At 41.9% G+C, this 60,607-nt stretch overlaps 3 protein-coding genes across 7 annotated transcripts; 2 read left to right on the plus strand and 1 right to left on the minus strand.

Annotated features, from left to right (window-relative positions):
* Window positions 1-1,155: 1,155 nt before the first annotated feature.
* On the minus strand, window positions 1,156-3,401 carry LOC139470354 (zinc transporter ZIP3-like). Its single transcript, XM_071252749.1, has one exon. The coding sequence runs from the start codon at window positions 3,253-3,255 to the stop codon at window positions 2,185-2,187; it is 1,071 nt and encodes a 356-aa protein (XP_071108850.1). The 5' UTR covers window positions 3,256-3,401; the 3' UTR covers window positions 1,156-2,184.
* A 1,076-nt stretch (window positions 3,402-4,477) lies between these two features.
* On the plus strand, window positions 4,478-18,358 carry LOC139470363 (BTB/POZ domain-containing protein 3-like). 2 transcript variants are annotated; one of them, XM_071252761.1, is made up of 3 exons: window positions 4,478-4,537; window positions 16,034-16,369; window positions 16,934-18,358. In XM_071252761.1, the coding sequence occupies exons 2-3, from the start codon at window positions 16,059-16,061 to the stop codon at window positions 17,976-17,978; spliced, it is 1,356 nt and encodes a 451-aa protein (XP_071108862.1). In that variant the 5' UTR covers window positions 4,478-4,537; window positions 16,034-16,058; the 3' UTR covers window positions 17,979-18,358. The 2 variants fall into 2 exon arrangements, with proteins under 2 accessions (XP_071108862.1, XP_071108870.1); XM_071252769.1 differs by lacking the exon at window positions 4,478-4,537 and adding an exon at window positions 14,375-14,440.
* A 7,945-nt stretch (window positions 18,359-26,303) lies between these two features.
* On the plus strand, window positions 26,304-42,860 carry LOC139453770 (BTB/POZ domain-containing protein 3-like). 4 transcript variants are annotated; one of them, XM_071235246.1, is made up of 5 exons: window positions 26,304-26,664; window positions 30,772-30,899; window positions 33,116-33,256; window positions 35,250-35,562; window positions 39,549-42,860. In XM_071235246.1, the coding sequence occupies exons 4-5, from the start codon at window positions 35,255-35,257 to the stop codon at window positions 40,657-40,659; spliced, it is 1,419 nt and encodes a 472-aa protein (XP_071091347.1). In that variant the 5' UTR covers window positions 26,304-26,664; window positions 30,772-30,899; window positions 33,116-33,256; window positions 35,250-35,254; the 3' UTR covers window positions 40,660-42,860. The 4 variants fall into 4 exon arrangements, with proteins under 4 accessions (XP_071091347.1, XP_071091354.1, XP_071091339.1 ...); XM_071235253.1 differs by lacking the exon at window positions 30,772-30,899; XM_071235238.1 differs by lacking the exons at window positions 30,772-30,899; window positions 33,116-33,256.
* Window positions 42,861-60,607: the final 17,747 nt, after the last annotated feature.

The raw sequence follows: 60,607 nt of genomic DNA on the forward strand, positions 1-60,607 counted from the left end.
TGACATTGCCATAACAGGTCAGTCGTCCTACCTTTCCGTGCCGTTCTTGTTACATACTGACTGTAAGAAGGCAATGTGTTCTTGAGACTGCAGGCATTACAATCCCCAAGAAAACATTTTGGTTCCTTAACAGCAAGGTCACCAAGTTTATCCCCATGTAATGAATGTTTATAAATGACGTCAGCAGCCCTGTTGTTGTTAGCGACAGGAGGCACAAGAGAGTAGCTCCACCTCTTCGGTACACAACATGTCCCTCGCTATACATGCTTACAACACCTTGTGTAAACAAACACCACCTCCGATAGGTTTTCCAGTTATGTTGACGTCTGTATCAATAGTGAATGGCGTTCCGAAACCATCAATTTCGAGGCTAGAGTTTTCTATGGCAGCGTTTAACCAAGTTTCATTGAAACAAAGTAGGCAGCTTTCTCGGAATTCAGACATGAACTTCACACAGGCTTCCAGTTCGTGACGTTGACGCCTTATAAGAGAAGGCGCATTTGTCATCAAAATAGTAGGTAATGGCGGTCTGGTTTTGCGTGATCTTATTCTTCACATCTGAGTACACATCTCTTACCTCGTTTACAGGCTCAAGTCTGCCCTGTCGTCATGTGTACACTCCGAGGGTAGTTCCATACGTAAGTCAGTGACATCAGTGAATCCACTAAGCTGTGGTAGCGGTTCCCTTTCGTAGCGTATGGCGGTAAAGTAACGGTCCAGTTTTGTGTTGTGACAGTTTCTAAAAGGCTATCTGTACCTTTATGAGAGCGAGAACCATGTCTGGCTTCACACTTGCGTTTCCACTTGGGAATGATCGCGTAACAATAGCAAGTTATTGAGAATGTCCGATTTATTGCCATCCAGAGACATTATTATGATGCTTCAGACAGAAAGTAATCAAAATGTAAATCGTTACTGTTCAGGTGGGGTATTGGTTCTCTTTGGAAAAGCCAGTGGATTGTCATCCTCAATCGTTTTTGTCAGAATTTATGTTGTGTCTGAATATTTAGTCATGAACAGGATTGGTATTCTGGAAAAGGATAGTTAATCTTTATCTTGTCCTGTATTCAAGGTATCGTTTGGTACGGAGCTGTACCTTAGCTGTGTGAACGTCAATACTTTTAGAATGGTTGACATGGGTTCTTTTTCATGTAAAGGACGAATATCACCTTTTGCCTGGTCGTAACAAGCTACGGGTGGATTACTTACCAAAGAAATATTATGAATATGCAACCAAACAAAAATGTAATCATATCATTATGTCTGCAACTGATCTATCTATCTATATTTATGAAGCGATGTCACTTCGAAGTACATTATTGTCAGAACAGTTAGATCTGAAGACATCAGGTCCATTGTAATACAAATATAACCATGGACCGATGGCCTTCACTTACGAGTGAGTGAGTGACTATGGTTTTACGCCGCTTTAAGCAATATTTCAGCAAAATCACGACGGGGGACACCAGTAATGGGCTTCACACATTGTACCCATGTGGGGAATCGAACCCAGGTCTTCGGTGTGACGAGCGAACGCTTTAACCACTAGGCTACAACATCACCATCCTTCACTTTGGAACTAAACTGAATCGAACTCTAGAATACTGTGCTAATACTAGAATCGAGATGGGATGCTCCTCTTTACATCCTTGTGGAACAGACGCATCAGTTTCTGTTTTAAGCAGTGTTATTTAGAGTTCTATATCTGTAGTTGTTGACACAGTCGACACTGATAACGTCACAATCAGTCAACTCTCACTGGCGATAGCTCCAGGTCTCGGCGGTGATATCTCTGTAACCTAATGCAGATGTCGGCCATTGACGGGCTGTTCATGTAACGCTGCTCCAAAATGAAGAAAGCGATATGTGGGTCATGTAGAATAAAAGAAATCATTGGCCGACAAAATAGTGATATATCCCCGAGAAAGTACCCCACACAGTGTTACACTGGTATTACCCCTGTGGATGACTCACCGAAACAAGGAGAATAATCTGCTCTATGCTGGCTTATTGTCCGTGGTCCATGTTATTTTGAGTCATATGTATGGATTACACTGTGGGTGTTTATTAGATTCCTACCCACGATAACAGGATACTGGCCCGCCTAAGGGACGCAACTCTGCACAGCGTATTGAACGTGTCCCAACAAGGTGACTATTAAGGTGCATCAAATGTTCCATTCGGTTACCCGTCACTTATACCAAACCGCAAACCGGCAACACAGCTAAATCCTACAATGACCAGCATCAGTTTGATTAAATGTCGTTTCCCGGACAGATCAGCCTGCAGACACTCGAAAAACGTGACAAACATGAAGGTCCCGGTAGCCAGCGACTGGAGGAACCCAGCGGCATATGCTTGACCCTCAGTACTCAATCTGCTCTCCGTTAGGGCGGTACCCACGCCGGCCCCCAGGGGCGCTACAGTAGAGAAGAAGATGAGATAAAACAAAGCTGAGCGGGGGGTTTTGGTGTGGGACTCAACAAAACTTAGACCGAGGCTGAACGCGACCAGAGCTTTGTGGAAGCTCATGGCCACCAGCAATGTCCACACTAAGTTAGTACTCGTCTGTATACCTATCACAAAGCCATCGAACACGGTGTGTAGAGACAATGCTATGAACAGAACAAACGACCGGAAGCCGCTCATGTCGACCGGCTGTGGTTGACCGGAAGTAGTGTCCTGCACCGTCACCTGGATATCAGCGACCCCGTTGTCCTCTACGGGTTCCGTGTTAGTCACGTTCACATCGTCACTGGAGTTGTTCAAGTCTCTGTCGATGTCGCGTGACGTCAGACAGCTCTCGGTGCTGCCGTCCGATTCCCCTACAGATCCGTAGCGAATGTATTGAGGGTTACCGGAAGCTCTTTTGGTGATTTCCTGGGCCTGTGAATTCTTACTGTAATTGACAGTGACTGTGGTGTTGGATTCCACGGAGGACTCTTTACACATTTTCAGAAGGTTCTCCGTCACGTACATAATCAGGAACCCGATTCCAACACACGCCTCGGTCACAGGGTACGTCACCTCCGGGAAGGCACGTGTCATGGCTTCACGTGCCCCGGGTAGGAGATGCACAAGACAAGTGGCTAGGAATATTCCTCCGGCGAAACTCTGCAGTAAAAGTATGTTGTCGCTTGCAAACGTTTTCTTCTGTAAGAGCTTGCGAAGCAGGACGTAGGGGAGGACTGCACCGAGGAAGGTGACGAGGAATATGACACCTATTGATATAATCTTCACATACAAAGTTTCCATGGTGTACGTGTAACGTCAGCGTCAAGTCCGTCTAGACACAAGACTCCTCCCTGCTTTGGGTGGCGTCTACTAGGGATTGTTCAGGCTACAGGTTGTCAACAATCCAAGTGTGGCGCCTTCCACCAACTCGCGTCAATGTCCACAGATCAGGTGCAGCTGTTTGATGTGATGGTGTCTGTGTGCCGCACCCTCCGTATCCACGTCACGTGATGCAGTATCTCCCTTATCACTGAAGCCTGTCTGTCCCACTCTCATCATCACACCCTGAAAGTGTCACTATGAACGTGACACGTACACTTAAGATAACACAGATATCGATTATCTCAATTACATTAGTTTGTTGTTCAGTCTTGGGTTATGGATATTGCACTGTTGGGAAATGCCTGATTACGGGTTGTCTCCCTTCCAAGGCGTGCTGTCGGCATGTTTTTCTCTGGCAGATTTAATATTTCAAAACTAAATGAATATACAAACCTCAACATTCCAATGCGACGCCGTTTCTGCACAGTGGTCAGTGACGTCCAACAGGCCAATTCCGCACAGTACGACTTTGGATCCCGGGCCCGGTTCCACAAAGCGGTCGCAGCGCTACGACTGTCGTAAGCCTATGTTGAAGATGGAAGTTTCGGTCATCTTAGCACTACGATCGCCTTGAGGCAGAGTGTGTCCCTGTGTTCATAATCCGAATTACCCGCCAACACGAAATGGACAGAAACACAACTCACATTACAATATCTATACAGAGTTTCCAACATCATGACATGCATTGAACATAAGAACATAGAACATGGCTTATTAAAAACAGAAATAGCTCAATCACAATCGATTTTATGCATATTAAATATCATGTATAAAAAAACATACTCCATATTTTGTTTTTTTACAAGATGTACATTGAAAGTATACAAAGTCTTTAAAATCTAATCTAATCAGAACCGCTAGCAATGTTGCAGGGTAGTCAGTACTTTCAATCCGTCACCAAATATATATATTCTAGTATTGTTTTATATTATTGATAATTCTGCTGAGGCTACAGCGACACTTGGGAACCTCGGAGTGATAAAGCACTTACGCATCTTCCATCATGCACATCCCATTCACAGTAAACCCAATGTCAGCTTTCAACCACAGACCTAGCGGAACCTGGGGCGCACTGCTGAAAAATCGATATGATTGGTTGCAGATTTGGACCACGTGACCATCATGTGACATGCCCAGTGCTGACTTCCAGGACACGAGATAGGAGCACGATGCTGGCCAGATATAATTACTGGTCTGAAAGGTATTTCTTGGCTTTCATCATCCCCTGTAATTACAGAATGTGTAGGAATCAGACAACTATGGCTGGCGTGCTCAGGCTGAGGGCTAGATCCCCACTTGTGGCACAGGCCTAGTTATTGTTGTTTGCCAATCCGGTGGCTTCCTGGTAGTCTGGTTATCGATCTAAGTCCATTTACAGATCTGTTGGAATTCACTCGCCCCTCTATACCACTAGCTCCCCCAGACACCGTCAACACCTAGGTAAGACGTACTGTAGTTGTGTCGTCATTCAACGTTCTACCACCATGATTCATTGTATATTGTAATGAACTAGCTGTTGTATCATCGATATCTTGCCGCATGGCGGTCTCCTGTTTGACGGCCGTGTTACCAGTGACTATATAGTACCAGCCGCCACACGGAGCAGTGATGTGAGTCATATTACAGTTTCAGGATGATTACAATCACATTGTCACAACACCATCCATGTCGTCCTTTCTTATATATTTGTTGCTACCTGTGTCGTATGCTTGTGCTCCATATAGATTGATTGAAAGGATGCACACATGGATTCGCCAAGGTTCGTCTTCAGTGTCAGGTCACGAGGGACGTGCTTTATATAAGCATTACACCACAGTGCAATGTCTTATAATGACATACGAGGGGAACTATACACACACCACACGCACCATCTCAACAGGTGCCGTTGGTAGCGTATTGCAAGCATTCATTATTTTGATCTGTTTACGGGTTTTCGCACCTGTGCATGCGGAATGCTCTCAGCATGTACCAAATACCAAAGTCTCAAATCATGCATGCTTCAGTTTTTACGGAAGGTCTTTTCCCCCTAATTAATAAATAATTAGATATCATTCTAATGCCGAAACGATACTTTGTATATACAATGTGCTGAAAACATAAACAGAAAAACAGAATAAGGCTTTCAAAAATTATATTTTTCCTACGCTGTTGTATTTCTTTACAATGTGCATATATTTGCATTCAACCCTTTCTACAATAATCGATTACGTTGACGACTGAGGATACCTAGCAGCAGATGAGACGCGGACGTGGCCGCGGGCTGAGTCATACCGTGCGTGTGTCACACTAGACAGCAGATTCCGTGCAGGGTGCACATACAGGTCGTGCTCGGAGAACCGACCACACTACGCTGCACTTAAACACACACAGACATGTATCCCATGCCATACACTAAGACAAACAAGCATTTCTCCCTGGTCCTACAATAACACAAACAGACATGTCTTACTGTTCCTACACTAACACACACAGACATGTCTTACTGTTCCTACACTTACACACAGACATGTCTTACTGCTCCTACACTAACACACACAGACATGTCTTACTGTTCCTACACTAACACACACAGACATGTCTTACTGCTCCTACACTAACACACACAGACATGTCTTACTGATCATACACTAACACACACAGACATGTCTTACTGTTCCTACACTTACACACACAGACATGTCTTACTGATCCTACACTAACACACACAGACATGTCTTACTGCTCCTACACTTACACACACAGACATGTCTTACTGATCCTACACTAACACACACAGACATGTCTTACTGTTCCTACACTGACACACACAGACATGTCTTACTGCTCCTACACTAACACACACAGACATGTCTTACTGATCCTACACTAACACACAGACATGTCTTACTGCTCCTACACTTACACACACAGACATGTCTTACTGATCCTACACTAACACAAACAGACATGTCTTACTGCTCCTACACTAACACACACAGACATGTCTTACTGATCCTACACTAACACACACAGACATGTCTTACTGCTCCTACACTTACACACACAGACATGTCTTACTGCTCCTACACTAACACACAGACATGTCTTACTGCTCCTACACTTACACACACAGACATGTCTTCCTGCTCCTACACTAACACACACACATGTCTTCCTGCTCCTACACTGACACACACAGACATGTCTTACTGTTCCTACACTTACACACACAGACATGTCTTACTGCTCCTACACTAACACACAGACATGTCTTCCTGCTCCTACACTAACACACACAGACATGTCTTCCTGCTCCTACACTAACACACACAGACATGTCTTACTGTTCCTACACTTACACACACAGACATGTCTTACTGCTCCTACACTTACACACAGACATGTCTTACTGCTCCTACACTTACACACAGACATGTCTTACTGCTCCTACACTAACACACACAGACATGTCTTACTGCTCCTACACTTACACACAGACATGTCTTCCTGCTCCTACACTAACACACACAGACATGTCTTACTGCTCCTACACTTACACACAGACATGTCTTACTGCTCCTACACTTACACACAGACATGTCTTACTGCTCCTACACTTACACACACAGACATGTCTTACTGCTCCTACACTTACACACAGACATGTCTTCCTGCTCCTACACTTACACACACAGACATGTCTTACTGTTCCTACACTCACAAACACAGACATGTCTTACTGTTCCTACACTAACACACACAGACATGTCTTCCTGCTCCTACACTTACACACAGACATGTCTTACTGCTCCTACACTTACACACAGACATGTCTTACTGCTCCTACACTAACACACAGACATGTCTTACTGCTCCTACACTTATACACACAGACATGTCTTACTGCTCCTACACTAACACACACAGACATGTCTTACTGCTCCTACACTTACACACACAGACATGTCTTCCTGCTCCTACACTAACACACACAGACATGTCTTACTGCTCCTACACTTACACACAGACATGTCTTCCTGCTCCTACACTAACACACACAGACATGTCTTACTGCTCCTACACTTACACACAGACATGTCTTACTGCTCCTACACTTACACACAGACATGTCTTACTGCTCCTACACTTACACACACAGACATGTCTTACTGCTCCTACACTTACACACAGACATGTCTTCCTGCTCCTACACTAACACACACAGACATGTCTTACTGCTCCTACACTTACACACAGACATGTCTTACTGCTCCTACACTAACACACACAGACATGTCTTCCTGCTCCTACACTAACACACAGACATGTCTTCCTGCTCCTACACTAACACACACAGACATGTCTTACTGCTCCTACACTAACACACAGACATGTCTTCCTTCTCCTACACTAACACACAGACATGTCTTACTGCTCCTACAATTACACACAGACATGTCTTACTGCTCCTACACTTACACACACAGACATGTCTTCCTGCTCCTACACTAACACACAGACATGTCTTCCTGCTCCTACACTGACACACACAGACATGTCTTACTGTTCCTACACTTACACACACAGACATGTCTTACTGCTCCTACACTAACACACACAGACATGTCTTACTGATCCTACACTAACACACAGACATGTCTTACTGCTCCTACACTTACACACACAGACATGTCTTACTGATCCTACACTAACACAAACAGACATGTCTTACTGCTCCTACACTAACACACACAGACATGTCTTACTGATCCTACACTAACACACACAGACATGTCTTACTGTTCCTACACTTACACACACAGACATGTCTTACTGCTCCTACACTAACACACACAGACATGTCTTACTGCTCCTACACTCACAAACACAGACATCTCTTACTGCCCTTACACTCACAAACAAAGACATGTCTTACTGCTCCTACACTCACAAACACAGACATGTCTTACTGCTCCTACACTAACACACACAGACATGTCTTACTGCTCCTACACTAACACACACAGACATGTCTTACTGCTCCTACACTGACACACACAGACATGTCTTACTGCTCCATCACTAACACAAACAGACATGTCTTACTGCCCCTACACTTACACACAGACATGTCTTACTGCTCCTACACTTACACACACAGACATGTCTTACTGCTCCTACACTAACACACAGACATGTCTTACTGCTCCTACACTTACACACACAGACATGTCTTCCTGCTCCTACACTAACACACACACATGTCTTCCTGCTCCTACACTGACACACACAGACATGTCTTACTGTTCCTACACTTACACACACAGACATGTCTTACTGCTCCTACACTAACACACAGACATGTCTTCCTGCTCCTACACTAACACACACAGACATGTCTTCCTGCTCCTACACTAACACACACAGACATGTCTTACTGTTCCTACACTTACACACACAGACATGTCTTACTGCTCCTACACTTACACACAGACATGTCTTACTGCTCCTACACTTACACACAGACATGTCTTACTGCTCCTACACTAACACACACAGACATGTCTTACTGCTCCTACACTTACACACAGACATGTCTTACTGCTCCTACACTAACACACAGACATGTCTTACTGCTCCTACACTTATACACACAGACATGTCTTACTGCTCCTACACTAACACACACAGACATGTCTTACTGCTCCTACACTTACACACAGACATGTCTTACTGCTCCTACACTTACACACACAGACATGTCTTACTGCTCCTACACTTACACACAGACATGTCTTCCTGCTCCTACACTAACACACACAGACATGTCTTACTGTTCCTACACTTACACACAGACATGTCTTACTGCTCCTACACTAACACACACAGACATGTCTTCCTGCTCCTACACTAACACACAGACATGTCTTCCTGCTCCTACACTAACACACACAGACATGTCTTACTGCTCCTACACTAACACACAGACATGTCTTCCTGCTCCTACACTAACACACAGACATGTCTTACTGCTCCTACACTTACACACAGACATGTCTTACTGCTCCTACACTTAAACACACAGACATGTCTTCCTGCTCCTACACTAACACACAGACATATCTTCATGCTCCTACACTGACACACACAGACATGTCTTACTGTTCCTACACTTACACACACAGACATGTCTTACTGCTCCTACACTTACACACAGACATGTCTTCCTGCTCCTACACTAACACACACAGACATGTCTTACTGCTCCTACACTTACACACAGACATGTCTTACTGCTCCTACACTAACACACACAGACATGTCTTACTGCTCCTACACTTACACACAGACATGTCTTACTGCTCCTACACTTACACACACAGACATGTCTTACTGCTCCTACACTTACACACAGACATGTCTTACTGCTCCTACACTTACACACACAGACATGTCTTCCTGCTCCTACACTTACACACAGACATGTCTTCCTGCTCCTACACTAACACACACAGACATGTCTTACTGCTCCTACACTTACACACAGACATGTCTTACTGCTCCTACACTTACACACAGACATGTCTTACTGCTCCTACACTTACACACACAGACATGTCTTACTGCTCCTACACTTACACACAGACATGTCTTACTGCTCATACACTAACACACACAGACATGTCTTCCTGCTCCTACACTTACACACACAGACATGTCTTACTTCTTCTACACTTACACACACAGACATGTCTTACTGCTCCTACACTAACACACACAGACATGTCTTCCTGCTCCTACACTAACACACACAGACATGTCTTACTGCTCCTACACTAACACACACAGACATGTCTTACTGCTCCTAGACTTACACACACACAGGTCTTACTGCTCCTACACTTACACACATACATGTCTTCCTGCTCCTACACTAACACACACAGACATGTCTTACTGCTCCTACACTTACACACAGACATGTCTTACTGCTCCTACACTAACACACACAGACATGTCTTCCTGCTCCTACACTAACACACAGACATGTCTTACTGCTCCTACACTTACACACAGACATGTCTTACTGCTCCTACACTAACACACAGACATGTCTTACTGCTCCTACACTGACACACACAGACATGTCTTACTGCTCCTACACTTACACACACAGACATGTCTTCCTGCTCCTACACTAACACACACAGACATGTCTTACTGCTCCTACACTTACACACAGACATGTCTTCCTGCTCCTACACTAACACACACAGACATGTCTTACTGCTCCTACACTTACACACAGACATGTCTTACTGCTCCTACACTTACACACAGACATGTCTTACTGCTCCTACACTTACACACACAGACATGTCTTACTGCTCCTACACTTACACACAGACATGTCTTCCTGCTCCTACACTAACACACACAGACATGTCTTACTGCTCCTACACTTACACACAGACATGTCTTACTGCTCCTACACTAACACACACAGACATGTCTTCCTGCTCCTACACTAACACACAGACATGTCTTCCTGCTCCTACACTAACACACACAGACATGTCTTACTGCTCCTACACTAACACACAGACATGTCTTCCTGCTCCTACACTAACACACAGACATGTCTTACTGCTCCTACACTTACACACAGACATGTCTTACTGCTCCTACACTTACACACACAGACATGTCTTCCTGCTCCTACACTAACACACAGACATATCTTCATGCTCCTACACTGACACACACAGACATGTCTTACTGTTCCTACACTTACACACACAGACATGTCTTACTGCTCCTACACTTACACACAGACATGTCTTCCTGCTCCTACACTAACACACACAGACATGTCTTACTGCTCCTACACTTACACACAGACATGTCTTACTGCTCCTACACTAACACACACAGACATGTCTTACTGCTCCTACACTTACACACAGACATGTCTTACTGCTCCTACACTTACACACACAGACATGTCTTACTGCTCCTACACTTACACACAGACATGTCTTACTGCTCCTACACTTACACACACAGACATGTCTTACTGCTCCTACACTTACACACAGACATGTCTTCCTGCTCCTACACTAACACACACAGACATGTCTTACTGCTCCTACACTTACACACAGACATGTCTTACTGCTCCTACACTTACACGCAGACATGTCTTACTGCTCCTACACTTACACACACAGACATGTCTTACTGCTCCTACACTTACACACAGACATGTCTTACTGCTCATACACTAACACACACAGACATGTCTTCCTGCTCCTACACTTACACACACAGACATGTCTTACTTCTTCTACACTTACACACACAGACATGTCTTACTGCTCCTACACTAACACACACAGACATGTCTTCCTGCTCCTACACTAACACACACAGACATGTCTTACTGCTCCTACACTAACACACACAGACATGTCTTACTGCTCCTAGACTTACACACACACAGGTCTTACTGCTCCTACACTTACACACATACATGTCTTCCTGCTCCTACACTAACACACACAGACATGTCTTACTGCTCCTACACTTACACACAGACATGTCTTACTGCTCCTACACTAACACACACAGACATGTCTTCCTGCTCCTACACTAACACACAGACATGTCTTACTGCTCCTACACTTACACACAGACATGTCTTACTGCTCCTACACTAACACACAGACATGTCTTACTGCTCCTACACTGACACACACAGACATGTCTTACTGCTCCTACACTAACACACACAGACATGTCTTACTGTTCCTACACTTACACACACAGACATGTCTTACTGCTCCTACACTTACACACAGACATGTCTTACTGCTCCTACACTAACACACAGACATGTCTTACTGCTCCTACACTGACACACACAGACATGTCTTACTGTTCCTACACTTACACACACAGACATGTCTTACTGCTCCTACACTAACACACAGACATGTCTTACTGCTCCTACACTTACACACACAGACATGTCTTCCTGCTCCTACACTAACACACACAGACATGTCTTACTGCTCCTACACTTACACACAGACATGTCTTACTGCTCCTACACTTACACACAGACATGTCTTCCTGCTCCTACACTTACACACAGACATGTCTTACTGCTCCTACACTTACACACACAGACATGTCTTACTGCTCCTACACTAACACACACATACATGTCTTCCTGCTCCTACACTAACACACACAGACATGTCTTACTGCTCCTACACTTACACACACAGACATGTCTTACTGCTCCTACACTTACACACACAGACATGTATTGCTGCTCCTACACTAACACACAGACATGTCTTACTGCTCGTACACTAACACACAGACATGTCTTGCTGCTCCTACACTAACACACACAGACATGTCTTACTGCTCCTACACTAACACACACAGACATGTCTTACTGCTCCTACACTGACACACACAGACATGTCTTCCTGCTCCTACACTAACACACACAGACATGTCTTGCTGCCCCTGCACTGACACACACAGACATGTCTTACTGCTCCTACACTTACACACACAGACATGTCTTCCTGCTCCTACACTAACACACAGACATGTCTTACTGCTCCTACACTAACACACACAGACATGTCTTACTGCTCCTACACTTACACACAGACACGTCTTACTGCTCCTACACTAACACACAGACATGTCTTACTGCTCCTACACTAACACACACAGACATGTCTTCCTGTTCCTACACTTACACACAGACATGTCTTCCTGCTCCTACACTAACACACACAGACATGTCTTACTGCTCCTACACTTACACAGAGACATGTCTTCCTGCTCCTACACTAACACACACAGACATGTCTTACTGATCCTACACTGACACACACAGACATGTCTTACTGTTCCTACACTTACACACATAGACATGTCTTACTGCTCCTACACTAACACACAGACATGTGTCCCTGTTCCAGACTTACACACATAGATATGTCTCCTTGGTTCTATACCGACACACACAGACATGTCTCCCTGGTCCGACACTTATCCACTGGTATGTCTCCCTGGTCCTGTACTGACACACACAGACATGTCTCCCCTGGATCTATAATGATACACAGACACATGTCTACCTGGTCCGACACTTATCCACAGTTATGTCTCCCTGGTCCTGTACTGACACACACAGACATGTCTCCCCTGGATCTATAATGATACACAGAGACATGTCTCCCTGGTCCGACACTTATCCACTGTTATGTCTCCCTGGTCCTGTACTGACACACACAGACATGTCTCCCCTGGATCTATAATGATACACAGAGACATGTCTCCCTGGTCCGACACTTATCCACTGTTATGTCTCCCTGGTCCTGTACTGACACACACAGACATGTCTCCCCTGGATCTATAATGATACACAGAGACATGTCTCCCTGGTCCGACAATTATCCACTGTTATGTCTCCCTGGTCCTGTACTGACACACACAGACATGTCTCCCCTGGATCTATAATGATACACAGAGACATGTCTCCCTGGTCCGACACTTATCCACTGATATGTCTCCCTGGACCTTTGTGTCATTTTTTGAAGGCAGTTGAACAAAACCTGTTTGATGGTTGCTGGTTGAATCCTGGTAACGGGGGCAGTTTAAGAAGATTCATACAACCTTTGCTTTCGCTGGTATTTCACCTTTTGCACATCCCAAAGGCACTGTATTATATTGTGCCTGAATAATTGGTTTCAAATCATTATGGTTTGAGATCGTTTACACCATTGGAAATGCCAAAAGTGTTATCGAGAACTTGTTCGAATAATTACATAAGTAAGCAATCTGCTCACCACACGCCTACAGGACACGAGGGGAGGCTTCCAGGTGAATGACGGCCTTCTGAATAATTTTAACTCAAGAACATGCAGATTTACGCTGGGTTACTACGCGACATTTGACCGAGACTAAACTATTTCCAACGTTTCTCTTCGATTTCAGTCCATGCTATAAACATGCTCAAGTGAGGTTCCAAAGCAGTCGGGGTGAAGCCCATTTCTGGTGTCCCCCGTTGTGATTTTGCCGGAATAATGCACAGGTGGTGTAAAACCATACTCACTCACTCATTAAATAGCAGTCAACACAGGGATGTTAGTCCAGGCTGTTTAGTCACTTGATTTTGTCATTTGGCATACAGCCAACTGTTTAATAAACTGTAAAAATAAGACACCAGTAAATCAAATGTATAGGTACCACTGTCATTGTGGAATGCATAGTACAGGTGAATGGGAGCTGGCATGAGTCATTTATTAAGCTGAAGTAAAGATGTATCGGTGATACTTTCCCTTACCTCCACATGGAAAGACAGACACTACTGTACTAAGAGTGCGGAATGGTATATAAAAAACGAGATTTCAAAATTTTAAAAATTCCCAAAGTGTAAGAGATATGTCTTTCTAGTAATAGTTTCTTGTTAGTAATGAACGAATTGGGAACACATTACAACCGCTAGTGAAGTAGGACAGTAGATTCTGGGCGATGTGGGAAAGATTGGACATTTAAAAGTTGACGGTTTTTTATCAGTAGTGCGTAATACCGCCACGATTTGTCGAACATTAATTTTACCATCACACTCAAGAATGCTTGATTCTGATTTGTTAAAAAGAGGTTTCCTTATTGCTACGGAAACCCCTTTTAAAAATATTCAGCCTTTAAACACAAAAGAACGTGTGTTTCAAGACATCGAGAGTCTACATATCGATTCATAAAAAAATGGCTGCCGATCGATCACCCACAGGAACTGTAAAAGGTTTCAATATTTCCTCTATTGCACGTTAGGTCTCAACTACAATCCAGGTCTGATGTTGTCTGTGACGCATAGAACGGATATCATGCTGTCTATGACGTATAGAACGGGTATGATGTTATCTGTGACGTATGGAAGGGGTATGATGTTGTCTATGACGTATAGAACGGGTATGATGTTGTCTATGACGTATAGAACGGGTATGATGTTGCCTATGACGTATGGAAGGGGTATGGTGTTGTGTATGACGTATGGAATGGGTATGATGTTGTCTGTGACGTACAGAACAGGTGTGATGTTGTCTGTGACAGGAGTGAAATATCAAGTTTTATGTTCACTGCAGTGAAATATCAAGTGTTATGTTCACAGCAGTGAAATATCAAGTGTTATGTTCACTGCAGTGAAATATCAAGTGTTATGTTCACTGCAACGGCATATCAAGTGTTATGTTCACTGCCATAAAAATATCTCAATGCAGTATACAATAAATGAGTTCATGTGACGTTGTATAAAGGCGTAGTTTATGACGTTGCATGCCGTGTTGTGTGTAGCGTTGTTTATGATGTTGTACATGACATTGTGTATGACGTGTGTGGCCGTGCATACCGTGTATGACTGTGAATATAGCGTTGCGTATGACGTTGTGTATGACGTATATATGTTTATGTGACGTTGTATCTGGTGTTGTTTATGACGTTGTGTTTGACATTGTCTATGACGTTGCGTATGGCGTCGTTTATGACGTTGCATAACATGTTATTTCTATTGGATATGGAAAGAATGTTTGTCTCTTTATGTGTATATATGATGTTGTGTATGACGTGTTTGACCGTTCAAATTGCGTTGTGTATGCGTAATGTATGGTGTTATTCGTTCTTCTTCTAGAGTGGCTGCCGATGACAGCTGAACCATGTCAACACCGTCGCCGTCCAAGTCTACACAAGCATCGCACAAAACACGACGTCGTCACAAGTCGGGATACGTAGACGACTGGCAGTCGGGCAAAGACTTCTCGGAAACCAATCTTCACATGTTGGAGAGCGAGTCCCTCACTGACCTCAGCTTCCGGGTTGGCGAGGAACGCGAGACCGTCAAAGCCCATAAATATATCTTAGTGAGTCGCAGCTGTGTATTTAACCGGATGTTGTGTGGTCCGATGCCCGAGAAGAAGGAGGTGGAGATCCCAGACATTGACCCCGCTATATTCAGGAGTCTCATCAGGTAATGCAACAGACTTATCAGGTTTGAACATTGGAGCGCGTTGTCCATCTCTTGTTCAACATTCATGGCAAAATACGCATATGGTTTCCTTTAAAACATGTGTATTGAATTGCATTTGACTTGTTGAAGATGTCTTAGCAGATAGGAATAGTTACAGCTCCAGTGACTAGACACGTAACCCACTCACTCACCATTGCTATATTTGTTCATACAGTGGTCCCCGGGCTAGCTTCACACTGGAACTGACCGAGACATGGAGCAGTTACATTTCACACTTCAATTGTATCTAGTCAAATAATGACATATAAAACGTTCTACTGGGAAGCATTAACGATATCTTAATTTTATGTTCACACAAAGTTTATTTTACATGAGTATCAATTCTTCAGATTGCATTAACTGGCTGTCGTGGTTGCTAAAAATAGTTTATTCATTCCCTAAACATGGCGTGATCGTAGGTCATCTGGCGTGTGCTGCATTTGACTTATACTTATTATACACCTGTACATCATACAACAGGAAACAGTCCGCTCCGTCATTCTTTATATACATATTTCTCTCCAGGTTCTTGTACACGAATGACGTCACCATCACACCAGACAACGTCATTGGTTTGTTGTACTCCTCCAAGAAGTACAATGTCAGGAGTCTGGAGCAGCGGTGCCTCCAGTTCTGTGAGATGTCTCTCACTGCTGACAACGCTTGCACAATCCTGCAGCAGGCGTGTCTGTTTGACGAGGATGGGCTTCAGGAGAAGGCTATGGACGTCATCAAGCGAGAGGCAAAGCAGGTTCTCCAATCCGAGAGCTTTCTGGAACTGAGTCACGAGTGTCTGGACAGGATCCTGGCTAACGATGACCTCAAGGCGGAAGAGGACCTCATCTTCGGTGCTGCCCTCCAGTGGGCGGAGGCCGAATGTAAGCGACAAGAAAGGGCAGTAACTCCCGCCGAAAAGCGATGTGTATTAGGTCAGTCATTGTATCTTGTAAGATTCCCGTTAATGAGCCAGAAACTATTTGTCGAGAAGGCTAGAGGTGCGGGAGTGTTAACAGACAGTGAAAAAGTCAAAATATTGGAACATTTTACCTTGACGGAACTCCCTGTCGAACCATTCTGCACAAAGAAAAGGAACTCATTGAAGCCTATTCGCTCTATCGAAAGATTCGGATCTCGCGGCAGGTGGACGGGAGCCAACCCAGTGACGGATGCCATCACAGTGTCATGCAGCAAAACCGTCAAGCTGCTGACATTTCTGTTGTTCGCGCCAACCAGATCCGGAAGCGGAACACTCTCCGTACTCATCTCCATAGAGGACAAGGAGCAGAAAGTGATCCTGCACCACTGCTGCGACCGCGAGATCTCCACCGGAGACGATCAGTTCAAGGTCATGCTGCCTGCGTCTATCCTCCTCCACCCTGACACCAACTACAGCGTCAGTGTCACCATCAAGGGACCCAGCAGGTACTGGGGCATCATGAACGGCTTTTCAGAGGTGCACGATGCAGACGGGGACGTGACGTGGAAGATTTCCCACAACTCGAATAGTTCCTTTTATAACAGCGTCACAGAAGGGTACATCTCTGGAATGCACTTCATAGTGGAGCCGTGACGGGGCAGCGTGGAAGTGATGCGTCAGTACTATCATTCACACATACAATGATATTACATATGTGGTCATTTGACAAACACTTCCCTTTGTAATGTAACTAAAGTTGTCACGCCGCTTTACTCTGAGCAGTGTTGCTGATTGGTCATTCATTGAATCTGGACTACACCAGTTTATTTTGTGTCGTGTTAATACCTCGACCAGCTTTGCCTCCAATTGTGTTCAGTGTGTGGGACAATCAAGGAAACCAGGTTGATATTACAAGAGTTACTGAACTCCCTTGTGGGTGCATGGGTCGTCCCATGGCACGGTTGACACCCGTGTATACTCACATGCTATGCATGTCATGTAGGCAGGGCGGGATGCTGTGATACAGCATCGCAACGGTAAGCGTTTATGCAATCATTTAATTGTTTTATATTTTTTTCTCTTTTACGATATATTTTATGGTTTTATTTTTCCGCAGGGAATACTTTGCGGGTGATGACTGTTTTCCTGCTTATATCTGCTACAATTTGAGGTTGCGTGTCTTTGTGTGATGCTGATGTGCAGAACACGATTGCTCTATGTTGCGCTGCCTGTGAAGCCTTTACAAACGTACACAGCGCTAACGGTATATATGTTACACTATATAACGGTATGTATGTTAGTTACACTATATAACGGTAGATATATTACACTATATGACGGTAGATATATTACACTTTATGACGGTATATATGTCACAAGCAATGTCTAAAGTCAGTAAGTTTGTAAAATGAACAATTCACTCAGTCACTTTACAGATTGACTAACATAATTCATTTTACAAATTGACTGAAACATGAGATGAAAGTTTGATAGAAAGACTGGCAATTTAATAAAATGTCCTCGGTTATCAAAGATTCTGGTGAGTAGAGATAAGCATGCAGGCGCGTACAACAGATTCATTAGTATAGTAGAAGCCATTGACATAATCTACTTCGATTTCTTACTGGATTAAGTTAGTGACTCTCATTACTGATGTTTGGAGACTTTCCTTGGTGATGTTTAGAGACTTTCCTTGGTGATGTTTAGAGACTTTCCTTGGTAATGTTTAGTGACTCTCCTTAGTGGTGTTTAGAGACTTTCCTTATGTTTAGTGACTCTCCTTAGTAGTGTGAAGTGACTTTCCTTAGTGATGTTTAGTGACTTTCCTGAGTGTTGCTTAGAGACTATCCTGAGTGATGTTTAGAGACTATCCTAGATGATGTTTGGAGACTATTCTGGGTGATGTTTCGAGACTCTCCCGAGTGGTGTTTAGACACTCACCTGAATGATGTTTAGCGACTATCCTGAGTGATGTTTGGGCACTATCCCGGGTGATGTTTAGAGACTCTCCTGAGTGATGTTTAGAGACTCACCTGAGTGATGTTTAGTGACTATCACGAGTTATATTTTAAGACTATCCTGAGTGATGTTTAGAGACTATTATGGCTCTCCCCATTAATGTTTGGAGACAATCCTGAAGGACGTTTAGACACTATCCTGAGTGATGTTCAGACACTATCCTGAGTGATGTTTAGAGACTATCTTGAGTGATGTTTAGAGACTATCCTATCCAGAGTTATATTTAGTGTCTCTCCTGAGGGATGTTTAGTGACTCTTCTTGGTAGTTACTAGTATACTTGATGACTGGGAGTTATAGCTCGTCAGCATCTCCAACGATCATCCTCATGTTTCAGTCATTTCACAGACTGACTGTAACAATAATGCATGTGAACACATCTTCCCATTGTAATATCCACTTGAATTCGAGAGCCAGTTTATGTTATACAGGTCTTTGACCTTCTCATGACTGAAGTGCGATTATTTAGTTCCTGTTTCAAAGATAATTATTTTTCTCTCATGGTGTCCTTCCTTGGAAGCAGCATTATTTTATCAAAGGTGAGATATATGTTTCTTATGACTGTATATACTCATTACAAATCCAAAACATGAATTCAGTTAGGACCTATTCCATGATATTTTTATGATTCATGTACCATTATTTAGTCCTATTGTTGGTTTATTTGAAAGGATACGTAGCCACGTGAAGCAGCAGTTAGACTCACATGTCCGGCGTATAACCCACTTGGGCTGCGTCTGCCTTAGCGTTAGATTTTTATATTTAGTTCCGACATTGTAACTGTTGTCCTCGAAAAGCCATTGCTTCGCCATAACATACCCGCCTCATGACGCTGTTCGTGAAATCACCGACATTAGAATGCATGTACATGACGCTGCCAAAAACCTTTGCTTGAAGATATTGAATGTCGTGTGGCTGTCTGTAGCTTGGCGGAGGTCGTTATCAGTGCGTTCATCCCGTGCCGTGTGTTACGGCGCCAGCACATTCTGTTCACTCACAACACATTATATACTCACCAACATATAGAGAGACACCATCAAGCACCAACATATAGATAGACACAATCAAGAACCTACATATATAGCGTGACACCATCAAGCACCAACATATAGAGAGACAACATCAAGCACCAACATATAGAGAGACACCATCAAGCACCAACATATAGAGAGACACCATCAAGCACCAACATATAGAGAGACACCATCAAGCACCAACATATAGAGAGACACCATCACGCAGCAACATATAGAGAGACACCATCAAGCACCAAGATGTAGAGAGACACCATCAAGCACCAACATATAGCATGACACCATCAAGCACCAACATATAGAGAGACACCATCAAGCAGCAACGTATAGCACGACATCATCAAGCACCAACATATAGAGAGACCCATCAAGCAGCAACATATAGCATGACACCATCAAGCACCAACATATAGAGAGACACCATCAAGCACCAACATATAGCATGACACCATCAGCACCAACATATAGAGAGACACCATCAAGCACCAACATATAGCATGACCCCATCAAGCACCAACATATAGAGAGACACCATCAAGCACCAACATATAGCACGACACCATCAAGCACCAACATATAGAGAGACACCATCAAGCACCAACATATAGCATGACACCATCAAGCACCAACATATAGAGAGACACCATCAAGCAGCAACATATAGAATGACACCATCACGCTCCAACATATAGAGAAACACCATAAAGCACCAACATATAGCGTGACACCATTAAGCACCAACATAAAGAGACACCATCAAGCACCAACATATAGCGTGACACCATCACGCACCAACATATAGCGTGACACCATCAAGCACCAAGATGTAGAGAGACACTATCAAGCACCAACATATAGCGTGCCACCATCAAGCACAATATATAGAATGACACCATCACGCACCGACATATAGACGCACCGCCTGGTACTTCACCGACGAGAGTAACACAATCAAGTGAAGCAGTTTCCTATGCGAGACTGAAAGCCATCAATTATTCATCTGTGGTTTGCTAGACTTCAGCGTGGTGGTTTAGATAATGCGTATATTTATAATGATAATGTTTCCTGATGTTTCATGACAATGCCAAGGCACTGCCCCGACACTGTGTACTGTTATACAGTACGCACACTACCAGGAAACATGTTGCCAGTGTGTACTGTCATGAGGTTGTCACACTTCCAGCCACCCAGCTCAGATCCTGGGCACTGTTCCCCTGTGGAGTGTTGGTGCTTTGTTGCTGTGTGTGGTAAGCTTTCACTATTAAATGACATAACGTATTTGCTGCTGAATGATGCAAATATTTACACTCACTCCTCTAAGGATTACCAGCAACCGATTACCCACAGCAAATAAGCGTTGGTTTCCGTTTTCCGCAAACCTTCCGCTACCTTCCCACTTTGAATCCGGCGCGGATACCTTCTGGAAACAAAATGCACCCCTAATTCTTTACATTTTTTAAAGGTTTCCGGAAGGTATCCGGACCGGATTCTAAGTGGGAAGTTATTAAAACGGAAACCTACACTTTTTTTGTTGTGACCATAACTCGAGCTGTATGATATCAACCGTTAACAGACAGTTTACCAAAGGAGGGGATGTGACCAGGGTCCGTTTTGACTCACTGTGAATTTAATATAAATCTTGCGGAAAACTTTGTAATAATGGTGTGAAAGTCATGTTCAAATGGTTGACTGGCCTTTTTTTTCTAACAATTCCAAGTGTTTACTTTGGCATATTTAAAAATACCAGAATAGTTACAAGGAACCTCCAAGGATGAACTTTGCCCTGCCACGGGAGATCTGACCATGAACAAGTCCATGACCCTTCACCAATGTCTCTACTGTTGTTATCTACTTCTCCTGAAACAATCAGCTCGGGTCACCTTCTTGCTCATGTTCAAGTATTTCAAAAATGCTTACTGACAACTTCTAAATGCAGCTTAGTCGTGTGTATACATTTAGTTCCAAGACATGCGTGAGTTAAAATGAGCAAAGTCTATCTCATTCATAGACATCTGATAGCCAGGAAAAACGTACAACTTTGTGAAAAACAACTTCTGGTTTATTGCGACGTTTCGATGTAGATTCTTACACCGTTATCCAGCTATTTGCAATAAGCCAGTAGTTGTTTTCCTCGTTGCACGTTTTTCACCTATTTTGCCAACTTTTGAAGATGTGCCCTCATCATGTCATGTCCTTACAATATCGTGATATGAAATTGTAATTAATCGAATTTGTTTACATATTCGATGTCTTAAGGTACAGTTAAAGGAATTTATGACATAAGCTGCTGATCACAGCTAGACTTGGTGTATACATGCATATGCCGGTGAAGGGTATTGCGTGATGAAAGGGCGCATGAGTCACAATTGAGACCAAGTTTCCATAGAATGGTAATTTTTGTGTACTAAGATATATGTGTCTTTTTACGATGAAAACTTATATTTATCCTGACATCGTTACATCCTCGATTACCAAGGGTATTATATCACCATTCTATTATTATTATTATTATTAACCTTTTTTTAGGCCGATTCAATTAACTTAACGCTGGGAATAGCCGTTCAGTCAAGTGACACACGTGAGCGAGAGTAATTCTCTGGGAGGCTACACTGTTCAGACTAATTTCAATGGGAGGCTAAACTGGCGAGAGTAATGAAGAGGCTGACATCAACTGCTTTGACGCGAGGCTAGGGGAGGGGACAGAGTATTTAACATGATAATGCTCTGGGCAATCGAGGATGGCATCATTACGATAGAAGTTGCACTGTTATTTGCCTAGATATATATAATGTTGTTCCCACATGTAGACTACTCTGTGTTACGATATTATACAGATTTATTTTACATATCACTATGAGCACCTATTTCCATATCAGATGCCATGTTACAAGCAGGAGGTATGTAATATCAAACATCCCGCCTGGAAGAGTATCTGTGTTGGCTTTAGAGAAATATATATTTTCTTCAAAACTCTAATTACCCTATAATGAATAATTAGAATGAGCAAATTAACCCTATACATGACAGGTGTAGAATGTTTAATAAGCAGAGGTGTTAATGATGAATGTGTAACTCAATACTTGCCGATTTCGGGAATGAATTTAAGCTTCTAGTGACAAGATGAGGCCAAAACACAATTAGGTTCTACCTCATACTGTGAATATTCTGACTTCGGAGCATCCTTAAACTTGGGGATGCATCAGCATCAATGTAGCTCATTTTTGTATCGTCAGATGTGGCTCACGTCACCGTCACGTGACCGACTACTGTGACTAACCGCACGTTTATCTTATGCGGGGAAATAAAGGCTTTTAATGTCTCATGTGTGTGGCTTCTCGGACATCACTGAGTGCATACATTCTGGTGCAGGCGTGCTCCCAACAAGGACAAAACCCAAATACAACGAGAGTGGACATCTTCCTAAGGACAGGACTCTGACAGCGAGTGAGTGAATGTTGTTTAACGCCGCCAGATGTAATGTGCCAACTGTGTCAAAACCGAGTTTTGTCAGGTACAGACAACCATTGACAGCATCAACACATACAGCATCAACACATACAGCATCAACACATACAGCATCAACACATACAGCGTCAACACATACAGCATCAACACATAAAGCGTCAACACATACAGCATCAACACATACAGCGTCAACACATACAGCGTCGAGTTACGAGGACATCCTATCAGCTATTTCACACACTGTTATCACCCGATCCTCAATTGAGTTAGCTCCTATACCTTTGCGCGACAGTGGGAATCTGTTAGGCCCATCATGGGGTATTGGCGAGCCTTTAGGACCATCACGAGGTACTGAGGACGCGTTAGGATCATCACGAGGTACTGGGGACGCATTAGGCGCAGCACGGGGTGTTGGAGATCCATTCCGCACGGGGCCCGGGAATGCAACAAATATTTTTTGTCGTCTCCATGGTAAAATTAGTAAAACAAATAAGATTTGAGCTTCTATCCTTTACCGAGTTAAATAGAGGCCTTCTCCATAGTAGCAGATCATATCACCAACGTCTGGTTTAGAGGCATGTTGAACTGACCAAACGTCAGGCGCTAGACCGAACAGGGTTGTCTCCCTTACTCCTTCCACAATAACATTACCCAGCGATACAGCCACATCCAATCATGTTGTTACGTGTGGATACCCAAATTGAAACAATATGTTACCCATAAATATGTAAGTAAAAGAAGCTAGTGTGAAACCAACAAACAACCAACAAATGGTATATATTAACAAATATATTACAAAATTCACTAAATTTTCAAACCAATACAAAATACTGCACAACAATTAAAATGGCAGTACACAATAGAGTGGCAGTACAATATTCGTTTGTTTGTTGTTTAACGCCGCACTCAGCAATATTCCAGCTATATGGCGGCGGTCTGTACATAATCGAGTCTGAACCAGACAATCCAGTGATAGACGCCACGACAACCAAGTCAGCGAGCATGACCACCCGATCCCGTTAATCGCCTCTTACGACAAGCATAGTCGCCTTTTACGGCAAGCATAGGTTGCTGAAGACCTATTCTACTCCGAATCTTCACGGGTCGAACAATATTCAAAAGCAAAATATAATATTATGGCAGTGGTCAGTATCAAAAACAAAAATACAGTGGTCATAGCAAAAGACAGTGATAATAATATATGTTCACCCAGCGGCGACAGTGTTCAAGCTTCCGAGATGGTCAAGGCAGGGAATCAGAGATGATGAGCGAGTTATGTAAACACGCTCTTGTCCTACTATATATACAATCTAACACGCTACTGCAAATTTCTATACAGTACCCTCACAAGTCTAACGGTACTAAACATTAAAGACGTTCCCATAACATACAATCACCTTCCGCGGTATACCGGACCTGAAGTTTACACACCACACTAGCATCTAAGCATAGGAACTTCCTGACGACTGATCACTGCCCAAACACAATGCAATGAGCGTCTACCGATTCCCAACAGAAACAATCAAACACAGCTACAATCACTGTTAAATAATAAAATACACTGCTATATAAGACAACCAAGGGGGTCCCCGACCTCATCCCCCATGCCTTCTCCGTGGCCTAGTGGAAACAGCGTCTATCCGGAGATCAGAAGCTACGCGGTTCGATACCCGAATACCAAAATGCGATAACACGTGGTACCTGTTGTTACCCTGTCTGGCGCTGGGACATTTTGGGACTGGTCGGTTTGGAGTATGCTGTGCCTGAGTTAAACTTCTACATTGTGTCTCATTGAGCTGGGCACAATCAGACACAAACGACCACTATTATTCCATATTACCTACACACTCGGATACATATGTAGCAATAGGTAGAATATCATTACCTACATACTTGGAAACACATGTAGCTATATGTAGAATAGCATTATCTGCATACTCGGATACACATGTAGCTATGTATAGTATATCATTATCTGCATACTCGGATACACATGTAGCTATGTATAGTATATCATTATCTGCATACTCGGATACACATGTAGCTATGTATAATATATCATTATCTGCATACTCGGATACACATGTAGCTATGTATAGTATATCATTATCTGCATACTCGGGTACACATGTAGCTATGTATAGTATATCATTATCTGCATACTCGGATACACATGTAGCTATGTATAGTATATCATTATCTGCATACTCGGGTACACATGTAGCTATGTATAGTATATCATTATCTGCATACTCGGGTACACATGTTGCTATATGTAGAATATCATTATCTGCGTAGATGGATACACATGTAGATATATGTAGAATACCATTATCTTTATGCTCTAATACACATGTAGCTACGTATAGAATATCATTATCTGCACACCTGTTTTATTGCGAGACGACAGCCAACCAACCAAATGACCCCTGCAGTGTTATGGTGTTCGTCCCGTCCACACTACTGCTAAAGCTGTGCTGCTTGTATGCAGCGACGTTCATGTATCAACACAGCCTTGTTTGTACCACTCATTGTCCTGACGTGTTTGTCACACATGATGTGCACGTGAACGAGTCAAGCATGTGTTCAGAGAGAGAATAACTATTCAATTCCATTATGAATAGAGCTTTGAAAGCAGGTACAGCTGGAAATATCGCACATAAATGCGCATTTCTATTCATCTAGTTCTATCAAAGGAAAGTAGGTTAGAGAATCAGGATGTTATGACGTGGAGGCCTGGCGTGACGACAATCGGCAAGATTCGAGCAGGAAGACTCAATGGCTTCACAGCTAGTACACAAACAGGCTTAAACAACACTATCAGGTAAGATACAATGGGGAGGGAACATGCATCACTAGAGTGTGTAAGGAGACATACTGCATACTGATGGAGTTCGGGTGGGAGTATGTGTCTCGAGCTCCAGCCAGGGAGCGGGACATCTTGGGCTTTGATTTAGATATATGTGTGTTTGGATTGTAACGTTTGTTCCTCTTGATTACACCAAACGGGTTCCCGGACAGGTGTCCGGTTAAACCATTGGTTTTCTATGCTTACACAGGTGTCCGGTTAAACCATTGGTATCAATACTTACGCAGGTGTCCGGTTAAACCATTGGTTTTCTATGCTTACGCAGGTGTCCGGTTAAACCATTGGTATCAATACTTACGCAGGTGTCCGGTTAAACCATTGGTTTGCAATAATTACACAGGTGTCCGGTTAAACCATTGGTATCAATACTTACGCAGGTGTCCGGTTAAACCATTGGTTTGCAATACTTACACAGGTGTCCAGTTAAACCATTGGTCTTCAATGCTTACACAGGTGTCCGGTCAAACCATTGGTTTGCAATACTTACACGGGGGTCTAGTTAAACCATTGGTTTTCGTGCTTACACAGGTGTCCGGTTAAACCATTGGTTTTCGTGCTTACACAGGTGTCCGATCAAACCATTGGTTTGCAATACGTACACGGGTGTCAAGTTAAACCATTGGTTAGCAATACTTACATAGGTGTCCTGTTAAACCAACGGTTTGCAATACTTATACAGGTGTCCGGTGAAAACGATTGGTTTGCAATACTTACACAGGTGTCTAGTTAAACCTTTGGTTTGCAATACTGACACAGGTGTCCAGTTAAACCATGCTGGATGTCTTCTTATAGATCATGTATTCTTTTCTGTATGGAGTTATGTAACACATGGTAGTGTATGGATCTGTGTAGCACATACTTTGAAGTAGTGAAAGGTTGGGGTGGCAACGGCGATTGTTGGGACACTCCGACCTGCAGTGCAACCTGCTATAAATAGAACATCACTCGTGTTGGAGCACCGTTCACTTCTGCCCTGCCTACAAAGGACATGCGCAGTAGATTGTTCAATATCAGGTGACGCCTAAATACACATCCTCGTTATGTGGATATCTATGTAGTTAAATGTTCATATGTATTGAAAGAAAAGTTCATTTCTATGCTGAACTATTTTTAATGTTAAAGCTTCTACTGGTAACACGTTGTTTGTAAAATCACCTGTCCTCAGTATGACTAAAGTGTTGCCACTATGTTAGGCCGACCTCACAGGTGTCGTCACGTCACGCCAAGGGCGGAATGTTTAACAAAGTAAAGTAAAACAATTACAGACCAGAGAAAACCCTAACAGTGTACACGGATGCGCTCAGATACTCAACACTCGCCCGTAATAAATATAACACTATTTAACATTTAATATATTGAATACAGTAATACATACATTCTTAATAAAATGATTCACATGTATCACATATGAATCTGTACATTACAAAAACTATAAAGAAAAGCTTCTAAAACATTCTAGAAGTATTCCTCAGTAATATTTCTTCCGATATTGTTCATTAATAGTACATCTTGAAAATGAAGATATATATACAACGTCTAATCTGGATTTTCTACTCATTTCGAGCTTGTATGAGTGTCTGTTTTGAATGAATGAATGAATGAATGAATGTCTTTGTGGTCTCCAGAACCGAAGAGTTACAATGAAATTACATAATTACATTTTTATTATAGTTATACTTATATAGTTATTCACCATATATTTATGAACACGTTATCTATGTACAAACACCAAGCACGTATCATTTCACCAAAAACACAGTATCAGGCAAACCAAATGTCCAAGACCTTTTTGCTGTCTAATCAAAATAGCATGAAAATTCAATCAAAATATTATAACATTGTTCGTCAATTGTGGGATAACCTAGTGATTAAAGTGTTTGCTCGTCACGCTGAAGACCCGGGTTCGATTCCCGACATGGGTACAATGTGTGATCCCCATTTCTGATGTCCCCCGCTGTTTTATTGCTGGAATATTGCTAAAAGCGACGTAAAACCATATTCATTCATTCATTCCTTGTACTGCACTTGTACTGCATGCAGGACTCCGCGTTCCCCCCTCGGGGTTCTCCTCACCCCCAGCTGCACCTTGCCTCACGCAGATCACACTGAGGATCATGTAAACCGCCCTGCTTCCAATACGGCTTCAGATGAGCATTTCACCGACCGTCAGGAGTACATTGTGTGACTGCATCTAACATACGATCCACGATCATGGTGTTCAGTGTCTCAATATCGTTCTTTGTGATACCCACATGGTCATTGTCTGTACCAGATACCAGAGACCCTAAGAGAGGTTTCAACCAATGACACATTTTAGTACTACTTTATATTGAGATGATATGAGGATATAATCTATTAGCGATTTACTGATATTGTCTTTATGTAAACTCTTCTATTGTATTCACTAAACATCGTGTGCTGACAATTCTAGATAAATGTTTATCTCGTGATTACATAACAAACTTTGATATGTCAGCGTGGAGGTTAACAAGGATAACAGTATCGCCTTGAGCACAAAATTAGGCATACAGATCAGAACGTTGAGATGAAACTGTTAGTTGAGGGATGGCGACTGTATATAGAACACATATCACTTACACAGGATGGTGTAATCTGACAGCTATAGCACAGGTACACGAGGTAGTTAGACAATGTATATTCCACCTGCAGCTGTTGGTCCGTAGTAGAACAATACCACCAGAACCACGCGAGTCTGTGAGCAGTACTGTTCGTCCGTAGTAGAGCAATACCACCAGAACCACGCGAGTCTGTGAGCAGTACTGTTCGTCCGTAGTAGAGCAATACCACCAGAACCACGCGAGTCTGTGAGCAGTACTGTTCGTCCGTAGTAGAGCAATACCACCAGAACCACGCGAGTCTGTGAGCAGTACTGTTCGTCCGTAGTAGAGCAATACCACCAGAACCACGCGAGTCTGTGAGCAGTACTGTTGGTCCGTAGTAGAACAATACCACCAGAACCACGCGAGTCTGTGAGCAGTACTGTTGGTCCGTAGTAGAACAATACCACCAGAACCACGCGAGTCTTTGAGCAGTACTGTTGGTCCGTAGTAGAGCAATACCACCAGAACCACGTGAGTCTGTGAGCAGTACTGTTGGTCCGTTGTAGAACAATACCACCAGAACCACGCGATTCTGTGAGCAGTACTGTTGGTCCGTAGTAGAGCAATACCACCAGAACCACGCGATTCTGTGAGCAGTACTGTTTGTCCGTAGTAGAACAATACCACCAGAACCACGCGATTCTGTGAGCAGTACTGTTGGTCCGTAGTAGAGCAATACCACCAGAACCACGCGAGTCTGTGAGCAGTACTGTTTGTCCGTAGTAGAACAATACCACCAGAACCACGCAAGTCTGTGAGCAGTACTGTTGGTCCGTAGTAGAGCAATACCACCAGAACCACGCGAGTCTGTGAGCAGTACTGTTGGTCCGTAGTAGAACTACCACCAGAACCACGCGAGTCTGTGAGCAGTACTGTTGGTCCGTAGTAGAGCAATACCACCAGAACCACGCGAGTCTGTGAGCAGTACTGTTGGTCCGTAGTAGAGCAATACCACCAGAACCACGCGAGTCTGTGAGCAGTACTGTTCGTCCGTAGTAGAGCAATACCACCAGAACCACGTGAGTCTGTGAGCAGTACTGTTGGTCACCCACTGCTCCTGAACATCCGGGGGCGGTCGGGTAGCCAAGTAGCTAAAGCGTCGCTCGACACGCCGAAGACCTGGGTTCGATTCCCAACATGGGTACAATGTGTGAAGCCCATTTCTGGTGTCCCCCGCCGTGATATTGCTGGAATATTGCTAAAAGCGGCGTAAACCAATACTCATTCACTCACCTGAACATCTGTATATGCATCTCCTGGTATAGTAGAGATGATCTTCTCAGTTTGAGGCAGAACACCACGTAATAGAAGAACATGTTCAACAGCATCATTAGATATATAAGCACACATACACATGGGAACATATCCATTGTTTGGTTATTACACGTTATAACGATTGTTGCCACAGTATCATTCATTGTTGAATCCTGGAGATATGTAGTCTCAGCAGGTGACATCTTCAGGCCAGATGTACCCGTCCATCATCATGACGTCACAGTCCTCAAGATTCCTGTCTACCGGTCCTTTGTGTCTGTTGTACGACGTGTACCGTGTTGTTATACATCTCACGTAGGTAGCACGTATTCCAGACTTGTGCTTGTATTCAAATATACTGCTTTTCACATCTTCAAATGGTTAATCTGCATTTACGTTTGAAAAGACAATCCTCAATCGCACATGCACTTCACCTGCTAATGTCTTACAGCTTGTTGCTAATGAGCGCATGTCGTGTACCTTCTCCCTGATAGTGATCTGTGTGTCTCTGAATGTTTGGAGTACTGCCGGATCTGGAACACTACTTCTGGGAGGTTGCTTTTTCTATTTCAATACAGAGATCCAAACTCAAACCCATATGTATTTCCGATGTACAAATTCCATAAATGTTCAGTGGTCGAAAGGTCAACGTTAATTCCAGCATATGGTGGGCGAGTGTCTTTTGTTTCGATGGGCGAACTAATATCCCTTTCAGTGATAAATAAGTTCCAGATCCAGTCCCAGGACTCAGTCTGAAGAGGTGTTTCCCGAAATTCCGAAACTTTCAAAAGTGCAGCTGCCGGGAATGTGTTTAGACAGCATTGGCATATGTGGTGGTTTCCTTTGGAGTTTCTGCTTTCCCTCTCTGGTGCAGGTTTCCCCTTGTGGTGCAAGCTTTCCCCTTGTGGTGCATGCTTTCCCCTTCTTGTACATGCTTTCCCCTTGTGGTGTATGTTTTCCCCTTGTGGTGCATGGTTTCCACTTGTGGTGCATGGTTTCCCCTTGTGGTGCATGGTTCCCACTTGTGGTGCATGGTTCCCACTTGTGGTGCATGGTTTCCCCTTGTGGTGCATGGTTTCCACTTGTGGTGCATGGTTTCCCCTTGTGGTGCATGGTTTCCCCTTGTGGTGTATGTTTTCCCCTTGTGGTGCATGGTTTCCACTTGTGGTGCATGGTTTCCCCTTGTGGTGCATGGTTTCCACTTGTGGTGCATGGTTTCCCCTTGTGGTGCATGGTTTCCACTTGTGGTGCATGGTTTTCCTTTGTGGTGCATGGTTTCCCCTTGTGGTGCATGGTTCCCACTTGTGGTGCATGGTTTCCACTTGTGGTGCATGGTTTCCCCTTGTGGTGCATGGTTTCCACTTGTGGTGCATGGTTTCCCTTTGTGGTGCATGGTTTTCCCTTGTGGTGCATGCTTTCCACTCGTGGTGCATGGTTTCCACTTGTGGTGCATGGTTTCCCTTTGAGGAGCATGTTTTCCCTTTGTGGTGCATGGTTTCCACTTGTGGTGCATGCTTTCCCTTTGTGGTGCATGCTTTCCCCTTGTGGTACATGCTTTCCCCTTGTGGTACATGCTTTCCCCTTGTAGTACATGCTTTCCCCTTGTGGTGCATGGTTTTCCCTTGTGGTGCATGGTTTCCCCTTGTGGTGCATGTTTTCCCTTTGTTTTGCAGGTATTTTCCATATGGTGCATGTTTTCTCCTTGTGGTGCATATTTTCTCCATGTGGTGTATGTTTTGCCTTGTGGTGCATGTTTTCTCCTTGAGGTGCATGTTTTCTCCATGTGGTGCATGTTTTCCCTTGTGGTGCATGTTTTCTCCTTGAGGTGCATGTTTTCCCCTTGTGGTGCATGTTTTTCTCCATGTGGTGCATGTTTTCCCTTGAGGTGCATGTTTTCTCCTTGAGGTGCATGTTTTCCCCTTGTGGTGCATGTTTTTCTCCATGTGGTGCATGTTTTCTCCTTGAGGTGCATGTTTTCCCTTGAGGTGCATGTTTTCTCCTTGTGGTGCATGTTTTCTCCATGTGGTGCATGTTTTCCCCTTGTGGTGCATGTTTTCCCCTTGAGGTGCATGTTTTCTCCATGTGGTGCAGGTTTTCCCTTTGTTGTGAAGGTATTTTCCATGTGGTGCATGTTTTCTCCATGTGGTGCAAGTTTCACCTTGTGGTGTAGAATTTCACCATGCGGTGCAGGTTTCACCTTGTGGTATAGATTTTCTCCTTGAGGTGTGATTTTCTCCTTGTGGTGCATGTTTTCTCCATGTGGTGCATGTTTTCCCTTTGTTGTACAGGTATTTTCCATGTGATGTAGGTTTCACCTTGTGGTGCAGGTTTTCCCCTTTGTGCAGGTTTCCCTCTGTGGTGTAGATTAATTGTCACCTCAAGGAGTTGATAGAGTTCATTAACCATCTTCATCTTTGCTTCAATCACAACATTTTTCTTCTTAATCTCATTGTCAAATTTAGATTTCAGAATTTCGTTTCTGTAATTCATCATTAGCATCTAGGACATTGCTTTTTCTGTCCTCGTTGTAGACATACTTGCCGTGGTCTTGTCCTCGTCACTTGGTGTGGCGTCATCAGTAACATAGGACTGTTCAGTTGAGTGCTGGCCCGGCTAAGTACTTTTGCCTGAAATAAATAACCCTGTATTCCACCTTCAGTACAATCAAACAGGTAAGCTGTATCTTGAGCATATTTACTTAGTGGTCCATCCGCCAAAAACCTATGATTGTGGGTTTGAATCCCGGTTCGCCCCGATTATGTTTCTCGGTTTGTCAGCACCATACCCGTGCTCGTGGGTTTCACCGAAGTGGTGAAAGTCTAACACCTGCATCACTTCGGGCTTTCCTCCCAATTCAAGCTGACACGCCGTTATACAACTGGAATACTGTTAAAACACGGTGTTAAACCCAACTCACTCACTCACTCACTAGTGGTCCACCATTATTACTTCTGCGTCTGACGAGGAAGCTAGCTGAACTTGGGTGATTGGTTTGATCCAAATTCTTTTCATATATAATGATAAGCCCTTCCTCAAAAGACTGTTTATCCATATTTCCAAACTTCTGCCTCACTTCCAAGTAGATTTCTTTGTTTTGGTCATCGCATCCTTGTGTTCTGTGGATCCTTGTCTCCGTCCAGTGTGTATCAGTCACGACACAAGCGGCTCAAGTCACGAGTGAGAGCTTTCGGCTTCGTTGTTAACTGATCGTATATACTACATTTAATATCTTTGCCACTAAAACAAAGTTTGAAGGTGAAAATCTTCACACATAATTTCACAGAATGTTCCTTGAATCACAATATCGCAATATGGTAAATTGTCCTCTGAATACAAGGAGAGGAAATCCCATATGTCCTCATCTTTCTCAGAGTGAGATGACGGACGTCCAACAGATTTGACGCATGCGCATATGATGAATTGGGTAATCACTACCCACCGCATGGAACGCTGAACATGTGACAGATAACCCCTTTTGATTTAAACATATTTTATTGCAAATGGATTAGGCACAACTGACACTTACGAGGCCTTCTCCAACATGCATTTCATTACACTGTGATATTTGAATAATGATAGTGCAGAAGAAATTACAGTGCAAAGGAATTACATTCAAGTGCCTTAGGTTTGGTACCTCCCAATCTGTTGACTGACATTTGGAGAGTACCCGGTTTTGCTACCAGGAATACAGCCCTTCTGACAATCTGGGTAATGCAGAAGGCTGCAGTGTTGGGGAGTGAGCTGGGCCTCGTTCAACAAGGCGATCGTAGCGCCTCGGCAGACGTAAGTCAATGTTACAGTTTGGGAGTTACGTACGATCCGGTTTGCGCTACGATCGATTTGTGGAACGGACCCCTCGAATGTATTTCGTCATGTTCTTGACAAAACTAACTTATAATGCTCACATAGCGAACGTCTACCGTTCTAATCGGCAGAATGTTTATTTGTGTGGCCGATGTAATTCTTGAGTATATTTGTTTTAATTCCATTTTAGGTTTTACCATATATTTATCATATATAACTAGTTGTTACTTTCAGTCAACTATAACAAAGCGTATCTGACCTTTTTAACCTACTAATTGCCCCATGGCCAGAAGCTTCATACACTGATTCGCCAAGCCAACACCTATTGTTAAACTGCATGCTTTGGTCACCCTGCATACTCTCTCATGAACTGACAGAACTGCTCAGACCAGCATAGGAGAAAGATTTTATCTTAAATCAGATCAATGACTATGGTGATGCAATAAGTGTGGCAGGGGGGATCCACACCCTTGTATCACCTACAGGAGTGTCTGAAATCTTAGGTTGTTGATCTTACACATCGCAATTGCAATCGCAATAAAGACCTCAACCCACGAGAATGTTGTAGGTTGTGCGAAAAGGCTACTGGTATTTTTACCAATCAGAATCAAGCATTCTTAGTGTCATGGTAGACACCCTAATGATCCGTGAGAATATTAGTGAAAGCCATGTCCCTGATACCCTGCCCCTATTAGTAATGCTTGTATTTACTGCTTGTAACATGATGTCATTGAGGTAAAAAAAAGTCAATCCACCTCTCTGCCTATCATACTGACTTGTGTTTCATTATTAACTCGTAATATGTATAACCATGGCCATGGTTCTCACCAAACAGTCATGCTATTGTTTCTCCGTCAACAGCAGTCATGGCAGAGGAGTCACCGTCGACGTTGTCGCTGACCGACAGCGAGGCCGATGAGGATAACATCGGCTTTGTTGATGACTGGCAGTCGGGGAAGGACTTCATTCAGACCAACTTGATGATGCTGGACGGCGAAACTCTGTCTGACGTCACTTTCCTGGTGGGGGAGGAAGGGGAGACAATCCTGGCTCATAGGTTCATGCTCGCAAGCCGCAGTTGCGTATTTTTTGCGATGTTTTGTGGTCGTATCGCAGAGACGAAGGAGGTGAAGATTACAGATATACAGCCCAATGTCTTCAGACAGTTTCTAAGGTAGTATTGTCCCGAGACACTGCTCTGAGTCTGTTTTTCACAATTTAGAGTATATTGAAGAATACTGCCCTCAGCAACACGATTCGGACTGGCATGACGTCCAGATACCGACCATATAATCAGGGAATCTAGGAGGCTTGTCGGCGTCCCCTATATGTTAATACATACACTTTTCTTGTAAATCCTGAGTCAAATGTTGTTACAGTATTTACTGGAACTACTTGTTTATTTCAAAAACAATACCCCCTTCCCAACGATTTGATCCCAAGATCGCAGGATCTGGGCAGCCTCGAGGAAGTGAACTCACAACAGCCAGGGCGATGCTACATACGGTACAGGGCATTGTGGTATATACCGTATGTAATATATCCTCTATGGGGTGCTTTGCTATACACCGTATAGGTCATTGTGATATATACAGTAAAGGTCATTGTGATATATACTGTATAGGTAGGTAGTTGTGATATACACCGTATATGGCATTGTGACATACACCGTTAAAGACTTTCATATATATACCCTACAGGGGTGTTATGATATATAACGTATAGGGCATTGTGGTATATACCGTATGGGGCATTATGACATATACCGTATATGATATATCCTTTATATTATATGCTGTTAAGGTAGTTCTGATATATAGGGCATTGTGATATGTACCATATAGGGCATTGTGATATATACTGAAAAACGTAGTTATGACATATACCATATAGGGCATTGTGCTAGATACTGTATAGGGCGTTGTGATATACACTGTATAGGGCAATGTGATATACTCCGTATAGGGCATTGTCATATACACTGTATACGGCATTTTGATATATGCCATATATGATTATATTATATGTACCGTATAGGGCATTGTTATATATTCCGTTTAGGGCAATGTGATATAAACTGTAGGACAATATGAGTGAGTGAGTGAGTATGGTTTTACGCCGCTTTAAGCAATATTACAGCTATATCACGGCGGGGGACACCAGAAATGGGCTTCACACATTGTACCCATATCAGGAAGCCTTCTTGTGTTCGGCGTGACGAGCGAACGCTTTAACCACTTGGCTACCCGACCGCCCAAGGACAATATGATATATACAGTACAGGGCATTGTGATTTACACCGTATAGAGCTATGAATACACAATGCCATTTAGAAAGTGGTCAAATGTAACTAATGTTATATTTGGGATAACACTTTCTTAGTAAAGTACAGATTCTAGTACTTTACTTTTTTGGGGGTTGAGTCCCGGACGGGATTCGAACCCACACCTGCCAGGGTGAGGCACCTAATCGCCAGCACACAAAGGCTCGGTGGCTGAGTGGGTCAGATCGCTGACTTTGTGTGCTGGCGATTAGGTGCCTCACCCTGGCAGGTGTGCGTTCGAATCCCGTCCGGGACTCAACCAAAAAAAAGTACTAGAATCTGTACTTTACTAAGAAAGTGTTATCCCAAATATAACATTAGTTACACCGTATAGAGCATTGTGATATAACACCGTATGGGCAGTGTGATATAGACTGTAAAGGGTGTTGTGATATATAGTGTATAGGGCATTGTTATATAACACCGTATGGGCAGTGTGATATAGACTGTAAAGGGTGTTGTGATATATACTGTATAGGGCATTGTTATATAACACCGTATGGGCAGTGTTATATAGACGGTAAAGGGTGTTGTGATATATAGTGTATAGGGCATTGTTATATAACACCGTATGGGCAGTGTGATATAGACTAAAGGGTGTTGTGATATATACTGTATAGGGCATTGTTACATACACCAGACACTTTTCAAAATAGAAACGCACAGATAGAATGTAATTTATTGAACCTGACTTCACAAACAATATAAACTGGATATATGTTATTGGAAAATGTTGGTGACCGAAAATTCGACAAACGGTTCGTCAAAGCGCAGCCATTGTCGATTTGCAATGTCTTAAGCGGCATTCTTTTCACACTTGTTCAAAAATGCCATGGAGGGAAACAGTACAGCAAAGTGCACGTGCAAGTTATGACATTCGTAACTCGTGGTTGTGGCTATAAAAAGGCAAGCATAAGCCATAAACACGGCAGACAACGTGTTTATCGTCGTCGAAATAAGCGGTTTTGTCCCCCCACATTGTGTTCGTGAATTCAACAATTTCGGTGGCGGTAGTGTCATGGTGTGGGACCATATCCTACACCACGAGATCTGACTTGGTTGTGGTTCAGGGAAACCAATCTTCCAATCGTTGACCGCAAGAGGGAGCTGTTTCAACAGGACAACGTTCCACCGCACACAGCTCGTGTCACGGTAGACTACCTTCATAATGCCAACATCAACGGCTTGCCCTGGCCGTTGAGATCTACAGATCTCAACCCAATCGAACATCTTCTGGGATGAACTCGATCGACGTGAACGTCAACGTCAGAACATGCCGCAGACACTCCCACAACTGGCCAACGCGTTACAAGCAGAATGGCGCAGCATTCTGCGGGACAGAATTCGTACACTTATCCAGTCAGTGCCAAGGAGATGCAGAGTCGTGATTGCTGCCCAGGGCGGTCACTCGAGATACTGAGTTCAGTGCAACCTTGTGGCCTCATGTGACATGACAATGAAACGTTTCCAATGCCTTTGTACATAAGATGTTCTGATATATTTCGTATAGGGCTTTCTGATATATGCTGCATGGGGCATTGTGATATATACCGTTTAGGGCGTTGATATAAACTGTATGGGGCATTGTGATACATACTGAATAGGGCAATGTGTTATATACTGTATATGTAATTGCGATATATACCGTTTAGGGCGTTGATATATACCGTTTTGGGCATTGTAATATACACCGTACAGGGCATTGTTATATATACCGCATAGGGCAATGTGGTGTACAGAGTATGAAACATTGTGATATATACTGTATAGGACAATGTGATATATACAGTACAGGGCATTGTGATACATACCGTTTAGGGCGTTGATATATACCGTATATAGGTCATTGTTATATATACTGTATTGTTAGTTGTTATTTATATTGTAAAGGGCATTGTGATAGATGCCATATAGGACAATATGATATATACCGTAAAGAGCATTGTGATATACACCGTATACGGCATTGTGATATATACTGTGTAGGTTTGTGTGACATATACCGTGTCAGGCATTCTGATATGCACCATACAGGACAATGTTTAGGGCGTGGATAAATACCGTATACGGCATTGTGATATATACCGTACAGGACAATGTTTAGGGCGTTGATAAATACTGTACGGGGCATTGTGATATACACCATATAGGGCATTGTTATATATACCGTACGTGATATACACCGTTTAGGCCTTTGTGATAGATGGGCATTGATATGGGCATTGATATATATAATACATAGGGCATTGTGATATACACCGTATAGGGCGTTGTGACATATACCGTATAGGTCATTACTATGTTTACCTTATAAGGGTGTTGTGATATATATAGTAAAGGGCAGTGTGATATATACTGTATGGGCATTGTGATATACACCGTACAGGGCATCGTGATATAACCTCTATAGGGCATTGTGTTATATACTGTATCGGGCATTGTGATATATACCATACTGGGCGTTGTGATATATACCGTATAGGGTTTTGTGATATATACCGTAGAGGGCATTGTGATATATGCTGTATAGGGCATTGTGATATATACTGTACAGGGCATTGTGATATATACTGTATCGGGCATTCTGATATACATCGTATAATGTTATATACAGTTTAGGGCGTTGTGATATATACCATACTGGGCGTTGTGATATATACCATATAGGGCATTGTGATATACACCGTAGAGGAAGGAAGGGTGTTGTGGTATATACTGTATAGGGTGTTATGATGAGATGTGAGACTTGTGCCGAATGTACTTGTGTTTCTCTGGACGGCAGGTTCAGATGTTAGTCGCTCGCCTAAAATACGTGTGTTTGTTTTCGTTCACTGCAGGTATCTGTACACTGGGGTCATCTCCTTGTCGGCGGACAATGCCCTCAACCTACTCTACTGCTCCAAGAAGTACTGTATTAAGTCCTTGGAACAAGAAGTCCTTGAGTACTGCCAATGCTCCATCAGCCCCGACAACGCCTGTACCTTGCTGGAACAAGCGTGTCTGTTTGACGTGAAGCAGCTGCAGGAGAAGGCTTTCAATGTGATGAAGAGAGACGCCATCTTCGTGCTAACGTCGGACAGCTTCGTCGACCTCTCCCATCACAACCTGGACAAGCTGCTCGCCATGGACGACCTCAAGGCCGAAGAGGATGTTATTTTCAAAGCCGTTGTGGGATGGGCCAAGGCAGAATGCAAGAGACAGGGGAAGAATCACAGTGCCGGCGAGATGAGAGAAGTTCTCGGCGCTACGTTGTATAAAGTCAGGTTTCCCCTCATGGCCCAGTCTGTGTTCGTAGAGTTGGTTGCAGATGGTATTCTTACCGACAGCGAAAAGGTCAAGATATTAGAACGCTATATCTCGCCGAAGTCCAACATTGAACCATTCATCGCGAAGCCCCGCGACACTGCACAAGTCATATACCGAGTACAGCGTCTGGTTCAGGGCGGGTTTGGGCATCCATTGAGTAAGGTCAAAGATGCTCTGTACATCTTCTGTGACAAGCCTGTCATCTTCATGGGCGTGATGTTGTACGCTCCAGCAAATATCATCACCAGCGCCTTATCTTACTTCAAGTCCTTCCTTGACCCTCACAATGCCGTCCTTGGTGACACGGTGAAGTACTACGTGACACTGGTGGTCCGTGACGCTCAGAACGCAAGGGTGGGCAGCCACTACTTTGACGTGGACCTGAAGGCTGGAGACGAGCAGCTAGAAGTTGCCATGACAACGCCCGTCCCCCTGACTCCGGGAGAGAGGTACACCCTCACATTGGTCATTGAGGGACCAGTACGGGGCTGGGGTGGCATGAACGGTATGTCCGAACTCACCGACCCAGGGGGGGAAGTGACGTGGCGGTTTGAGCACGTCCCCACTCCGGGGAACACGGAGAACAGCCTGAAGGAGGGGATCATTTCAGGTATCATGTACTGTCTCGTCAGGGAAACATAATCAAGCACGTCAGGCACGTCAAGCTTCAAGCAGTATGTGCCATTAGGAACTGCTTAACACACTCACGAACTCCTTCCTTAGAAAAGCAGCCTGATGAACTCTTTACCCGGAGATGTTCTCCGACCCCCTCATCCGCGATCATTATAAAGACAATGGACCATCGGCAATGAGAGGTTCAGATTTCTCATACAATCTCAAGAGTGATACAGAAACATACATCACATGACATTTACATGTTGTAACCAAAATCTATGGTAAACTAATGGGGTATATTCGCCATGTAATTTGAAATACAACTGGACAGGTTGACGAGTGAGTAGTGGGTTATTTGAGGAATACCTAAGACAGGGTCGCTCTGTACTACACAGGTTCTTGCTGGTTTCTAACCGGTTTAAGAGCCGGGATCGCCGTCTGGAACACCACGCGGACTGCGGTCGCCAGCAGACCTTCCAATAGTCTGTCATACAGACCCTGAAACAAATATATCCAATACAGTCCATGCAAGTCTACAATGTTTGGCAAGTCTGGATTACTGCAGTCTCAGGAGAAAGTCTCTGGGCTCCTTTTTATTATATTTTATAACTATAATCTAACAACTGTCATTTCTGTAAAAAAGTTCATTTCAGAGACTGGATGTTAGTCTAACCTTGCAATGAAATAACAAACTGACAAAACACTGGCATAAGTCTACAATACACAAGGAATCGGCGACTCAAAACAATGCATGCGAACGTAACGGAAAAACTTGCTCGTTGTCGGAAACGGCGGTAATACAACAATACACATTGTGTTCTGTGTTGGCGCTGTAATATGTAAATTTATTCGCTGTTTGTTGATCTTCATGATCATGGCTGTCCACTTCCTTCTTATTCTGCGCATGCCCAGTTTACAAGACTGTGGTCTGTGAGTTTTAGTTCTACCGTTTCCATGTTTTCGGCACCGTGTTCTCAGATTTATGATACTCTTTCTTAGCTTTTGGTTACGTTCTCATTGTTTTACGTTGCCGATTCCTTATATCGTAGGCATATGTCAGTTTATTGTTGCGGTCTGTCAGTTTATTATTGGTAGGCCTGGCTAGGTAGCTTGAACACGTCCCAGTACTGGGGACAGAATCTTTACCAGTTTGTATGCAATTAACATGTAAAAGTTTTTTCCAATCCCATTAAATATATCGCTCATACGACCCGGAGGCAGATCTTTCTTGGTCCTTAATGAGCTTTTGAATGGATCCTAATTTCAAGCATAAAGACCGGGGAAGATACTGGGTCGACTATGGCTTCAGCAACCCATGCTTGTCGTAAGAGGCGACTATGCTTGTCGTAAGAGGCGACTAACGGGGTCGGCTGGTAACACTGAAAAAAAATCCATCTATACAAGCTTGTATATGCTTTGGAATGATGATATTTCCAAAGCATATACAAGATTGGAATGATGATATATACAAAAATATACAAGTTTGTATATACGACATATACAAAAATATACAAATTTGTATATATGGTGTATCCAAATTTGTTTTCTTTGTATATATTGGTAAAGGGAGATAATTGGTATGTATTTGTGTTTAATTATTTTTTATGTGCAAATTGAAGTGTTTTAAGTTGAGCACTGTGTTTCTTTGTATATGTTGGTAAAGGGGGATAATTGCTATGTATTGTTCTATAATTGTTTTGTATGTGCAAAATAGTGCAGTATAGTTACAAAAAACTGATATAGTGGCGTGTAACATTACTGGAATGTTCAATTAGTCCTCCAGACTGTTAGCGGGAGTACATACTCTCCTTGCAATGATATTGACGGGTAAGCGATTGAGGCGTCTGGTACTTTTCCTGGAGCGGTGCTTGGTATGTGAGTAGACTTTATGGTCAAATGCACAGAGAGGATTAGCTGTCGGGGGTGATTGCATTGGCGGTGACTTCTGTTTTGAAAGTGTTGAAATCAATTTGTGATGAGCTTGGATTCGTTTGTACGTGGAGGCCGCGATGTGATTTGTAACATGCTCTCGTGCACATGGCAGATTAGCCAACAGAGTGGATTGCACAGAGGATGAAAACTATTTTATTATTAATTTAAAGTGTTGAATTTGGTTTGTTCTGAGGTGTCGGTTTAATTGTAGGGTATACATTGTTATAATGTCACACAAAAATTGTTAATACTCCAATAATGACTTTTTTATGATAAAGTTGTCTTTTATAAGTGAATGAGATGTTTTACAGTTGTTCAGGTGAAAAAACTTTGAATGTTTATTCAGCATCCGAAAACCCATAACACGGGGATAATTGTTGTAGTAATGTCTTATGTTTTACAAGAGATAAGTAAGTACAAAGGTATTCTTTTCTCAATATGCTTCAACATGGGAAAAGGGACATTGCACGTTTGTGGCAGTATTGCTCCCAGGTGGCGGCGGCGTCCACTAATGCCTAAATCCACTAATGCCTACAGTCTACAATAAACAAAGTCATGCACCAGTGATTTTCAGCGACACCTGCTATCAGTGCATCATTTCTGCATCACTGCATTAGTTCTTATAGTATACACCAGCAGATATTTGATGATTTCAAAGAAATTTCAAAGAGTTCATTCCTAGCATGGGTATGTTGTTTTCATTGTGTAGGCATTATTCCACACTGCTTTATTTTTTTGTAGGCAATAGTAACTGTAGGCAAAAGTGGACGTAGGCATCAGTGGCTGAAACCCAGGGTGCGCAGAAACTATTCCCGATTTTTTAAAAGTACTGATTTAACACCGAAATTTTACATCCGCCACTCTTGTTTAATTTAATTTTGCCACTTTTGTATGAATATTGTCCAAAATTGCTTAAAATGCAATCAAATGTTCAAAACATTTCTTGGGGCTCAGCCTAATATCGATAGCAAAGTCAACAAACTACGACCATAAATGTAATGTACAACAGGCGCAAGAAAATTTTAAAAAATCTTACAAATACAAATGATAAAAGGTCGAATATGAATACTTTTACCTGTATTTTAGAACAAGAAATTGACACATTGACGTATTCAGATTAAATTGATATGTTCTTTACTTATGTAAATGCAAATGATAAAAAAATAATTAACCGTGAGATACTCTGGCTATTGTGCAAAGCATCCAGTCCCAATGAAAGTGAACAGCATGCCGATGTTATACAAAGCAATCATATAATATATCGCAACTGATAGTTCTAAACAATCAGGCAATCCACATAATGACGGTATCAGTGGGCACATCGTGATATTTGAAGATAAAAAATGATAACACATGTCAGCAGCCTGGGGAGTAATACACAGCATCTTGACAATGAACAAAAAGAAGAAGAAGAATAGTTTATTAAAGTGTCACTATTTAGACAACCAACCATTTTGGCTTTCGAGACAAAATATGCATCACACCCCCATAGAAGTACCACGAACACACACATCCGCAAATTCAGTCACTAACCCACCCACATATATTACGTTACACACACCACACCACACCACACCACACCACACCACACCACATCACACCACACCACACCACACCACACCACACCACGTACTACGGGATTCCACACTCAGTATTGACCCATGACAGATCCTTCTTCATGTCAGGGAATGGGTTTTTGGATGGTGGTCAACGGACACGTCTTGCCTCAGGGAAAGCTGATGTACTGTCCAGCTTCTTCATGTATGTCTCATCTGTCAGCCTCCTCGCCATCTGCAGTTTCGTCGACTGGCAGTTCTTTGGTCGTACTGTAAAAAATCTTTATGCCGTCTTCGTCATAGTTACTTTCCTCGGAGGGCATCAACTCAGCTATCTTTTATGCGTCCTCGTACCTCTGTTTCTTCTGGACGGGAAGGTTGCGATGGCGTATCCCGAGGACTCGGTTACGACTCTTCTGAAGAAAAACAAATTTACAGTTGCATTTCAAATTTATAATGCATATGCATGTATATCCATGTATATGCTCATGAGCAAAGGAAGAAAATATGTGAAAATCAAATTCATATTTATTCTGTCAGGATAATAGCTTGGTGTATTAGAACAACACTATTTGTGAATGCCAGGTGCTACCGGTAGTGTTGGGTATGCTTAGCCTTTTTGAAGATTCACTCTTTGTAATTCGACATCAAACGGGTTGCATCACACTCTAAGTAAACAATCTCATTTAACCCTTAATTAGTTAATTAATCTAGTTAACCTGCAGTATACTCTATCACTTAGTATTGCCTTAACGAGGAGTAATCCCTTGTCAGTTGTTAGTGAGTTATCAATTAATGTCTGGAGAAAGGGATTAGCCTTACTCACAATAAATTAACATTTCACACTGCAACAGAAGAGATTATCGATCATTATGCCTTCATAAGAAAGTGAGAAAGATAAAGATTGAATGATACATAACGGGCCGTGCCTGCATTATATAGCCTGCAAGAATCGTCACTGTAAACTAATAGAGGATTAATTTCAATTTTACAGAATATTCAACTGCTAAGTATATCATAAAGTGTTGAAGTAACATTAGATATGTTTGAGATTACAGTTTTCAATTAACTGTATAAAGTACCTTGCAGTCTTTGAGAGAGTCTGTAGAGCTGGCCTGGTGTAATTGGTATTCAGTCCCTAGGACACAAATATTGTTTACTAGCATTGTATTGTGAGCAGCCGGATGCGTAAATAATATGTAATATATTTCCGTATTTTATTTTATAGTACTTGTTGTTTTAATATTGTTAACAACACAGAGAACGAAGATTTTTTTGAAAAACCACAACAGCATGCATATGTTCTAGCAAAAGGAAACTTGATAAATATTCATTTTGCTTAATTTCTACTTTGGAAAACTTATTTGGCGCTCTGAAAGCTTGACGCTGTATAATTTGGCACGCGCATGGTTGGATGCAAACCAAATGTTTAATTCTCGCAAATTAAGACACCAGCGGCGGTATAGGAGCATACATCTAATGACATTCAATACAGAATAATACATCAAGATGGCAGTTTCAATGTTAACATTAAGTATTTCTGAAGATATGGAAATTAAATCTTGATAACTGTTTTTAATCTTTGATCTTTTGGTAAATAATAGTGGAACTGGTTGAGTGACTGACGTATTCTACATTAAAAGTGACAGATACGTGATTTACATCATTAAAATTTACAGTGATACAATTATAAGTGAGGGTTGTGATTTATTTAGGAACGAAGTCAGTATTTGGGGATTTAACTTGCGCTTTCCTACATTATGCGTATTTCGCTCACGATTAAGATAATTATGTAATTCATTTATTTATACGAAGTACAAATGCATCAATCCTAAATCACCCGTACATAGTTTGTTGACTGTTATTTCGTGAATATACAAATTGCATAACACATTCCCTGAGGACAAACCCGAATGGCCTTCCCTTTGTGATAGGTGTTAATTAGAGAATGTATTGCCACCACATTATGTCCCGCCACTTTTATGACATGTAATGAACCTAGTCGGTCCCTGGGTCTGTAACAACAACATTGGTCTTATAAAATCAAAGTAGCATAAATGTTACGTAATTCGTATTAAAAAATTGACTGAAAAAATATAACACCAATATATATGCCTTTTTGGGGATAATATAATATTGGGAAAATATACTTAAAAGTACCTGATTAAAGAATTTCAGAATCAACTGTTTCTTATATTTATGACCGACTTCACACAAACTGAATAATTAAACATATGTTTATATAGCTATAATTACATGCATGACACCTACATTATCATGAAATAATAATGTTGGTCATGTTTGTTAATTTGTACATGTCGTTGTTATTGGTATCCTGAGGATGTTGTAATTATTACACGTGTTCTGATCTTATTTGACGTAGAATCCTGGTTGAGTGACTTTCGTCCATCAGTGTGAAAGGATTTCCAACACATAAACCCTAAGTCCTTTGTCAAACAGAAAGAAGTCATATAGATATCATATCTAACTGGTACTAAAAGTTCACTATCAATCTCCTCTGATAACAAACTGTTACATTTAATATCCCCAAGCACCAATACCCAGTATGCTCATGGAGTAATTATCAGAAACGCGAATAATATCCTGTCTACATTGTCACACCCGGTTATTGTTAAGACATTCAGACAATATGGCAGTCTGTATTCATTTCTTATATCCCAAAAGTCCCCACCAAGCTTCCTATATACAAATTGTATTAAATAATACATATATACATTAAAACAGAACAAAAACGACTGGTCAACAGTTTGGTGCGGTCGATGGAAAGGTGTTCAATTACTAAGAAAAGCTATTTAACTGTTTAATACTTAATACGTGTCTTAAAATATGAATTAATTCTTAAGTCATAACATTACTAGTGCAAATTCACCCGAACGTAGGATGTACATGGACTGATTTCAAAATAGCTAAATTGACAAATTGTTTTCCATAAACCACTGAATATAAACTCACTTAGCCTTTAGAATAGAAAGGCTAATCGTTTTTTTAATATATTGTCTTTTAAGCCGATGGAAGTTTAAATCACTACAACCGAGTCCGAGGCGATGAAGGGTTATGTGACAAAATCTGGTATCATGGTTTAACTGTATATAAGTAACACTGTCCAAGTTTAATAATCCTCTATATCAGATGACTGTTCCAATTATTAATGGTATCAGGTAGGAATAACTTGGCATAGCATTCTGTTCTACAACATATAGCCTGTATATTGGTTTGATTTCTATAAATGTAATTACTAACAGCAAAGATGTTTTCCATCTTGTAAAAAGGTGAATTGACTGTGTTAGTTTCTCTATAAATTTTCTCGTGGCCTGTATCCCTTATCGCCCCACAAATAGTCCGTATAGTCCGTATTAAGTGAGTGAGTTAAAATTTAACGTCTGATCGGCATTGTTTCAGTGTCCGAAATGAATCTTAGAGTAGACATTCTAAGATCAATTCGTGTTCTTGGTACAATTATCCCAAATATGGGCATTATATGCTTGTTCATAACTTCTAACGATTTATGTGAAAGGAGTTATTTAACTGAGTGAGTGAGTGAGTATGGTTCACGGCGGTGGACACCAGAAAGGTATCTAAGACTTCTAAGGCAATTAATCATAGGGATTGCCTTTTTAACTCTATCGTCAATATCAGAATCTGACTGAAATATTATTCCCAAAGTCATAAATATTAATCATTTTAAGATTAGGTTTTGCACTTGGGAAGACTTTACTTTAACGTGAAATAGAAAAGTTTCTGTTTTCTCTGGATTCACTTTTACTTGCTTTCATCCATTTGGTAATTTTCTCCAAATCAGCATTAATATTTTACGCAGTAGTATTTGGAATTGTCCATTTGGGGAATTGTCTGGACCCCACCGCAATCACAGTAAACAGAAATTCCAATGTGAATAATATGTACAATAGTTTGCTGGCTCGACATGCAAGACTCCATAATTTTAGTTATAATATAAAAGTCAGTAATATTAAATTATATTTTTTTTAAAATCATTAATGTATTTGACATGGAAGACGAAGCGACACACATTGTATTTTATAATAATGCACAATGTTGAATGCTTTAAACCTGTTGCATTAAACAAATACTGGATTTGATGTTGTCATATAGTGAATCAATATGTGTCTAGTCTTCAAATGTTCTATTGCGAACACATATAGTGTCAGCGCTCATGATCGCCATATCTATGAATGAATGAAAATATCATCATTAATAAACTCACCTGAGCTCACAGTGTGTTCTGAAGACAAGTCGCTGTTAGGCATCCTGCACGGCTTTGTTCACGTTCACCCTCAAATGTACCATAGAAATCTGCGATTGTGCGTGTTACTTACTTACTTACTCACTCACTCACTCACTCACTCACTCACTCACTCACTCACTCACTCACTCACTCACTCACTCACTCACTCACTCACTCACTCTCACTCACTCACTCACTCACTCACTCACTCACTCACTCACTCACTCACTCACTCACTCACTCACTCACTCACCCACCCACCCACCCACCCACCCACCCACCCTCACTCACTCACTCACTCACTCACTCACTCACTCACTCACTCACTCACTCACTCACTCACTCACTCACTCACTCACTCACTCACTCACTCACTCACTCACTCACTCACTCACTCACTCACTCACTCACTCACTCACTCACTCACTCACTCACTCACTCACTCACTCACTCACTCACTCACTCACTCACTCACTCACTCACTCACTCACTCACTCACTCACTCACTCACTCACTCACTCACTCACTCACTCACTCACTCACTCACTCACTCACTCACTCACTCACTCACTCACTCACTCACTCACTCACTCACTCACTCACTCACTCACTCACTCACTCACTCACTCACTCACTCACTCACTCACTCACTCACTCACTCACTCACTCACTCACTCACTCACTTACTCACTCACTTACTTACTTACTTTGGAGATTTAACGTTTTTTTTAATGTGTTTCCGAAAGGGGCGAAAGTGGTCTGTGCAACCCAAGAGGGGGGTTTAGGGGTTGCTTATATAGAATTTGGGAATTTTGAAATTTGGAATAGATGCCGATGGGGTTGGGGAGGAGAACTAAGGGAGCTGGGTATGGTGGATGTTTGTTTGTTTATGTGATTTTGATTTGGTAGGTTATTGTGTTTTTAGATGCGTTTTATTAGTTCCGTTTTGATTAAGAATACGCCTAAGGCCTTGAAGTTTTCTAGTTTATTTTGTGGGTTTAGTATTGCTTCTAGAGTGAGAGCCTTGTTTAGATTAAGGTTGGTTTGTAATGCGGTTCGATGTGTTAGGTAGAGTGTGCAGTGGATGAGTGCGTGTTCTGGGGTTTCTGGGTGTTTGCAGTGGTGGCAGTTACCTGTAGTGTGTTTTTTTATTTTTTTTAGGTGGTTATTTAGGTTGGTGTGTCCTGTTTGGAGTTTAGTGATTACTCTGTGGATTGTTTTGGATGGATGGAGAATTTTTGGTTTGGTTAGTGGTTTGTTGAGCACTTTTTTGATTTGGCTATTTGAGTTTAGATATAGGTTATGCCATTTTTGTGATTTTTTGCTTGTTTACACTTTTAATTTCTGATTTTGAGATGGGTAAGTTTAAGCTTATTTCTGGGATTTTGAGGGATAGTTTAGCTGCTTAATCGGCGTTTTCATTACCGTATATTCCTACGTTGGCGGGTATCCACAAGCAGATTATTTGTTTGCCTGCCTTAGTTAGGTCGTTGGAGCTTTTAAGTATTTGATTTATTAATTTAGGTCGGTTTCTGGTATTTTTGTTTTGGAGGGCTTGCAGTCCACTTAGGGAGTCGGTAAGTATTAGGATTTTTTTGTGTTTTTTGGATTCTTGATTATGGAGGGCTGAGGCCATGCCCATTAGTTCTGCCGTGAATATTGATTGGTTGTTTGGGAGTCGGAAGGATTGTGTGGTTTTAGTTGGTTGTGTGGTATGGACTCCGAAACCTGTGTGTTTGGAGGTCGGATCTGAGGATCTGAGAATTTTTGACTGAAGTTGGTGTTACTGCTAACGGCCAAAAAGTGGTTGGCGAGATTATTTGCTTTTTGGGCGGGGTTGGTTGAGTTGTGAATGTTAGGGTTTTTTTTATGTCGTTTTAAGCCTCTGATGGCGTGAATTTTGCGCCAGACCGTTCTGGCATGTGTACGGTTATTTATACCTTCGCAGAATATTTTCCAGTCTCTACTTTTGGCTATTTGGACTAGTTTTTGAACCTGGTGGTTTAGTTCGTGGGCTATGTTTAAATATTTGTAGTCGCGTTTTGCTTTATTGAAGGCTGATTTACGTTTTCGTCTAGTCTGTTCTATTTCCTCATTCCACCACGGTTTGCGCGTTCAATGTTCGAATGCATTTATGCGACGGACGTTCGTTTATTTATTAAAATTCCACTAATTTATAAATCACATTGAGTTGCTCGCCTCTACCCCAGTAGCTCACACTCTCAACTGATGTAGCTGACTTGATTAATTGGAGTCCGGATTTAACTAATTACAAACTCTGTTCTAATTATGCTAATCATGGAAGTGCATTATACTGGATGACAAACTTAGTAATCCTTTCACACTAATGATCATTGTTTACCATGAACGCATGTCAATTGACTAAACAAACATCCTTAAGTAGAAGTATCACAATGGACGGTGTGTACAACTGTTTGTCAAACAATATTTTATATTTAGAATCTCCATTACATGAAATCACAGAAACATATATATTACATTTTACTTTGAAACCTCCAGAACTAATGTCGTGAACGTAATATAATAGGAATTTATTCCAACAAAGTGTTTCCTATATATATGTTTCCTTGTACAATTTTAAATTCATGGATTTTATCTATTATTTTGCAATGATCGTGACAATCGCTAAAAGGCTACTCTCTTGCTATTCCGTTTATTGGTTATTCTAGTTTAGACAGCGACAGCCTCTCGTTATACAAACAGTGCTTTTCTAACCCCGATTTATTTAAGACAGCGTCAGTCATTCGCTATACAAACAGTGTTTTATCTAACCCCGATTTAGTTCAGACAGCGGCAGCCTTTCCCCATACAAACAGTGCTTTTCTAACCCCAATTAAGTTTATACAGCGGCAGCCTTTCGTTATACAAACAGTGCTTTTCTAACCCCGACCTAGTTAAAACAGCGGCAGCCTTTCGTTATACAAACAGTGCTCTTCTAACCCCGACCTAGTTAAAACAGCGGCAGCCTTTCGTTATACAAACAGTGCTTTTTCTAACCGCGATCTAATTAAGACAGCGGTTTTATTTACATTATTTGTTACAAAAATCTGCACAAATGTTCTATTTCTTATGTAAAATGGTGTCAACATAAAGAAATACAAATTATTTCATAACACCCCAAATATAGTTGCCATAATGAAAATAGTATTACCGTTTTATTGTCACGTACAATAATACTGTTCGGTAACATTAGTAATATTTCCAAACCCCTAGGAATACCTCTGACGGGCTCATAAAATTCAATGAAGCAGTGGTAAAATCTATCCATATATACAAAATTGTATATTTGGTATATATTGGAATTTTCCCTTTTGTAAGGCTTGCTGGCATGATTCATGCATGTCATCGTTTTCCAGTTACGTGGATCGATGCTCATGATATCAATCACTTGACTGTTTGGTCCAGAGTCGATTATTTATAGACAGCCGCCATATAGCTGAAATATTGCTGAGTGCGACGTTAGTCATTAAACAAAACAAAGTGCGACGCTAGACAGTAAACAAAACAAAGTGCGACGTTAGACAGTAAACAAACCAAAGTGCGACGCTAGACAGTAAACAAAACAAAGTGCGACGTTAGACAGTAAACAAAACAAAGTGCGACGTTAGACAGTAAACAAAACAAAGTGCCACGTTAGACAGTAAACAAAACAAAGTGCCACGTTAGACAGTAAACAAAACAAAGTGCGACGTTAGACAGTAAACAAAACAAAGTGCGACGCTAGACAGTAAACAAAAAAAACAAAATCAAGCAAATGATGGGAAAACGTCTGTCTTTAGCGCATTTAGTGTACTGGAGAACTATCACTATCTGACTTTTTCTCATTAGTGGATGGGGTAACAATCACTATCTGAATTTAGTGCATGGGGTAAATATCACTATCTGACTTTGTGTCTTTAGTGGATGGGGTAACAATCACTATCTGAATTTAGTGCATGGGGTAAGTATCTCTATCTGACTTTGTGTCTTTAGTGTATGGGGTAACTAATACTGACTTTTTGTCTTCAGTGCATGGGGTAACTCTCACTATCTGACATTAGTGCCTTTAGTGCATGGGGTAAATATCACTATCTGACGTTAGTGTATTTAGTAGATGGGGTAAATATCACTATCTGACGTTAGTGTATTTAGTAGATGGGGTAAATATCACTATATGACGTTAGTGTCTTTAGTGCATGAGGTAACTAATACTATCTGACGTCAGTGTCTTTAGTGTATGGGGTAACTAATACTATTTGACGTAAGTGTCTTTAGTGTATGGGGTAACTAATACTATCTGACGTTAGTGTTTTTAGTGTATGGGGTAGCTTTTACTTTCTGACGTTAGTGCCTTTAGTGGATGGGATAAATAATACCATCTGACGTTAGTGCCTTTAGTGGATGGGGTAACTAATAATATCTGATGTTTGTGTCTTTAGTGTATGGGGTAACTAATACTATCTGACGTTAGTGTCTTTAGTGTATGGGGTAACTTATACTATCTGACGTTAGTGTCTTTAGTGTATGGGGTAACTAATACTGACTTTTTGTCTTCAGTGCATGGGGTAACTCTCACTATCTGACGTTAGTGCCTTTAGTGCATGGGGTAAATATCACTATCTGACGTTAGTGTATTTAGTAGATGGGGTAAATATCACTATCTGACGTTAGTGTATTTAGTAGATGGGGTAAATATCACTATCTGACGTTAGTGTCTTTAGTGCATGAGGTAACTAATACTATCTGACGTCAGTGTCTTTAGTGTATGGGGTAACTAATACTATCTGACGTTAGTGTCTTTAGTGCATGGGGTAACTAATGCTATCTGACGTCAGTGTCTTTAGTGTATGGGGTAACTAATACTATTTGACGTAAGTGTCTTTAGTGTATGGGGTAACAAATACTATCTGACGTTAGTGTCTTTAGTGTATGGGGTAGCTTTTACTTTCTGACGTTAGTGTCTTTAGTGGATGGGATAAATAATACCATCTGACGTTAGTGCCTTTAGTGTATGGGGTAACTAATACCATCTGACGTTAGTGTCTTTAGTGTATGGGGTAACTTATACTATCTGACGTTAGTGTCTTTAGTGTATGGGGTAACTAATGCTATTTGACGTCAGTGTCTTTAGTGTATGGGGTAACTAATACTATCTGACGTTAGTGTCTTTAGTGTATGGGGTAGCTTTTACTTTCTGACGTTAGTGCCTTTAGTGTATGGGATAACTAATACCATCTGACGTTAGTGCCTTTAGTGGATGGGGTAACTAATAATATCTGATGTTTGTGTCTTTAGTGTATGGGGTAACTAATACTATCTGACGTTAGTGTCTTTAGTGTATGGGGTAACTAATACTGACTTTTTGTCTTCAGTGCATGGGGTAACTCTCACTATCTGACGTTAGTGCCTTTAGTGCATGGGGTAAATATCACTATCTGACGTCAGTGTATTTAGTAGATGGGGTAAATATCACTATCTGACGTTAGTGTATTTAGTAGATGGGGTAAATATCACTATCTGACGTTAGTGTCTTTAGTGCATGAGGTAACTAATACCATCTGACGTTAGTGTCTTGAGTGTATGGGGTAACTAATACTATCTGACGTTAGTGTCTTCAGTGCTTGGGGTAAGTATCACTATCTGACGTAAGTGTCTTTAGTGTATGGGGTAACTAATACTATTTGACTAAAGTGTCTTTAGTGTATGGGGTAACTAATACTATCTGACGTTAGTGTCTTTAGTGTATGGGGTAGCTTTTACTTTCTGACGTTAGTGTCTTTAGTGGATGGGATAACTAATACCATCTGACGTTAGTGCCTTTAGTGTATGGGGTAACTAATACTATCTGACGTTAGTGTCTTTAGTGTATGGGGTAACTAATACTATCTGACGTTAGTGTCTTTAGTGTATGTGGTAGCTTTTACTTTCTGACGTTAGTGTCTTTAGTGGATGGGATAACTAATACCATCTGACGTTAGTGCCTTTAGTGTATGGGGTAACTAATACTATCTGACGTTAGTGTTTTTAGTGTATGGGGTAACTTATACTATCTGACGTTAGTGTCTTTAGTGTATGGGGTAACTATCACTATCTGACGTTAGTGCCTTTAATAGATGGGGTAAATATCACTATCTGACGTAAGTGTCTTTAGTGTATGGGGTAACTAATACTATCTGACGTTAGTGTCTTCAGTGCTTGGGGTAAGTATCACTATCTGACGTAAGTGTCTTTAGTGTATGGGGTAACTATCACTATCTGACGTTAGTGTCTTTAGTGTATGGGGTAGATTTTACTTTCTGACGTTAGTGCCTTTAGTGTATGTGATAAATAATACCATCTGACGTTAGTGCCTTTAGTGGATGGGGTAACTAATAATATCTGATGTTTGTGTCTTTAGTGTATGGGGTAACTAATACTATCTGACGTTAGTGTCTTTAGTGTATGGGGTAACTTATACTATCTGACGTTAGTGTCTTTAGTGTATGGGGTAACTATCACTATCTGACGTTAGTGCCTTAAAGTGGATGGAGTAACTATCTGAAGTAAGTGTCTTTAGTGTATGGGGTAACTAATGCTATCTGACGTTGGTGACTTTAGTGTATGGGGTAACTTTCTCTTTCTGACGTTAGAGCCTTTAGTGGATGGGTTAAATACTACTATCCGACGTTAGAGTCTTTAGTGCATGGGGAAATTTCTCTTTCTGACGTTAGTGCCTTTAGTGGATTGGTTAACTACAACTATCCGACGTTAGTGCCTTTAGTAGATGGGTTAACTACAACTATCTGACGTTAGAGTCTTTAGTGTATAGGGTTAACTATCACTATCTGAGTTTAGTGGATCGAGTCACTGTCACTATCTGCCTTTAGTGGTTGGGGTCACTATCAGTTTCTGTCTTTAGTGGATGGGGTCACTATCAGTTTCTGTCTTTAGTGGATGGGGTCACCATCACTATCTGTCTTTAGTGGATGGGGTCACTATCACTATCTGTCTTTAATGGATGGGGTCACTATCACTATCTGAGTTTAGTTGATCGAGTCACTGTCACTATCTGCCTTTAGTGGATGGGGTCAATATCACTATCTGCCTTAGTGGATGGGGTCACTATCACTCTCTGTCTTTAGTGGACGGGGTCCCTATCACTATCTGAGTTTAGTTGATCGAGTCACTGTCACTATCTGCCTTTAGTGGATGGGGTCAATATCACTATCTGCCTTAGTGGATGGGGTCACTATCACTATCTGTCTTTAGTGGATGGGGTCACTATCACTATCTGTCTTTAGTGGATGGGGTCACTATCACAGATGGGTGGGGTCACTATCAATATCTGCCTTTAGTGGCAGGAGTCACCATCACCATCTGACTTTAGTGGATGGGGTCACTATCACATATGGATGGGTCACTATCACTATCTGTCTTTAGTGGATGGAGAAACTATCACTTTCTGTCTTTAGTGGATGGGGTAACTATCACTATCTGACGTTAGTGTCTTTAGTGTATGGGGTAGATTTTACTTTCTGACGTTAGTGCCTTTAGTGTATGTGATAAATAATACCATCTGACGTTAGTGCCTTTAGTGGATGGGGTAACTAATAATATCTGATGTTTGTGTCTTTAGTGTATGGGGTAACTAATACTATCTGACGTTAGTGTCTTTAGTGTATGGGGTAGCTTATACTATCTGACGTTAGTGTCTTTAGTGTATGGGGTAACTATCACTATCTGACGTTAGTGCCTTAAAGTGGATGGAGTAACTATCTGAAGTAAGTGTCTTTAGTGTATGGGGTAACTAATGCTATCTGACGTTGGTGACTTTAGTGTATGGGGTAACTTTCTCTTTCTGACGTTAGAGCCTTTAGTGGATGGGTTAAATACTACTATCCGACGTTAGAGTCTTTAGTGCATGGGGAAATTTCTCTTTCTGACGTTAGTGCCTTTAGTGGATTGGTTAACTACAACTATCCGACGTTAGTGCCTTTAGTAGATGGGTTAACTACAACTATCTGACGTTAGAGTCTTTAGTGTATAGGGTTAACTATCACTATCTGAGTTTAGTGGATCGAGTCACTGTCACTATCTGCCATTAGTGGTTGGGGTCACTATCAGTTTCTGTCTTTAGTGGATGGGGTCACTATCAGTTTCTGTCTTTAGTGGATGGGGTCACCATCACTATCTGTCTTTAGTGGATGGGGTCACTATCACTATCTGTCTTTAATGGATAGGGTCACTATCACTATCTGAGTTTAGTTGATCGAGTCACTGTCACTATCTGCCTTTAGTGGATGGGGTCAATATCACTATCTGCCTTAGTGGATGGGGTCACTATCACTCTCTGTCTTTAGTGGACGGGGTCCCTATCACTATCTGAGTTTAGTTGATCGAGTCACTGTCACTATCTGCCTTTAGTGGATGGGGTCAATATCACTATCTGCCTTAGTGGATGGGGTCACTATCACTATCTGTCTTTAGTGGATGGGGTCACTATCACTATCTGAGTTAAGTGGATGAAGTCACTATCACTATCTGTCTTTAGTGGATGGGGTCACTATCACTATCTGTCTTTAGTGGATGGGGTCACTATCACAGATGGGTGGGGTCACTATCAATATCTGCCTTTAGTGGCAGGAGTCACCATCACCATCTGACTTTAGTGGATGGGGTCACTATCACATATGGATGGGTCACTATCACTATCTGTCTTTAGTGGATGGAGAAACTATCACTTTCTGTCTTTAGTGGATGGGGTAACTATCACTATCTGACGTTAGTGTCTTTAGTGTATGGGGTAGATTTTACTTTCTGACGTTAGTGCCTTTAGTGTATGTGATAAATAATACCATCTGACGTTAGTGCCTTTAGTGGATGGGGTAACTAATAATATCTGATGTTTGTGTCTTTAGTGTATGGGGTAACTAATACTATCTGACGTTAGTGTCTTTAGTGTATGGGGTAACTTATACTATCTGACGTTAGTGTCTTTAGTGTATGGGGTAACTATCACTATCTGACGTTAGTGCCTTAAAGTGGATGGAGTAACTATCTGAAGTAAGTGTCTTTAGTGTATGGGGTAACTAATGCTATCTGACGTTGGTGACTTTAGTGTATGGGGTAACTTTCTCTTTCTGACGTTAGAGCCTTTAGTGGATGGGTTAAATACTACTATCCGACGTTAGAGTCTTTAGTGCATGGGGAAATTTCTCTTCCTGACGTTAGTGCCTTTAGTGGATTGGTTAACTACAACTATCCGACGTTAGTGCCTTTAGTAGATGGGTTAACTACAACTATCTGACGTTAGAGTCTTTAGTGTATAGGGTTAACTATCACTATCTGAGTTTAGTGGATCGAGTCACTATCAGTTTCTGTCTTTAGTGGATGGGGTCACCATCACTATCTGTCTTTAGTGGATGGGGTCACTATCACTATCTGTCTTTAATGGATGGGGTCACTATCACTATCTGAGTTTAGTTGATCGAGTCACTGTCACTATCTGCCTTTAGTGGATGGGGTCAATATCACTATCTGCCTTAGTGGATGGGGTCACTATCACTATCTGTCTTTAGTGGATGGGGTCACTATCACTATCTGAGTTAAGTGGATGGAGTCACTATCACTATCTGTCTTTAGTGGATGGGGTCACTATCACTATCTGTCTTTAGTGGATGGGGTCACTATCACAGATGGGTGGGGTCACTATCAATATCTGCCTTTAGTGGCAGGAGTCACCATCACCATCTGACTTTAGTGGATGGGGTCACTATCACATATGGATGGGTCACTATCACTATCTGTCTTTAGTGGATGGAGTCACTATCACTATCTGTCTTTAGTGGATGGGGTCACTATCACTATCTGTCTTTAGTGGATGGGGTCACTATCACAGATGGGTGGGGTCACTATCAATATCTGCCTTTAGTGGCAGGAGTCACCATCACCATCTGACTTTAGTGGATGGGGTCACTATCACATATGGATGGGTCACTATCACTATCTGTCTTTAGTGGATGGAGAAACTATCACTTTCTGTCGTTAGTGGATGGGGTTACTATCACTATCTGACTTTAGTGCATGGGGTAAGTATCACTATCTGAGTTAAAGTGGATGGGGTCACTATCACTATCTGACTTTAGTGGATGGGGTAAATATCACTATCTGAGTTTAGTGGATGGGGTTACTATCACTATCTGGCTTTAGTGCATGGGGTAAGTATCACCATCTGAGTTTAGTGGATGGGGTCACTATCACTATCTGACTTTAGTGCATGGGGTAAGTATCACTATCTGAGTTAAGTGGATAGGGTCACTATCACTATCTGAGTTAAGTGGATGGGGTCACTATCACTATCTGTCTTTAGTGGATGGAGTCACTATCACTATCTGTCTTTAGTGGATGGGGTCAATATCACAGATGGGTGGGGTCACTATCAATATCTTCCTTTAGTGGCGGGGGTCGCTATCACCATCTGACTTTAGTGGATGGGGTCACTATCACATATGGATGGGGTCACTATCACTATCTGTTTTTAGTGGATGGGGGCAGTATCACTATCTGTCTTTAGGGGATTGGGTCACTATCACTATCTGAGTTTAGTGGATGGGGTCACTATCACTATCCGAGTTTGGTGAATGGGGTCACTATCACTATCTGAGTTTAGTGAATGGGGTCTCTATTACTATCTGTCTTTAGTGGATGGAGAAACTATAATTATCTGTCTTTAGTGGATGGGTCAACTATCACCATCTGACGTTAGTGGATGGGGAAACTATCACTATCTGTCTTTAGTGGATGGGGTAACTATCACTATCTGTCTTTAGTGGATGGGGTAACTATCACTATCTGTCTTTAGTGGATGGGGTAACTATCACTATCTGAGTTTAGTGGATGGGGCAACTATCACTATCTGTCTTTAGTGGATGGGGTAACTATCACTATCTGTCTTTAGCGGATGGGGTAACTATCACTATCTGTCTTTAGAGGATGGGGTAACTATCACTATCTGACTTTAGTGAATGGGCTCTCTATCACTATCTGAGTTTAGTGAATGGTCTCTCTATCACTATCTGAGTTTAGTGGATGGTGTCACTATCACTATCTGAGTTTAGTGAATGGGGTCTCTATCACTATCTGGCTTTAGTGCATGGGGTAAGTATCACTATCTGTCTTTAGTGGATGGGGTCACTATCACTATCTGACTTTAGTGCATGGGGTAAGTATCACTATCTGAGTTTAGTGGATAGGGTCACTATCACTATCTGAGTTAAGTGGATGGGGTCACTATCACTATCTGTCTTTAGTGGATGGAGTCACTATCACTATCTGTCTTTAGTGGATGGGGTCAATATCACAGATGGGTGGGGTCACTATCAATATCTGCCTTTAGTGGCGGGGGTCGCTATCACCATCTGACTTTAGTGGATGGAGTCACTATCACTATCTGTCTTTAGTGGATGGGGTCAATATCACAGATGGGTGGGGTCACTATCAATATCTTCCTTTAGTGGCGGGGGTCGCTATCACCATCTGACTTTAGTGGATGGGGTCACTATCACATATGGATGGGGTCACTATCACTATCTGTTTTTAGTGGATGTGGGCAGTATCACTATCTGTCTTTAGGGGATTGGGTCACTATCACTATCTGAGTTTAGTGGATGGGGTCACTATCACTATCCGAGTTTGGTGAATGGGGTCACTATCACTATCTGAGTTTAGTGAATGGGGTCTCGATTACTATCTGTCTTTAGTGGATGGAGAAACTATAATTATCTGTCTTTAGTGGATGGGTCAACTATCACCATCTGACGTTAGTGGATGGGGAAACTATCACTATCTGTCTTTAGTGGATGGGGTAACTATCACTATCTGTCTTTAGTGGATGGGGTAACTATCACTATCTGTCTTTAGTGGATGGGGTAACTATCACTATCTGAGTTTAGTGGATGGGGCAACTATCACTATCTGTCTTTCGTGGATGGGGTAACTATCACTATCTGTCTTTAGCGGATGGGGTAACTATCACTATCTGTCTTTAGAGGATGGGGTAACTATCACTATCTGACTTTAGTGAATGGGCTCTCTATCACTATCTGAGTTTAGTGAATGGTCTCTCTATCACTATCTGAGTTTAGTGGATGGTGTCACTATCACTATCTGAGTTTAGTGAATGGGGTCTCTATCACTATCTGGCTTTAGTGCATGGGGTAAGTATCACTATCTGTCTTTAGTGGAT

Source organism: Haliotis cracherodii, unplaced genomic scaffold (genome assembly GCF_022045235.1).
Source record: "Haliotis cracherodii isolate W230 unplaced genomic scaffold, xgHalCrac1.p SCAF_1, whole genome shotgun sequence".
Taxonomy (NCBI): domain Eukaryota; kingdom Metazoa; phylum Mollusca; class Gastropoda; order Lepetellida; family Haliotidae; genus Haliotis; species Haliotis cracherodii.

What these genes read in the sequence shown, in the direction of transcription:
- LOC139470363 (XM_071252761.1), top strand. Translation starts at nt 16,059, where the DNA reads ATGTCAACACCGTCGCCGTCCAAGTCTACACAAGCATCGCACAAAACA. An exon ending in ATATTCAGGAGTCTCATCAG is followed by an intron (nt 16,370 to 16,933) that starts GTAATGCAACAG and finishes ATTTCTCTCCAG; the next exon opens with GTTCTTGTACACGAATGACG.
- LOC139453770 (XM_071235246.1), top strand. Translation starts at nt 35,255, where the DNA reads ATGGCAGAGGAGTCACCGTCGACGTTGTCGCTGACCGACAGCGAGGCC. An exon ending in GTCTTCAGACAGTTTCTAAG is followed by an intron (nt 35,563 to 39,548) that starts GTAGTATTGTCC and finishes CGTTCACTGCAG; the next exon opens with GTATCTGTACACTGGGGTCA.
- LOC139470354 (XM_071252749.1), bottom strand. Translation starts at nt 3,255, where the DNA reads ATGGAAACTTTGTATGTGAAGATTATATCAATAGGTGTCATATTCCTC.